Source organism: Pipistrellus kuhlii, unplaced genomic scaffold, assembly GCF_014108245.1.
Source record: "Pipistrellus kuhlii isolate mPipKuh1 unplaced genomic scaffold, mPipKuh1.p scaffold_m20_p_12, whole genome shotgun sequence".
Taxonomy (NCBI): Eukaryota; Metazoa; Chordata; class Mammalia; order Chiroptera; family Vespertilionidae; genus Pipistrellus; species Pipistrellus kuhlii.
In genome coordinates, this window is record NW_023425427.1 from 11,986,895 (window position 1) to 12,058,983 (window position 72,089).

At 35.8% G+C, this 72,089-nt stretch overlaps 1 pseudogene; it reads left to right on the top strand.

The window, feature by feature from the left end:
• The first annotated feature begins 22,358 nt into the window (after nucleotides 1–22,358).
• LOC118716691 lies at nucleotides 22,359–36,331 on the top strand (annotated as a pseudogene).
• Nucleotides 36,332–72,089: the final 35,758 nt, after the last annotated feature.

Consider the following 72,089-nt stretch of genomic DNA (forward strand, 5'->3'; position numbering starts at 1 on the left):
CAGGAAAAAATGTAATTCATGCTCTGGAAATATAAATGAAGTAGGGTTCAGACTGCTAGCTAGTCTGAATTTCAGTTTGGATACTTAGCATGTTAATTTATACAAATGTATTCCAAATTAATGTGTCACAGTTCCAGCAGGTTTTAAGAATGTTATGAGAATGTGTTATTTGCAAGATTAATAGGGTGAATATATAAATGCACAAGTATACAACCAAAGAGAAAAAGATTAAGTTGTGGCATGATGAGACCCTCATAAAATGGGGCCAGCACTGGTTGATTCTGGAAAACTACTGAAAAACCTATAGTTTCTCCAGGGTACATACAGATTAGACAAATGTTGAATTGGTGTAGAAACTACTGTGCAGGTCAGTGTGAGAAGCAAAGGCTTTGGATTAATATAGAATTGTGCTCATATCCATGACCTGTGGATAAATAGTGGCTCCCTCCCAGGATGATTCAAGGGTTTATTAGTAAAGTGGTGACTAAAATTAAGCACATAATCAATGTTAATGTCTTATATTTGAAGTGCATACAGTAGCTCCTTTGAGGAATACATGAGATGATGCTTTTCAACATTTTTAAGCATAGGGGCTTCATACCAAAAACAGTAGTGGATCTGCAATCCGTATATTATCGTTTTTGTATTTGATTTAAAAAGTTAAAAAATTTAATAGAAAGGTACTATGGTTTTTAAAAACTCTTAAAAATTTTTTTCTTTTATTTAATCATTACAGCACTTACACGACTTCAAAAAAGCAATAATGCACATGTATTTCTAATGAGGTGTTATGTTTCCTGCCAGTGGGGTTTCCCCTAATACTAGAGTCATCCTAACATAAAAAGCAACTCAGTAATGCTAAAGAGTTACTAGTGAAGAAGCTACAGCATTAGTTAAGGTTGTTTCTAAGAGCCCTGCTCACAGGTGAAAACCTTCTCTTTGCAGAGAGATTGAGTGGCCAATAACAAGGGAAAGAACACTGCTGCTGTTGGCAGTGCTGGTAATGTGAATGCCTCCAGTGAACCCTCCCAAAGTTTACTTCTCACACACAGGATTAAAACAACAATGTGACTTCTCATTAAGCAGAAACATTTACATTTTACAAGCAATGGGCTTCCAGAGTGGCATCCCTAAATGCCACTGACAATTTAAGAGTTTGGTTTTTAATTTCCACATGTAGTTTTCAAAGCCAGCTGCAGAAGAATTTGGTTGAGTGCCCATAAAGTGAGAGAGGGGAAAGGAAAATCACAGTTTAAAATATTTCCTTTATAATGACATTTTGTCAGCTGATGAATCGTTTCTGTTACACAGCTAAATAACACCATATGTCAGCTGTGAGTTTATTGCTATAAGATACAGGAGAGATCTACCTCGTGATAAATGATTTGGATATTTTCTAGCTAAAAGTAAAAGAGGGGGAAAATGTTGTCGGAATATTTTTCCCAAAATCATTTAGGTAGTATGATTATTTCACATATATCATAGAAATGAGTGTGTCTTCAGAGATCAGAGCAACACTTTATAAGTTAGCTCTTTGAGGTAAGCCCAAATGGGAAAACACAACTTTCCTTTAAATCTATGTGGATTATATTTTGACGGAATTAGACATTCTTTCCAACACTAGTGACTTGAAATTTAATTAAATGCTTATGATGTTTAAACAACAAAATAATTAAGGATACATTTTTGTTTGCACATGAACATCAAATGAAGCTTGATAATTAATTCTACTATTTTATTCTCCAGTTATGTTTTATTTAATATATAAACAAAATTTAAGAGCAATGAAAATGATAGTAGATTGGAAATTATTTTCTTCATATATGTTATTTGATTCAGTAAAGTCATTCAAATTATTTAAAGTGCCTACTGTATCACTTATGACTTATATGCTTTCAGGATATGACAGAGTTTAAAACACATAAGATATCGTTCTCAAAAAAGTTATATTCTTATTAGGGAAGACATACTATGAATGAACGAATGAATTAATGAATGAATGAATGAACCATTCTATCTACCTAATATAACATGATGCAATATTACCCAATAATTGATAATGACTTCACATTAGATTAGTACCATAAGGAATTTTATTTTTTTATTTTTTTAAAATATATTTTATTGATTTTACACAGAGAGGAATTGAGAGGGACAGAGAGTTAGAAACGTCGATGAGAGAGAAACATCAACCAGCTGCCTCTTGCACACCCCCCACTGGGGATGTGCCCGCAACCAAGGTACATGCCCTTGACCGGAATCGAACCCGGGACCTTTCAGTCCACAGGCCAACGCTCTATCCACTGAGCCAAACCAGTCCCGGCACCATAAGGAATTTTAAATAATGGAATTTACATAACTTCTACAGTAATTTAAAATTAAGAAGGGGAAATAAAATAAAATAATAAAATAAAAGTGAAGTTGCCCAGGAAATTCCTCCTTCCATTCCACCAAATAGATAAATGAGACATAAGAACTTATCTTTTCTCAGATTCTATTTTAAGTAACATGCTATGGTGAATGTATTTCTATTAGCACATAGACACATTTCTTATCATCTGTAAAGGGGAAAGCTATATCAACATTAATCTATTCATTTGTTCTTTCATTAGTTCATTTTTAAATTCATTAGACATGGTCTTGGCAGGGTCAATATAATGCAACATAAAACGTTAGGACTCTGCAGTAGCACTGTCTGGCTGGAAACTTGGCTTGATATTTTATTAGCTGACACCCGTGGTGTTTTTAAACTTCAGAATAATAGCATATACCCTATAGAATTGTGAAGATTAAATGAGACAATACATGGTACTATAAAGCATCCCCCAGTGAATCAAGCCTTTATGAAATCGCCTCTCCTTGAGTATGGGTGGAATCTCTAACAGGCTTCTAAGCGGGAGATTATGGCAAAGATGATGGAATATCACTCCCTTGATTACAGCTCCTTAAATACGACTGTCCTCTCAGACTCTAGTGTCACTTGGTGGCCTTAAAGAAGCAAACAGCAATATTGTGAACTGTACATGGAATCATATGGCAGGGACCTGTGGATGCCCTCTGGGAAATGAGAGCAGCTCCCAGCCAATAGCCATTATGAAGCACAGTCCAGAGTCACTCAGCTGCAGAAAACACTGCCAACAACTAATTGAGCTTGGAAGCAAGTTCTTCCCCAGTCAAGTCCCCAGGTAAAAATGCCATCTCATTAACAGCTTGATACCAGCTTTTTGAGACCTTCAACAGAGGATCCCAGTTAAGCTGTACCCTGACCTCTGATATATAGACACTGAGATAATAAATGTATGCATATAAGCTGCTAAGTTTGTGGTAATTTTTCCAGAACAAAAGAAAATGAATTTTAAATGGAAAGGCCTTAAAATAATACTCCAAATGAATAAAGGACTCAATACATTATAGCTGTTTTTATCATATATACCAGGTCACTTAAAACGAAAAGACGGGCTAAGTATGGTACTTACCTTCCTGAAGTCTGCTGTCAGAAACCAGCCTAAAGGGAAGATAATAATATGGAGCTACTGTTTCAATGGAGGGAATCATGAGATCCTCTGGGAATATCTAGAAATGAAAGAAACACAGGCTGGGGTGATCAAAGAAGGATTTGCCAGAGAAGTTGATGCTTGAACTAAATCTTAAATGATGATCCTCTCTTTCTATTACACAATTAATAATGTTTTTAAAATCCTCATGCAAGGATATTTCCCCATTCATCTTTTAGAGAGAATGGGAGAGAGAGGGGAAGACAGAAAAAAACATTGGTGTGAGAGAAACACTGTAGCCTCCTGCAGGCATCCCGACCAGAGTCTGGGCCAGGGAAAAGCCAGAAACCAAGGTATGTGCTCTTGACTGGCATTGAACCTCGGACCCTTTGGTCCACAGGCTGACACTCCATCCACTGAGCAGAACTGGCTAGGGCCTTAATTAATTACTTTTAATGTATCTACTCCACTAGGATGTAAGCTCCTTGAAGGCAGGACTTTTTGCCTGAATTCCTTGTACCTACATGAATGCTTAGTACATAGTAAGTGCTTAATACATATTTGGTGAATGAATGTATTAGTGAATTCCAAGTAATCACATGGGTAAATTTGGGCAAGGTCACATGGATGTTGGGCATGCAGATATATTGGGAAAAGGTGGTGGCATCTGCAAAAGCTTGGTAGTCAAAGAGCTGCTGTGTCGTGACAGCCAGGAAGTCCTTTTTTTCTCAAAAACTCTCCCTGGCAGGAAAACACACTACACTGTAGCCAACACTTGGCTGCCCAATCACATCTGCAGAAAAATATACCGAAAGTTTCTATGTATTTCTACCCTCACTCATGACATGTTAGATATTACCAAATGATAGGAATTGCCTGAGATGCTTGCTATAATCTTTGAGAGAGCAATAGAAACTGTATTTATATTATCTGGAAAGATTAAAAATCCCTGCAATATGGAGGTCCTCATGGATTTTAGAGCAGTTATAGAATTTCTCAAGGATAACTTCTTGACATTTTATGATCTTCAGCATAGAAAAATATTTGAACAATCTGGATATATTTTTCTTAGTTATCTCTTCCTTTCTCCCTTCTATCTATCATGCATTATTAAGCTAATAGGGCAATACAAGTATTAAATATAACTTAAACCGTCAATAGGGGCAAAAGTTAAAAGCTCAGAGGCAATTTCCTGGGCCTTTTTACCAGATAAAGAAATAATGAGATACAATATTGCTGTATTAAATATAGCATGAGGTTAAAGCATGCAGCATTTAAGCCTGGAGTATTTCTCCAAATCAATTAAGCAATCAATTTGTGTTATTTTAAATTTTATCTAGCTCTGAAATTTAGGATGTGTTTATTTTAGACTGAAGCCTATACTAGAATATTGAAATTCTTCTACATTAGAGATATGCTGTGTTTCACAAACATTTTTTGTCAATAATTTACCAGGGTAAATTATCCTGAATTTCTTACTTCAAACCTATCCACCTAACAGGAGGATTGAAAAATAATTGCAGGCTCACTACCATACTAAAAAAAATAAATAAAAATCACAAATATAAGACTGCTCAGTGAGATCAGTAAATACTCATCATAGAAGTATATTTTTATGGAAGTTATTTTTTTTATAATAGGAATCTGGAATTCTATAAAATCCAATGAATATGTCTTTATTTCTAAAGACTGAAATAATTACTAGTCACGATTTAATCTTACTTCAGGTAAATCAACAACACATGAAGTGTGATTATCATTTTAAATACTATTTTGTGTACATAGATACTATATATGAGGAACAAATAAAAAAACACTTAAATTATTCAAAAATATTCCATAAGGCTATGGTATAGTTACACTTAATTATATTTTGACACAACAGCAAAATAACTTACATTAAAATGTATATCTCCCAAAGCAAAGTTTTTTTTAAATTATTATTGTCATTGCTATTATAGTTGTCATTTTTATCTAAAGCATAGAGTTTTAACTTTTGCCATCTCAGAATTTAAAACTTGACCAGGTAATTTTATATGCATTAAGAACAATTATCCTTGCAACCCTGTCTCTGTCACCCATTTCTATTTCCACTCTAAGTGGAAGGGCATCGAAATAGAAAAAATCTTAGAATATTAACATCTGAAGTACACGACTGGTTTCAGTGCTGCCCGTCTGCCCATCTGAGGGGAAGAAGCCCTGATTTATTATTACTGCTGGTTTCCACAGTGTATACTCCTACTGTGGCTAATTTTAAGCTGCCAAATTATTTAATAATTAATGGAAACATTTCTGAATATTTAATGGTCAGCTTTTGTGAGCCAGTAGGAGCCTCTAAGAGTTGGATGAAGAACAGACAGATGTATTCAAATGCTATGTGGAGGGAGTTTGGGATATTTAAATAGTAAAGTATGGGAAGACTTAATAGGTCATGAGGAAAAAGGAATTTGGGCAAGCTCACTGAGGAGGATCTTTATCATATAAACACACGAGCATTTGTTTGTAAAAATAAAAGCCATCAAAGGTTATAAAAAATATGATATGGTCAATTTGCTAATTTGAAAGATCATTTTGATAGTTATGTGGAATTCAGGCTAGAAAAGATAAGTCTAGAGGCAGAAAGTCAACTGTAGTGCCTTCAAGCTTGATGCAAAAAAATACTAATTTAAAAATCTTTTTAGTGAAGTGCAATGGAGAAATTGACCAGAATTACTGTTCAACATTCAAGGCCTCATAAATTCATTGTGTCTTGGCACTTTGCTATTTCCTCTTTCCCTTCACCCTCTTTGTTAGCTATCTACTATTTCTGCTTCTAAAACATTTTGATAACAGGGAACAAATCAACACAAACAGATTGATTTTGACTCAGTGACAAGAAATTGCAACCTGAGAGACCTCAGTGAAGGGCTAGGAAAAGGTATTAGAGAAGTCTAAAGGGAATCTTCTCTACAGACATTGAAATTTTCAGTGTTAATCACAGGGAAACCTGAAACTCTAGGTCTTGGACTAGATTTGAGGCTGAATTACAGGTCCCAGAACATCAGCCTGTTCCAAAGAGAATGGAGTCAGTATTCCAATTAGAGGGATTGCTTTCTAGAGGAGCCAGTCAGTGGCAGAAGTGGTCAAGAGAAGCAAAGCTTAGGAAAACCAGCCTAGATGACGGCAGGACCAGAAACACAACTGACTTGATGCATGTACAGTACTTGAACTCAGGGTTAAGTAAGGTCCTGCTGACAAGGCCAGTTCTCAGTGTCCACATTGGGTGTGATGCTGCATCTTATAAGCCTGCACAAGTTATACCAGATTTGGAAATGTTTGAACACAAGGACAGAGTGCTAGGCTGATTAGCACAACACCATCTTTGACAAAAGGAAGACTGTAATTTAACATAATACACATTCCTTACTCTCTGATATAATCAAATTACTTGCATAGCTGTCACAGAAATAGATCTGTAGAATTGTGCTAAAAAACAAAATTTTGGTGATTGTGTTTTGAAAAGAATTAAGTACTAGAAGTTATTCTACATAAATAGAGAAGTATAACTTATTAGAAATTGTATGAATATCATTTTTATACTTCCAAAAAGAATTTCTAAGAGAAATACACTTTACATGATGTACAGTTTTCCATTATTAGGAAACGCTTATATTCATGATCACCATTGCCTATGTCAATACTATACAGTGTATTATATATTAGAGAGGAAATTTTCAAATGATTTCAAATCTCTGTTACATAGTAAAAGTGTCAGTTGATAATTCTAATGATTTAAAAATGAATAAATTCTACAGTAGTTTCATGAAAGTACTAAAATTAAAAGCTACCAATCACATATGATAGTTTCCAATTAATACAAATAATAAATTTAAAAAATGGAATTCATATGCATTCTAAAGACAAGAAAACCTCCAAGTTTTAATGCCACTTCCTGCATGTACCTCCTCACACTCAGATCAAGTTGGGGAGGAAGGAATGGATCCTGTGCTTGGAGGAGAGAACTTCTCACCACTCTAGAACCTGCACATGGCACAGGCTGATGGTAGAGAGAGGAGCAGATGTCCTCTAACTGGCCAGGGCCCAGAGGTTATACCGAGCTTCCTCATCTGTTCAAGACAGATTCCAACTATTATGAAAATAAAAGGACATTTGGTAGTGGTATAATTTCAGTGCACCAGAGAAAGGACGAGAGGGCTCTTTATGGTATGCCTCTTATCTAAACCTTTATGTGATAGTAACTCTAGGTAGCAATTCTTTAAAATTATATGACTTAAAAGCAAATAGATTCTCTTAACTCCAATACTTATTTTTAGAAAGTCAAGTCAAAACATTAAAATAAAAGCACAAAATTACTCCTGATTTAAGGACTATAATCTTCAACTAAATATAGAAACAACCGTGTATCCATAATCAGAAAATATATTGCTAGATAGTATTTGCTTAGAGGGCCCAAGGCACCCAAATATGAGATATTTCCCAGGATTCTCTGAGAACACACACATATTTTCTCTCCTTTTATATACTCCTTAATTCCAATACTTTGTTCATTCTCCATTTCCCCTTCTCCATTTAAGCAGCCTGTGGCTTTGTCTTTAATGCCTTTGGAAACAGGGTAATTGAAAGTAGCTAGCAATTTCTTAATTTCTCAACATTATTAATTTCTAGAATTGAAAACTAAATAAAATTTTAAAAAATCAACAAAACAACAAATGAAACACAGAAAGTTCAAGGGTAAAGGAAAATAAAAGAAAATAAATATAACTGGTAAAAACATGAGAAGATTTTTTTTCTAGGCTATCTATATATAGAAAAGCCTAAGCAACTGGTCTACCATTATACTGGTCAACTGGTAGCTATGATGCACACTGACCACCAGGGGGTAGACCTCAACGCACAGTCATGGAAACATGGAACAGACTGATGAATCTCAGAGGAAGGGGAGAAAGGGAGGGTGGGAAGAGATTAACCAAAGATCTTATATGCATACTAGAGGCCCAGTGCATGTTTCTGTACACTGGGCTACCAGTTAAGAAATATACATATATTGTTTTGCTCATCCTAGAATAGAGACTGATTTATTTCTCACAGTATGATTTTGTCTACAGATCCATACTTGCTACATAATAATATGCATTCTTTTTATTTACTATCTTAACTGCAATGTGTAATTTAAATAGAGATGGTATGGTCCATAAAAATATATCTTTATATACCTCCAGTGTCTATCATGTTGTTTGGTCCACAATATGTGTTCAACAGTGTCAGCTGAATGAATAAGCTAACACCTTGGAGAAAGGGCCATCTTGAGACAGGCTAATAAGCCAACACAAGTGGAATAGGGAAACTTGGGCAAATAGCTGAACAAACTGGCTGAGTAATTTATAGCCAGATACAGAAGGTCATCAAGGCAGAAAGCAAAACTGGCAGTGGACCTCACCCTATGGTTGCTATTCCTTCCATAGCATATCACTGGTCATTCGGTTTATATCCCCTAGGCCTTTCCTCCCTTGAGATCACATCAAGGCCTCTGTTGCATTTCAGCTCCAGAAAAGTAGCAAAAACCAGGGGGGAGATGCCAGGACCAGCTGCAATGACTAATGGCCCCCTATCCTGGTACTGACTAATCAGTAGAGATCATGACACTGAAAGAAACATCTGGAAAAGCTGATGAATATTCTATTGAGACCCTACTCTAAGACCTCCACTAAACTACCTGCCTCTAAAACAAGAAACCAGCCTGGGCTTTCCCTCCAGGGAGCATGCCCATGCCTTTCCCTTCCCTTCCCACCACAGGCATCCATCTCCTAAATTCTAAAGGACTCCAGAAGATTTGCAACCAGGGAGGAAATGGGCAGTGGCATTTCCTTCTGGGCTAACCCCTGAACCTGTCCACTAGGTCCCCTTTTCTCTGACTCTCCAAGTGAGCTGACAGCAGCCCCACCTTGACTCACTTCTTTCCCATAATGTTTCTAGAGAATCAAAGTCCCATTTAGTCTCCCCCTGTTGCTTCTTCAATCCTAAGCCCTTCCTTGTTTCACTGTTACCAGGTTCATTAAACATACTCTCAAAATCATATGGACTCATGTTCTACTGAAGTCAAGAATCCACACATTGTAGGCCACCTGAGGCATCCTCATTCCAGTCCTGGTCCTCTTGGTAAAAATTACAGTTAATTGGCAGATATATGACATGAAGGAGCAAACCAGAAGCTTCTCTTCTTTCACTTAATAATCTATTGCTACTGTCTCCTATTGGCAAAACCAAGAGGACCCAACTGATGAAGTCATCCTTCCCAGGCACAGAGCAAGGCAGGGAAAATGGAAATGGATCAGAGTGGTGGAACAGGGAATAATTACCATCATAGCAGCATGATAAAAATTTCTGACACCGTTATTCTGAAACTTTTTTATTCTCCAACATTCCTCTGGGTTTTTAATATATAACTCTTCAAACCTCCCATTTCCTATGAAGTTGTTAATATTTAATCTTTAGGTGAGAAAATTGAGAGTTAGCGAGATTAATAAATATGTTCAAATTTATACAGCCATTCTCAGCTAGTATGTTCCTGCAAATGTCCCTCTCCAAGGACAAATTTTATTTGATTAATCTAAGGGAAATTTGTAGAAAAGAGAATACTGAGGAAAGGAATGACTTAGAATCTCAATGCATTCTCCTCATTTTACAGATATGACAACTAAACTTCAACTTTATAGAAAAAAAAAGAAAGAAAGAAAGTTCTTTTGTAATGTCATTTTGCAAAAGACAAATCCAGGGTCAGATTACAATTTCTTTTTCACTTCCAAATAGATTATGTTTGTAAATCAATAAGCTATAGGGATATTTATATCTTTACTATAGGAATATCAGATTAAGCACTATACAGAAGAGTGATGTTAAATTTTTCAAAGTTGCTTTTGATTTCTATTTCAGAAAATGGCTATTTTTCTCACCTTAATTAATACCCTCAAAACTGTGCTAAACGTAAGTATAGCACAAACATATCTCAGGTGCATGATGGTACTTAACTGGGATCCATTCATTTACTATGACAGCAGATGGTGGTAAATTCTAGGTATTGAAGTATACTATTACTGCAAGGGGAAAATATGGTTTATTAATAAAATAACAGACCTTCCCATTCAATTCTTTCCCTTATTTTCCCATGTTTTATTTCTTGAATGTTTAATTCTTGGTGTCTTCAAGCTACTTAAAAACTTTATATTTTGACTTCTGATTCAAAATATAAAAACCTGAATTACAATGAAATGCTTATGTGTTTATTCTTATTTTAAATATTTTATTCATTTCTGATATTCATTTCTGAATCTTAAAAAAAGGTACAAGTTCACTGCATTAAATTTATCAAATAGAGACAAAAGATAAAAGCAATGTTAAAAATGATGACCTTGTAGAGACTATATAGTTAGAGATGGTAACTTAATGAAGTAGATTGACTGCAGTGATGGCTGTAATTGTTAGCCTTCCAATTTACATGCCTTTTGTGCAGTAACATTTTGGGCCCCTTTGTTAGTCAGGATAGGTAGCTGCTGGACAGGAAGAGTGGGAAGAGAGTGGAGTTTATCTCATCCACTTAAAAAAGAAGTCAGTAATCTTGGGATCTGCCAAGATAAAATCACAAGATATTCTCATACAATCTGGCAAAATCCACAAGAATGTAATCTAGTCTGTTTCCCAATATATCTGGCAGGTGGACCTTGAAACTTATAGGCAGAGGGGGAGAGTATAAAAACCTGGAGTCCCCACCAGGTGGAGTGATCAGACTAGCTGAGCTGCCTGATTGTGCTTTATGCAAGTGTATTTTTTTTTTTAAAAAAAATACATGTTTATTGATTTCAGAGATGAAGGGAGAGGGAGAGAGAGATAGAAACATCAATGATGAGAAAGAACCACTGATTGGCTGCATCCTGCATGTCCCCCCAATGAGGATTGAGTCTGCAACCTGGGCATATGCACTGGCTAGGAATCAAACTGGTGACTTCTTGGTTCCTGGGTCGATGCTCAAGCATCTGGCTGGGCTGCAAGTGTATTCTTCATAAGTTTGCATGCTTTGCTTCAATACTGCTTTCTGTCATTCATCTGAACTCCTTCTCACAGATGTGACAAGAATTGAGGATGGGAGAGCTACCTCTGACTCAGGCTGCTCTCTGCTTAACACCTTCATTCTTTATTCATTCTTTCTTTGAGATGGTTTTGTGAGTTGCTTTGGCCAACAGAATACACCGGAAGGGAACAGTGTGCCAGTCTTGAGTCTCCACCTCACAAGGTCCTGTGGACATCTTGCCTCTCTGCTAAACCCCTAGCTCTGCTGTAACAAGCACAGCCTTGTCCCCTGGAAGATGAGACTGCATGTGAATCAGAGCTGCCTCAGTCCAGTTATCCCAGCCCATGCCCCAGATATGTGAGAGATCTCAATAAAGGCAAACACAGTTGACTTACTATTATAGGGGGAATTGGGGTGTTCCTTTACCCACTGAGTGATGCAGGTGGAGTCCTAATAATATATCAAGAAAAAGGATCTTATGAGACTCACATAGGAGGACGAGTGATTTTTATTTGTATGGGGAATTTCATCCATGGGTTTCCAAAGTTCCATTTCTTTTAATCCAGTCCTGGAAGAAGTGTAATTGGGGTTTATCAAGACTTACAATTTAAAGTAAACAAAATACATATATTCTAACATAAAAATATTTTGAAATGTATAATTACACAAAAATAAGACTTTCTCTCCAAAACCTTTTAGAGCCAGATAAAGCACCATGCCCCTATAGTCATGCTCTATGATATTACACCATTTACTTCTCCATAGAAGATTTTAGGATGTGATATCACACTTGCTAATCTGTTAACAAGTCATAATAATAGCTTTATAGTGTCTAAAATGCTGCCCCAAAATTAGGTATCTTTATCTAGTTCTTTCCTATTCTTACTCACACTTTTTCAATAAGTTCACATCTTTGCCTTCCCTCTTATTACAGTGAGTAAACTTTGCTTTATGGCCAGGTCAACCCTTCAACCATACAGTAGATCCTATCTCCCCTTATCTTCTGAAAATCATCACTCTCTTTTAAATTTATCACTTTTTGCTGAGATCGGTTTGGCTCCATGTATAGAGCGTCGGCTTGGGGATTGAAGGGTCCCAGGTTCGATTCCGGTCAAGGGCATGTACCTTGGTTGCAGGCATATCCCCAGTAGGGGGTGTGCAAGAGGCAGCTGATCGATGACTCTCTCTCATTGATGTTTCTAACTCTCTATCTCTCTCCCTTCCTCTCTGTACAAAATCAATAAAATATATATTTTTAAAAATAAATTTATCACTTTTTTCTTTATTTTTCTCATAACCTGAGGGTCCAAAAACAACATAAAAACTACACTTTTTGTAAGATACAAGTGAGAAGACTTCTCTGCTTTCAATGCTCCAGTGTATCTGGTCTGTCATTCTAGAAGGATAGCCTCAAGGTGAGCATTTTCAATATTATTTAAAATGCCCAAAACCATGGCTGGTAAAAGCTGCCTATGTCACAAGCTATATATAATAAAGAATATCTTGTCCATTCAATTGTTAAATGTTTAGATTATTTTATAGTTGTTTACTTTCCACATAATTATTACATCCAGATTCTTATAAATATTTCATATTTCTTAGTGAAGAAATACCTGAATCAATGGTTATCATATTTTTATGGCTTTTGATATATTTTCTCAAATCAACTTACAGAAAAGTTGCACTAATTTAAATGTCACTAACGGTGTACAACTATGCCTGATACCTACTTTTGAAAGTAAGCTTTCATATATTTGCTAATGACAAGTATAACAATTTTTGTTTTTAATTTCATTTTTGAGACTGTCTTCATCCATATAAAAACGGTATTTTCAATTTTTTCTTATCCAGTATAAGGGTATAAGTTTCTTCTTATCCAGCATAATGTGTGTGTGTGTATATAAATGTCATTGTCATATATATATATATATATATATATATATATATATATATATATATGCATATATAGTATACTAGAGGCCCAAAGCACGAATATTCATGCAAGAGCAGGCCTTCCTTCCCTCTGTTGCCAGCACTGGCTTCCCTCTGGCACCCAAGACCTGGGCTTTTCTCTGGCCACTGACAGGCACCCAGGATGCAGGCTTCATTTGCAGCCCCTGGCTTTGTCCAGAAGGATGTCTAGTCTAATTAGCATCCTCACTTTTATTATTATAGATATGTATATGTACACACATGTACATATATTGCTTTCTTGATTATTATTTAATTTACCTTTTATTTATGTGGTATTTTAAAATATGGGCATTTATGGTAAAATCTAATATATTTTCATATTCAGGCAATGTGGGCTCTCTAATCACATAGACCTGAGTTTGAATTCTTGCTGTGCCATTTACCTGGGGCATTAAACAAGATTGTTGTGAGAATTAAATATAATTCATGTTGAACACTTAAGCAAATAGAAATAAGAAGAGTTAAGAATGAACTCACACTTAAAACATGCAGGAACTTTGCTGAGTGCATTATAATATTATCTCATTATTTTTTAAAACTCTGGGAGCTAGGTAAGATAGTCATAGTTTACAAACATTTAGTAACTTGCCCAACATGACAATGTGAAGAGCCTGCCCTTTTTATTTTTAGGGAGAATGAAAGAGGAGGGAAAGACTGAGATAAATATTGACGTGAGAGAAACATATCAATTGGTTGCCTCCTGTATGCACCCAAACCAGGGCCCAGGCAAGAAGGAGCCTGCAACCAAGGTGCGTGCCTTTCACCAGAATCGAACCCAGGACCCTTTGATCCACAGACTAATGCTCTATTCACTGAGCCAAATCACAAGATTTAACTATCTCACTTGCGAAATGAGTGATTTCTTAGGCAAGAAACCACATAGAGACTGGTTTCTGACGCAAAAGTTTCCATTATGATGAGCACCCTTAGAGGTCTGGTGAAAAATACATATCCTTGGGCTCTACCTACATTTCCAGGGTAAGTTTAATAAATAGCAAGATACTTCTTATAAATAGGTAACTTTGGGAAACATTTTGCTAGGTCAAATATTTGTCATACTCTTCATAGAGTCATTTGTTGTTCTATTATTGTCTAGACATCCAGTGGGATTCCACTACATACATAATCATTCATCTCCCAGAACAAGTTTTCTCTAGTCCATTGATCATAAACTGGTGGGCACTTTAGTCAGTCTGGTTCTATATATATTATATTATATAATCATTATCAAATTGTTAAGCATAAATTACACTTGAATATTTTATTTTAAAAATGAGTCTTTAATCATGTTTATTTTATTGATAAAATTGCAATGGAGAATTTAAAATATATCAAACCAGATCAAAATTCTAGAGGAAGAATTCCTTTGTCTTAATTAATTCTTTCCTGTAGATTTCCATGAGCTTTTCTTTTTTTCTTTTTAAAATATATTTTATTGATTTTTTTTTTTTTTTTTTTTTTTTTTTACAGAGAGGAATAGAAAGTTAGAAACATCAATGAGAGAGAAACATTGATCAGCTGCCTCCTGGACACCCTCGACAGGGGATGTACCCCCAACCAAGGCATATGCCCTTGACCAGAATCGAACCTGGGAACCTTTAGTCTGAAAGCCAACACTCTATTCACTGAGCCAAACTGGTTTCAGCTCCATGAACTTTCTAATATTTTTTATAATCTTTAAGCTATTTCATTTTGTTGCTTCTCTATGTCAAAGTTCAAAGCGTTTTTGATGTGATATTTTCTAATATTTCAGCTTTTAATATATTCTTTTTTTTATATCTATAATCAAAACTTGTTCTCAATTTGCTGATTATTTAAAGAATTACCTTAAACTGTCATTTAGAATGTTTTCCTTGTGCCTGCTTGGTACAGCTTTGAAAAATATTTTTTCAATTTTTTGAGGGGAGACTGAGTTATGGCCTATATAATTTCTGCTTCATGGAATTTATGGGACCATTATATTTTCAATATTTAATTATTTCAGTGGTGGTGATAAAATGTATATAAATGATAGCATATTATTAATTGTAACATTTGAGTACTCTCTATCTGAATTTATGTTTGTAGTCATGTGAGCTATTAAAAACTGAGAGGTATATTATTATCTTCCATCTTTATTCTGCTTCTATAAACTTCTCTATGAATTAGTAAGAGTTTTTTATTATATATTCAAGTGCTATATATTACTCAGCACATGCATTTTTATCCTCTTATCTTTTATAATGAATTATAAACTTCATGAATATAAGATAGTTTTTTTCCAAGTTTATGCTTTTTACTTCAAATTCTACATTGTCAAACTATAATAATGTTAAGTGTGCTTTCTTTATTTGTATACTTATTTATTTGAATTTGTTTTCTGAGGTTTTAGTTAATGTTGTTTTTAATGTTTTTTAAAATGCGTTTTTAAATATTTTTTATTTTTATTTATTTATTTTTAAAATATATTTTATTGATTTTTTACAGAGAAGAAGGATAGGGACAGAGAGCTAGAAACATCGATGAGAGAGAAACATTGATCATCTGCCTCCTGCACACCCCTTACTGGGGATGTGCCTGCAACCAAGGTACATGCCCTTGACTGGAATCAAACCTGCGTCCTTTCAGTCCGCAGGCCGACTCTCTATCCACTGAACCAAACTGGTTTCAGCTTAAATATTTTTTTATAAGCATATATTCCCAAAATTGAATATATATCACTTTGGCTTCACACTGAGATTCAAAATTTAGTCAGATGGCAAGAGAGGCTAGGTAATGTCTCTTAACTAGGTGTTCATATGCCTAAGATCAACAAAAGAACTTATCTATCTATATAAAAGGATAATATGCTAAGTGTCTGACTGTCTGGCTGTTAGGACACATGCTGATCACCAGGAGATGCTCAACACAGGAGCTGCTGTGACATGTACTGGCCATTTACAGAGAAACAACACTGCGGACCTGGTGCCCACAAAGCAATACTTGGATTCCCCAAAGTAGGACATAGGCCCTGCCACCAGCCCAGAGTTACACCCCACCAAATCACAGCAGATTCTGTCAATACAAAATGCAGTCCTCAGCCCAGCACTGCTCAGAAACAGTTGCTGAGGGCGCTGGATAATGACATAATGTAGCAATACCTTATTATTATCACTCTTCTCCCTAGTGACTATCCTCTTTGGAACTTCTTCAGCCTAGGAACACAACTTGCTTCATAGCCAGGTGGAAACATTTTACACTTTAACCAAATGTCTGTGAAGCATTTCTCCATTCCTCATCTCATTTGATCTTCATAGAAGTCATGGAGTAGTTAGATAGGAGACTCAGTGGAATCCTACTTTCTTTACATTTGTGGGAAAACAAAGATTTAGAAAGCTTAGAAACTTGACCTGACCGAAAAGAAGTAAGAAATGTGAAACTTGAAAATGACTCCAGGTTTTCTCACTGCACAGAATATAGTTAAACACTTCTGCAGTTAAATATTTTACCTTTTATTCTCTCCCTTCGTGATCTACAATAATGATTTGCTTCAAGTTGATATTTATTGCTGTGTTGCTAAAAATTATCTGAAAGAGAAGTTGGAGTGCTTCACAGGGCTGGAAAAAGTTAAGCTACATCAGAAATGAGGTCTAATTAAGTAAATTTAAAATGTTAATTCAACTTGTGCATGCGTGATACATACAAAACTCTTATTGGTGCCAATTGCACGCGTGTGTTTTGATCTGTCATTGTCAATCTTGAATTTGGTTGACACTTCTATTATAGAGAAAGGGTGAACAATGATATTAAAATATTTCTTCTGCTGAAACTGGTTTGGCTCAGTGGATAGAGTGTCGGCCTGAGAACTGAGGGATCCTGAGTTCGATTCCCGTCAAGGGCATGTACCTTGGTTGTAGGCACATCCCCAGTGGGGGAGTGCAAGAGGCAGCTGATAGACGATTCTCTCTCATTGATGTTTCTAACTCTCTATCCCTCTCTCTTCCTCTCTGTAAAAAGTCAATATATTTTAAAAAAATATTTCTTCTAATTAATATCCTTTCAATATGCATGAATTTGTGCAATATATATATAAAAGGCTAAGCAACCATCAGGCTGTCTGACCATCAGTCCAGTAGCTATGACATGCAATGACCATCAAGGGAAAATGTTCAACATAGGAGCTGCTGAGCTGCGGTGACTTGGCAGTGGTGGTTCTCATGTAATGCACCCTGGAACCAAAGAGAAGGAAGCCTGATTCCAGGATGTGTCACCCGAGAACCACCCTTTCATAATCAGGACTGCTTGGGGGATGCCAGAGTGCTGGTTTTGGCCTGATTTCTGCAGGCCAGATCGAGAGACCTCACCTGCCAGAGAGATACCACTCACTCCGCAGATACCCTTTGAGCCACAGCGCTGCCCCAGGGGCAGCTGGCTGGCTGAGGCGGGACCAAGGGAGGTTGGCGTAAGGGTGTGTCTGGCCTGTCTTACCCAGTCCCACCCTGCCAGCCACTTTCTAATTAGTTTCCTTTCAATGTGCACAAATCTGTGCACTGGTGCACTAGTATGCATATGTAAGCATAAACAATGGACACAGACATGGGGGGAGGTTTGAAGGCCAGAGCTGGGTGGTGGTGTCAGGTTGGGAGAGGACAATGGGGGGAAAGGGAAGATATGTAAAATTAAAAATAATTAAAAATAATGAAGGGGCAAAATAAATAAATAAATAAAAATATTGGCAGGGGAGGAGACATGTGAGAATAGATATTGGGCCACAGTTAATGCAAATGACAATGGTGCTAATTACATAACAACACATAATAATTACATAATATTTGTGATAAATAGTGTGTCACAAATAAATACTCTATGTTTCTAGATCATCTTGCCTTTCTCCCCTGCCCCTTTTAAAATCTCCCATTATTATTTAAAACTTATTTTTACTCTTGGACATATGTGAAATACATTCAACTGTGATTTTTTTCTATAGAAATGGTATTGAACTTGTTCTTGGCCTAGAAATCAGTTCTAAGTCTCTAGAATCTAGAATTCATATATACAGTAATACTCCCAATTTAAATTCTAAATTTTAATGTATACCTGATCTTCTCTCCTTTTCTAAGGTAGTGCTTTTTTGGGGGGTCCTAAGAATAACTTTTCTAACTTTCAACTCAATTGAGTCCATGAAAAAACTTAGAGGATCTACTGTTAAACACTTTTGCTAGTAACTTATTCCTATTAAACTACTACCTCCAGGAGGTTATGTTCCTTAGGGATTTGGAGAAATGGTGGTAAGAAAATTTGTTTTCTTGCTGTCTCAAGTATCAGTATTTCAATTTTCTGTCTCATTCTCTGAGATAGGAGGCAGACAGTGAAGGAAGAATGAAACAAAGATATGTCATATATAGGCAATTTTCACCTGTAATTGATAGTCTCAGACAAGTTATTTCATCTCTTTCTAGTTTGATATGTGGATGGTATAAACTGTTACTCAAGTAAAAACTCCAGTGTTATAATTTGTGTGTTATTTGATGAATCAGAAACACTAAAATAATTGTATCACAAAGGACAGTTTCAAGTTAGTCGGCAGGAGGCTAGTGAAGGGCACAAGTTATCAATTAATAGAAGAAATACATGTAATGAAAACCATAGAAAGATTTTATGAGAACCTACTCTGTCAGGTGTTGTGCTGGTATTTTCCAATATACAGGGTGTCCCAAAAAATGTATACACACGTGCTCGCTTCGGCAGCATATATACTAAAAAAAAATGTATACACACACTTTGAATAATTATAAAAGCAGTGTTTGTTAAAATACATTTAATTTTCAAAATTGAACTATCAGCTGTTAAAGTATGTATACATTTTTGGGGGACACCTGTATAAGAGTGAATAAAATGGAGTCTCTGCTGAAGTGTGAATATTGGGAAAGGACATATACTAAATGAAAATAAAAGTTAAGGTAGGGGTTTTTTAATGTCTTCTGAGATAGTTTGTAATAAATTCCTGAATTGACACTTCATTCTAAAATCTACTAAATGTAACAACTTGTAGTTCCTTAAACATCACATGCTCATTATACAATAAAACTCTTCAATATCCCTCCCACTGCACCTTGTACCTACCTCATAGATATTCTTAAAACAGTTATAATGTTTTGACACTGTTTACTTCTCTTGACTCCCCGTGACATTGTGAGCTCTTGGAAAGCAGAACATGATAGTCACCATTATATCTCCAGTATTTACTTGGTACAAGGCCTGACACACAGCAGGTTCTCAATAAGCATTGATATTGACTCCATAAGTAAAAGACACAAATATTAGCACAAGGTATTTATCAACTCTCCCCTTTTCTTTCCTGCTAAGGAGAATATTGTTTTTGTTCAAAAACCCTCCAATTTCTACAGTAAAGAAAGGGTAAATTATCTGCATAATTAAAAGAGAAAAGATAAGAAGAAAATTAGAGAAACAAACATATGGTAGAAAATGGCAAAGAAAAGATGGGAGCCCAAAGTGGCTCAGTGACTGAGCATCAAACTATGAACCAGGAGGTCAAAGTTCGATTCTTGGGCAGGGCCTATCCCCAGGTTGCGGTCTTGGTCCCTGGTCATGCAGGAGGCAGCCTATCAATGATTCTCTCTTATACTTGATGTTTTTATCTCTTTTTCCCTTTCTCTTCATCTCTGAAATCAATATATATATATATATTATTTTTTTTAAAGAAAAGACAGCTAACAACATATTTCAAGGCTTAGAAAGAGAGGTTACAGAATAGTTTAAGAAGATATGTAAGTAGGAGATGAAAGAAAAATATATGGACTAATTTTTGTAAAGCATGTATTTAGATTCCTTTCATATCCTTTGAGAAAAGTAAGACATAAAAAGGTGTTAGCGCTGCTTAGAAAATGAGCTTTTAGAATATTGTAGTACTTTGAAATTTATCTCAATAGATTTTTAAAAGAATGGTCAGACATAATCATGGAATAAAGTAGATTGTGAAAAGTGTTTGAGCAAAATGAGCAGAATTTGCATATGTACATGTAGAGAAAAAAGCTGTGCTAGGCACAGTGGCTACCTGGACTAGCATTGATTTTGAAGACTCAGTAACCAATCATTTCTATTACAAATGTAAACATATATACACATCAGTTATCTTACTTTGAACACTTGATTAGGTTTAATCAAAGACTTTTTCTCTTCACTTTAGCTTCTACTTATATTTTATAATTAGATAAACAATCTAAATTGCTAGAGACACTCTTTATTCAAACAAACTGCAGATTTAAGTCAGACTATGTTACTAGAGTTAGTTAGCTAGAGTTGTTAAGCTTATATATGCAGGGTGGTGCATTAATCAACACAAAGCTGAGTGAGTTCACTTACAGCTTAAGGGAGTGATTTCATTACTCAGTAGAGAGATGCTTTATGGTGGTGTAACTGAGCAAAAACACTTGATAAAACAAGCATTTTACACAGTTTTTATAGTTATCATAAACTTTAGAGTTGACAGTCTCATTCTTGGAAGATTAAATAAAGGATTGTAGAATTTATGATAAATACAAACAGCACATGTGACTTTAAAATTTCAAAAGTGCATTACCCTAACTGGATAGCCTCTGCAGTGATTTTTGTCTTCTATTACTATGATAAAAAAACTACAAGTGGTTTCCAAATTGTTCCTTTTTTATCTGATTGAGACAGTAAATAAGTAACTGGGGATTTGAAGTCACACAATGGATTTGTTTTTCAACATTACCAACTAAAATAATTGATTTACTAAATAATTAGAAAGACAGGAGGGAAGAAACTAGGAAAGAAAAAAAGAAGGAATGAAAGGAAGGGAAAGAGGGAATGAAGGAGAAAAAAGAAAAGCCCATTATTTGGTTCATAATAATCCTCCATATAAAATATTTATGCTTATAGTTATTTTATTTTTAAACTATATTTTATTGATATTTTACAGAAAGGAAGAGAGAGAGATAGAGAGAAACATCGATGAGAGAGAATCACCAATCAACTGCCTCTTGCACACCCCTTACTGGGGATGTGCCCGCAACCAAGGTACATGCCCTTTACCAGAATCGAACCCGGGACCTTTCAGTCCGCAGGCTGAAGCTCTATCCACTGAGCCAAACTGGTTTTGGCATAGTTATTTTATTTTTAACTAAAACTAAATTTAAAAGTTTAGCCTTTAGCTTTCTCTGTTTAGCCTTTAGCTTTTGCTAGATGTGCCCTATGTTTTACACAATGTAAACAAAAATTATATTATTTTGAATTTTTCAGAAAAAGTTCAGTTATTATGAGTTCTCTATAATTCCATTACACTCTCTAACCATGCCCCTTGTGGACCATCACAATTGAAAACCAATTATTTTCAGCAGGAGACAAGCAGAACCTCTGGACTATTACATGTTATTTGGTCACTGAATTTACTGAGAATAAGGTAAGACATGGACTCTATGCTTCTTTATGTGATGTCCTCATTTATAATAAAACTGTAAGTTTTTCTCAATTCTGGTTCATGTCAACCTATAACAAGTACGCTGGGCTCATAACATGTAAACAGAAAATTGGCTGATAAGATAGCACTGACCTTTGCTGAAGTAAGCAATGGCAAGATCTAAAAAAATGCTTTAGGGACACTAAAATGTGTGGTATTTTCCTTGTAAAATGTGCTCTTTATAGGTGCAAAATGGTTTTGCCTGTGTGTAGGGCACCTGTATCTGTTATTCAAATTTGTTTTTTCAGGTGCATTAAAAAAACAAACACCCTCCTTCTTACAAATGGGTGTATGAGGAAAATGATTGCATTGCTGTGAAATGGTTTCATAATGTCAGCCTTTATGGTGCATTCATTTAAATTGTGTAGAGATGAGGAAGAAGTACAAACATTCTTTTGTGAAAAGTGATGGTAAATTGTTTTGCTGTATTTTCCATGCTGAAGAATATTTGGAAAAACTGGAGTGGCACAATTTATTGGTACACAATAAATGTTTTATTTAGTAATCAGTTTGCAAAAAAATTCATCTGTTTTTTTGTTTTTTTTTTAAACTTTGTAGACATTTAAATCAGGAACACTACCTTAGTGACACCGGAACTGAAAGGCATTATTGCAGTATGCTTACTATTGCACAATTAGAAATTGATTGATGGTCATTGCATTTTTGGATTTGGGTTTTAGGAGAGCATATGCTTTGTCATTGCTCATTCCCGTTCTATAGAAGACAATTAGTCATCTGGAAAAGACCACACCTGAGGGTAGGTGGCCGTCATGATAATGTGCCTCTTACATCTCTCACTTCAGAAAGCATAACTGACCCATGGCCCCAGCTGCTGTGCTTTGAAATGTATTTCCACATTCATGCCAAGGCCATGCTTTCCATTTGCCTCTCGCTGCTGAAGGTTGAGAAGGGCAGGTATACCACATGCAAGTCCATTTCTGGGAGACAAAAAACTACTGTGATGGGCCACTTGAACTCTGGGACTCCCTGGAAGTCTTGTTGAGCTTTCTTTACAATCGTACTTCAGTTTCAGGTGCTTCTACAGCCCCTTCCATTTTCCCTTTTCTCCTTTGCTCTGCTATACCTGCAGTATAGCACATTCTGATAGTTCTCTCAGCCTCTCAGGACCTCTCCCTTTCTTCTCTAATAGGTATTAACTATTAGATAATTTTTATCAAGTTTAATTTTATCTTAGTGTCTGCTCCCTAGAAAATCTAATTCGGGGAAACTATAATATTTTATATGTCCCAGAGATTTCCCTAGGCCACATCTTGGACTCACTACTGCTATCAGAAACAAGCCAAGCCACTAATGTCAGAATTATTCTACCTATTCTTTCCTAATTGGTTCTGCTTTTGGTCAAGAATAGCCCAAGGGGCACTGTTTTTTGCTCAAAAACAGATACCCTTTCTTATGTAATTCTCAATAATAGCCAGGAGTAAAGATTGGATGCTGATGCCACTGCAGCCTGGAATGGACAAGATTCTTGCACTTCTGATTCTGAATGCAGCAATACTAAGAAAAATCAGAGAGCAGTGATATCAGTTATTACAATAATGGGGAAGGCTGAAAGAACAAAAGCTCAAAATTTCACTACAGAAGTTCTGAAAACCTCATTCCAAATAACAAAATATTTAAAAATAAACTTAACCAAGGAGGTAAGAAATTTACATGTGAAAGACTATGTGATAATAATGTAAAGATATCCCATGATTATGCATTGGAAGATTTAAAATTGTTAAAATGTCCATACTACCCAAAGTGAACTATCTTCAGCTTCAGAGCAGTCTTTTTAAAAAAATATTCTTTTATTGATTTCATAGGGGAAAGAAGAGGGAGAAAGAGATAGAAGCATCAATGAGGAGAGAGAATCATTGATTAGCTGCTTCTACATACCCCACACTGGGGATGGAGCCCGCAACTTGGGCATGTGCCCTAATGGGAATCTTACATACCTTCTGGTTCATAGATTGATGCTCAACCACTGAGCCACACTGACTGGACAATGCAATCTTAATTAAAATCTCAATAGCAATTTGGCAAAAATTGAAAAAACAAAACAAAAACCCAACACCTAAAATTTATGTAAAATCACAAAAGTGTCACATAGCCAAACAAATCTTGAAAAAAAAGAACAAAACGCAAAGCATCACATTTCCTGACTTCAAAATACATTACAAAGCTACAATACTTAAAATAGTATTTTAGTGACATAAAAACAGACATATCAATCAATGGGACATAATAGAACCCCCAGAAATAAGCTTGGTATTCATATACAATCAACTGATCTCTAATGTGGGTGCCAAGAATATACAATGAGGAAACGAATTGTCTTTTCAACAAATTTTTTTTTTTTTGGGGGGGGGGGTTGTGGGTAGAGAATGGTTACCCACATGCAAAAGTATAAGATTGAATCTTTATCTTTCACCATACACAAAAATCAATTCCAACTGGATTAAATATATAAGCACTGAAACTATAAAACACCTAGACATTATAAAAAAAAAGGGGGGGGGGCGAAAACAATGGCATTCGTCTAGGCCAGTGGTCGGCAAACTGCGGCTCGTGAGCCACATGCAGCTCGCGAGCCCTGGTTTACCGCTCTGTTGACCAATGACTTTGCCGACCACTGGGATAGGGGCTTAATCACAAGGAACAACAACAGTCTGTAATTATTGGAATCGAGAGTCTAGGTCACTGGTCAGCAAACTCATTAGTCAATAGAGAAGCAAACCGTGGCTCTCGAGCCACATGTGGCTCTCAGACCGGTTTGCCGACCACTGGTCTGGGCAGTGAATTCTTAGCTATGACACTAAAAGCACAAGTAGCAAAAACAAAAATGGATAGGTGGGACTATATTAACCAAAAAGTTTCTACACTACAAAGGAAAATTCAACAGAGAAAGTGTAATCTATGGAATTTTAGAATATATTTGAAAATTATACTCCTGACCTATGTCAATAGAAATAGTCTGAAAACTGTAGACACCCACTCCACAAATAGTAATTAGTATTAGCATACTGAAATCAATGTAAGGGAAAAGAAAATTTTGGGGCAAAATTTAAATGTGGTATGTATACTGGTACTCAAAGTCCAATCATATAATTACCTGGTATCTTATTTACAATCCCTGTTTAGAGGGCAAGGAAAGTTGGAGCCTTTATGAATTGCCTGTTATATATTTTGTATGACCATACTCTTCTCACTAACAGTTTTGAGAACTGTTATTTTGGGGCAATATTCTCAGCTGCATATCTCCTTCCCTGCATTAACTCAGTCAATGGTTTTCCCAGAACACCTCTCAAAGTGTCCATGATGATATCAAACTATTATGTTCCCTCTCTCCTTCCCCTACCAACTTCCTTACAGTCTCTATGTCAGATAATTCAGATGTATACTTAAGTTTTCTACTCCTCTAGGACACAGGACAGTTAATATTCTCAATTATCAATGGTTGGATAAGATTGAGTGAATGTGTATAAGTGACTAATTCCTATTCTTTCTTATTAAAAATATTACTTTGTATAAATTTTGTACAAATTTTAAGTAAATTATCAGGACCAAATCATCCGTCTTATTTTTAATAAAGTGGCAATATGCTAATAGACTGGGTGACCAGACATCTTCCTGACGTCTGACTTCCTTCCAGACAGTTAGGCGGTAGCCAGGGGGGCAGTTAGGGGGCAGCCAGGCCAGCAGGGGAGCAGTTGGGGTTGACCAGGCTGGCAGGGGGCAGTTGGGGGCAATCAGGCAGGCAAGCAGGCTAGCGTTTAGGAGCCAGCAGTCCAGGATCGCAAGAGGGATGTCCAACTGCTGGTAGGGGGTCCCTGATTGGAAAGGGTGCAGGCCAGGCTGAGGGATCCCCCCTTCCATGCACAAATTTCATGCACTGGGCCTCTAGTACCATTCATATAAAGTAATTCTACCATAATGCTAAAATAATAGGGTTACATTATGTATATTTCAACTTCAAATTTTGCTAATAGAAAGGTGTTGGGTGATCTGCTCATATAATTATCTTTACTGGGAAATAAATTGCTTTTTAAGTGTCATGAATAAAAGAAAATGCTCTTTGAGGAGTGTTTCACACTCTTGAAATTGTAGCTTAAGAAAGAAAAATCAAAGGTGATTGTAACTGATTTCAAATACATGAAATATTTTTGCTGGCAAATTTTCATAAGTTGAAGATTATAAGGGCTACAACAGCAAAACTGAGATCCCTAATGTACTTTCAAGATGTTCAGCACTTAATACCTGGAAAGTTCATATAAATTACAGTTTTTTAAATTTGTGTTGAATGCACTTTCTCTATAGTTGCATTAATTTAGATCATTTATATTGTTCTTCTTCTTGTGGAGGTTCAAGAATCATTTCATTTCCAAAATAAAAGCATATGTTGAAAGCTTCAGGTGCAAAAAAGAGAAATGCCACTGTTGAATCATACAACCACATTTTCACTGTTGTTACCTTCAAATCCAATAAAAATGTTCAGACTGAGTCATTCTAAACTTCCTTATTTTCAAAGACATTTCCCACTTTTATTCCTTATCTTCTCTAACTTCTAAACAGGATGTGTGTGTGTGTGTGTGTGTGTGTGTGTGTTTAATCAAACTCTCTTAGGTTTGATGATTCCACTCTCATTAAAGCTTATTGGTTAGTATGCCTGTGGGTACCTATCTATCCTGCCCTGTGAAAGTTTATATTCCTCCAGGGATCTATACTTGACCCCTTTTATCCTTTCTACAGTCTCTGTCTTTGAAAAATTCCCCATTAGTATTGCGTGACTGCAATAATCTGCAGTCTTAATTCTTACTCTTAATTCTGTATTTCTGGAGTCTTAAAACTTGTTATAAACCTATTATATATCTAAAATCCAATTTGCTTAAAATGCATTTATTACCAAATTTGTTCTTTCTTCCAAGTTCTGAATGTAAAATAATGGTTACATTGACTACTCTGGTTCTGATAAATATTCACATCAATTCATATATCATGTTAATACTATTTCTCAAAACTTGTCCAGACTATATTTTGTTACACTATCAAGACTAGTTAAGAAAGACTAGACTATAGTCTTGGCTGCTTTAATTTCTTACTTGAATAGGCCTTCTACCTTTTTCCTTTCTCATGCTTCACTTAATTTCCAGACTTTCTCCAAAGTAATACTTCTAAAATATGTATCTGATATATTAATTTCAGGTCACCAATGTCTGGTGATATATGCTAGTAGATTAACAAATATATGTTGAATTAATTCAGACCACTGCCTTCTCTTCCAGAACTCTCTGACCTATGATATAGCACCTTGGATGGCACACATGATAAGAATAACATAACTGCTAGCTATATGTTGCCAGAAACTTTTGTATTTTAGAAAGAATAGAAATCACCTTGAAGCAGAACTCTGTGTTTTGCAAATATCCACTTGAATGATTCCCCCTTAATTATGCAAATGTTGGGAGAGTCAGCATTCATTGACCTATAGAGAATAATGTGGAAGAAACTTTGATGTCTTCATCAAGGACATTAATGTGATGCAAAAATACTCTCTGATATTCAAAGCTGGCTGTGGGGTCTGGGTTGAAGTGTAATATCTATTTAAAATTCTTTATTTTTATCTTCAAGTTTAGAAAAGTATTTTCACTAGTTATAGCATACTGGGTTGATAGACTTTTTTCTTGCAATGCCCTATGGTCATCCCATTTGCACAGACTTAGACAATAAAAAGACATATTTATTACCTTTCTTATTTCTACATACTGTTTTATTTTTTCTGGTTGCCTTCATTAGCATTTTTTTACAATTTGTCTTGTGTTTGTTTTCAAGTGTTTATCCTGGGTTCTGTAGGGCAGTGGTCAGCAAACTCATTAGTCAACAGAGCCAAATATCAACAGTACAACAATTGAAATTTCTTTTGAGAGTCAAATTTTTTAAACTTAAACTTCTTCTAATGCCACTCCTTCAAAATAGACTCACCCAGGCCATGGTATTTTGTGGAAGAGCCACACTCAAGGGGCCAAAGAGCTGAATGTGGCTCCAGAGCTGCAGTTTGCCGACCACGGCTCTAGGGTCATTAACTCTATAATTTACAATATTTATCGATTTTGTAAATTATGTGCCATTACTTCTTTAAATATCTCTTGACCCCGTTATCTCTTTCTTCTCTTCCTGAATCCCCAGTGACACATATATTTGGTGGTCTGATATTTTCTCATAGCTCTTTGATGCTCTATTCTGTTTTCCTCCCTACTCTATTTTTCACTTTGTTTCAGCATGGTTAATTGCTATTGACTTATGTTTAAGCCCATAATTCTGTATTTGGCTATGTCAAGTCTACTAATGAGTCCATCAAGCAAACACAATCTTCATCTGTATTATCTTGTTCTTTACTTCTAGCATTTCTAATGGAATTTTTCTCATAATTCTATGCTGAGATTCCTCATTTGTTAGTGTATACTGTTTTCTACTTCTCTAGAGCTTCTAAAATATATGTATACTTAATATTCCCTGTATGATAATAGTAACATATGGATTATCTCTGAGTCTCATTCTGTTCATTACTTTGTTGGCAGTGGATTACTTTTTTCTTGCTTTGTTTAATCTATTTTTAATATTTTTTTATTAGTGGGCAGACATCATGATCACACAGTAAAAATGGTTAATAGTAATTATGTCTGAAAATGGGCATGTCTGTTTTTTTATTAAGCCATTAGTACCTGGGCCATATTAATCAGGAGCTAAGCTACATTTGGATTTTGTGGTTACCTTTATTGTACCAATATCTTCGAATTTTTCTAGTGCTAGCTTGTACTTAAGGGCTGGATTCCTAGAAAGTTTTCCTTATGTTTTTCTTCCATACTCAGCTTTCAGTTTGTCCTTTGTACATATGTCCCGAGGGAGATTTCTCTTCACATTGTCAATGGAAGACTGCTATTGCATGTTACTGAGGAGTTCGGCTTCTGGCAAAAAAGCCTATCAGTGATTTTTCAGGTTCAACCACAAGGCATTTTCAAAGGCTTTACCTGGCAGGCTTAAGGGAAAAGCTGCCCTCTTTGCAGGAAACGTGGTACACAGTCAATGCATCACAGTTTTGGAAGGAAGTTATAGTCAAGGACTCAGGCTTCCCTAGCCAGTTGGCTGTGCTTACACAAATCTGCATTCCTAGCCCAAGGGCCACCATTCAGAAGCCTCTTTATCTGGGCCACTTGGCAAAAGCTTTCCTCAGATGCCTTTGTGTAGACTTCTTTCCTGGGGGGAGGTGGGGAACCTTAAAGACACCTTTCCCCATTCTGACTAAGTACTCAGTCCTTTCCCACTCCTAGCCCTTCTCCCTTGTCCTCTTCCAGCCTCCAGCTCCACACAACTGCACTGTCTGTTCAGAGCGTCACCCACAGAGAGATGACACCCGTATATGTGCTGATTTACCTTCCAGGTACGAACGGAGGAGGGAGGAGTTGGTGCTCTCTCAAGTTGAGCTTCTTGCCTATAATATTACAGTGAGTGGTTCAAGGCTTGATTGTTTCTTCCATTCTGACTTGTCATCTCAGTTACCTGTAATAACTCCTGGCAGCTCAGTGCCATCAGGTTCAGCTGAGCTTTTCATAGTTGCTTCATTTTTGCTAAGTTGGTGGTGGAAAACAGGATTTAAAAAAACATTTCCTCTTTGCAGCATCTACTGTGAGGATGAAGAGCATTCTAGCAATCAGACTGCTGGCATTCCAAAATATGTAGACATCACTCTGAAGGGACACAAAGTTACTGTGAAAAGCCCCAGAGGCACCCTTAAGACAGACTTCAACCACATCAACAAAGAACCCAGTCTCCTTGGAAAGAAAAAGAGGAGGCTCCAGGTTGACAAATGGTGGGGAGATAGAAAGGGACTGGCTACCATTCACACTGTCTGCAGTCATGTAACGACCATGATCAAGGGTGTTGCACTGGGCTCCCGTTACAAGACGAGGTCTGTGAACGCTCACTTCCACATCAAGGTCATTATTCAGGAGAACGGTTCTTTTGTTGAAAGCAGAAATTTCTTGGGTGAAAAATATATCCACAGTGTTTGGATGAGACCAGGAGTGCTTTTTCAGTTATCTGAAGCCCAGAAAGATGAGTTAATTCTTAATGGACATGACATTAAACTTGTATTAATTTTTTTTCAATGTTCTTACTTTTTATTTATTGTCTAAAGTTTTACATATGTCTCCTTTTTCCCTTGCTTGACCCTCCCTGCCCCTCTCCCGCAAGCCATTCCCATCCTGAACAAGCCCCCACAGCCCTAGTGTATTCACTCATTGGTTATGCTAATATACATTCATACAAGTTCTTTGGTTGCTCTCTAACCCCACTCCTCTGCCATTTGTCTCTGGATCTATTCTTGTTCATCAAACAAATTATGTTGATCATTATATCCCAATATGAGTGAGATCATGTGATATTTATCTTTCTCCAATTGGCTTATATCACTTAGCATAATGCTCTCCAATTCCATCCATGCTTTTGTAAATGGTAAATAAACATATTAATTTTAGCTGTTTGACTCAAGCCACAGCAGTTAAAAAATATATCAGAAAATTTGGGAATGGTATCTAGTTTTCTGAAAAAGAAGCAGAACAGCAGGCTGACAAATAAGATCTAAATTACTCAGCTATAGAAACAGTTAAGATGCTGGTGATTCCTCAGACTTATTTGTGGCATTTTAAAGTGCAACTAAATGAAACAAAACAAAGCATTATCTCCCTGGGACTCTAGTTGGGTGTTTTCAAGATCCTACATTTCTCTAGTGGTAGGAGTTGTCTAATAATAGGAACACAGGATGGGTTCTTCTATCTCTAATGAATCCTTCCTCTTTATGCAATATGTGCTGCAGTTTACAGGACTCATTGTCCTTTCCCAGTAATTTAAGACTTTTGCAGCAGAGAAGCATCTGAGTGGGGCTTTGTATCTTCCTTTTGAACAGCAGTTGTTCTCCTCTTCCATGACTATTGATAGACTAGAGGCCCAGTGCACAAAATTTGTGCATGGGGATGGGTCCCCCTCAGCCAAGCCTTCACCCTCTTCAGTCCAGGACCTCTCGGGGGATGTTGATTTAGGCCTGATCCCATAGAACCATTGGCTCCTAATGCTAATCTTTCTGCCTGCCTGATCGCCCCTAACCACCTCTGCCTGCTGGCCTGATTGCCCCACTAACTCCCCCATCTCCCCCATCAGCTGATCACCCATAACCACCTCTGCCTCAGCCCGTCACTATGGCTTTGTCCAGAAGGATGTCTAGAAGATATTCAGTCTAATTAGCATATTACCATTTTATTAGTATAGATGATTCACTCACTCCACCTTGCCTCCAATCTTTCTCCTGCATGCCTTGTTGAAGTACTTGGAGAAGAGCCTGCCTATGGGCCCAAGTGACTGACTTACCGCATTTTACTGCACTTCACAGGTGGTGCATTTTTAAAAAATGAAGTCAGGGCCTTTCACCAGCAAAAATATTATAACATGCTTTCTTGTAATACTTGCTTTATTATGGTTGTCTTAACCAACCCTATAATATTTCTGAGGGATGCTAATCTTCACTTTATTGCAGTGGTTTGGAAGTGAACACTATCTCCAAAGTAGGCTTGGCTGTACATGTTTCTTTAATGCTCATGAGTTTTATATCTGTACACTAGGCCAGATTCAGCTTTTAGTAATTTATTAATATTTTCCCCATTTTTCTTTCTCATTTGTGTAGTGTCCAGCCTATCATCCTCCCGTATTCTGCAAGAGATGACTCAAGCGTTTCCCTCTTGTTTTCCCCCCTGGATTTAAACAATTTTCCCTATTACTTCCGCTGTCTCTTTGGGTTCATGAAAGGTTATGATTTTGTATTATCTAGCTTCTTCTGTTGTTTGAAAGTGGTGCTCTTTCCAGGTTTCTGCATCTCAGGCAAAAACAGAATCTCTTATATTTTGATGGATGCATTTACTTGTGTGTGGCCTTTCATTTCTAAGAATATCACAAAATATTTTTGACTGCCTGGCCAGTCCTGACCAAGCCATAACATATATGACTTCTAGCAAATATTTATTGTTTTGTACAGTTGTGGACACTAATTCACCCCAAAGCATTATGTGCCCTTTGAAACTACCACTTAGGTATATTCAGTCCCCTATTATGTCTTTATCTGTGTGTGACACAGGCATCACATAAATGACCCTTATATATCTCCAGAGGGTATTATTGGTAATGTCATAACACCATATCACATCCAAATTGACCTCCTTGGAGGCTCGTCATGTTCCATTTGCACCTTCTTTAAATGCATACCATTAACATTCACATTCCATATACTCCAAATAGCAAATAAACTTCTGACATGCTAGGCAGGCAGCTGCAATCAGCTTTCAGTCAAACCCAAGCAGCTACTTCAGTAATGCATCATCTTGATTAATAGCCACCCAGAGTGACTGAAGCTCTGACGGTCAGCGTTCTCCACCCTCTATGATTCATTGGTAGTATTTTTCTCAGGTCATCAGAAAAATAACTTTGATGGTAAATATAGACTATAAACTGTGAATCAAATGATAGAAGGTGGCGACTGATAAGATGAGTCATCAGGAGCATTGTGCCACACTTTACAAAAAAAAATCTAGGTGGAGTTTTTGGGCAGAGTGCATAAATAGTCAAGAATCCAATTCCTCTTTTCTGGTGAAAACAGATCCAGAAAATTTCCCCATCATCTACCACAAATGAATGCTGGATTTGACAGAGATGGCTAATGGTATTGTTCTCTTGCTCTGAGACATTCTGTGAAAGTAATTTAAGTGCATTCTTACCTGAGATCATCGTTCAGTGATGAACATCTTTTGTTTGCCACAATAACCCCTACTTCAATTTACTTCTTATTTTGATTAAAATGTTTTTCACCATTTTTTCTATTTTTTCTAGCTCAGATGTACAGTGAGTACATAGCTTGAGCAATAACAGCATGCATACTAATGCTTTTCTTTTACCTAGTCCAGTAGGTTGTCAGAGTTTTGGCGAAATGGAGATAGGTACATAACAAGGGCATTTCAAAGAAAGTTCGTTCCTTCTGGTAAGCCATATTAGTATGTTTTCTAGAATTTCTATTTAAGTATGTTTAAGGTAGATTTTATAGCTCACCTCTCTTTCCTGGGTGACCCAAATAAAAAAGAAATTCTTTTTGCTTTTCAGTAATAAATGTTCACAAGCACAGACAAAGAATGTATGCTGAATAAAGAATTATTTTAATGAATTTGTGCTATTCATGTGATTGGATTTATATCTACTGTGTACATGTTATTAATAAATAAAGAGAAATTTGGGCCATCTGCATGAAATACATATGCCTTTCTACAGACCAATATAATGTTCAACAACCAACCTGAAGAAACAGCTATAACTAGTTTTGAATGCACCTAAGTGTGACTGCTGAATCAAGATGTATAAAGAAAATATCTATGCATCAAATAATGCTATATTTACCCTGTTATGTATAAAATACATTATACATAAATAGTATAAACATGATTATGTGTGTGTGCACCAAATGCTATAAATGCTTTGTGCATTTTCTATGGTTGATATTGGCTGAGAAATAGAGGCAATAAGCAGAGATAGCTCTAAAAATCCACTTGTTTGGATATGTGGCAAACTTCTTAAATAAGTAATATGTTGATTGAGTGGAAAGATATGGAAAATAGAAATTAAAAACAGTAGAGGTATTGTAGGAAAGTATTCAATCTCACATTGTTAAGGGAAACATAAATTACCAAAATGTTTGTAAAGTCATCATAGATAGAAAATAAGAACCCAAAAAAAGGTTTTTACCTGTGATTATATAACCAAAGAAATGATGTGTAAAAGATGTAAATGCTTTTGAAAAATATTAACTTCTTGAATTTAAATTATTGTATTTCCCTAAACTATCTTAAATTCTCATTCTTTAAATATATATTTTTCAGACCATAATTACCATAGCTGGAAATTCCATTTGACCACAAGTTAAAGAAATAACTTTTTTTTCTTATTCATTTCAACCAACATTATGTACTTGATTTCTCTGAAAGTTTTCTTAAAGATTTACAATGCTCTGGCTATAATGCCAATGTTAGAGTTCAGATTACGGCAAAGCAGGCAGATTTCTCTATAATAGAAACTATCAAACATTGGAAGAGAAAGATTAAGCACTGTAAATAAACTTAGAAAATCTGGTCACCCCAGATAATATTGGAATTATGTTCTCTGCCCTACTCCAGTCTTTTATTCATAAGGGGAATATGCAAAGACACAAAGTTTTATATGTAATTATTTAAAAAAATTATCAAAACTCTGGATAATATCACTAAAACAGTTAATGTGTTCGCTAGAGAAGTAATCCAAATTGGAAAGACCATGGATCAAAAATTAGGAACACAAGGTATTTTTTCTTTTATCTTCACCCAAAGATATACTTATTGATTTGAGACAGAGAGAGAGAAAGGTATTGAATGGCTGCCTCCTGTACTTGCCCTGACTGGGGATCAACCAACAGGTATGTGCCCCAATTGGGAATCAAACTTGTAACCTTTTGGTGTACAGGAAATGTTCCGACTAACTGAGCCACCTGGCCAGGGCACACTTGAACTCATCTCTCAGAGAAAATAATTTTCCTTTTATCTCTAGAAATCTCTCTGGACTATTCAGAAAAAAATTTTTTGAAAAAATAAATTAACTGTTAAACAACCACCAATATTTAGAACCAATATTTTTTGGGGGAAGTCAGGGTTAAGAACTCTACTTAGTTTGTTTTTAAGATCCCCTACAAATTTTGCTCAACTTTATAATAATTTTATTTATTATAACTCTTCTTCATTGGGTCCTTCTATTCTGCTCCTTAAGTTGGAAAATTTCCCTTGAACAGTTGCAGGCTGTGGCACTAAGGTTCTTTTCCCAAAACTACTGTTGTTGCAAAAGTTTATCCCTAATCTAAATATTGCCACAGAATTTAATGTCCTGGGAATTTTGGTATTCGATAAAATGCACCCAAGATGATAAACTTTCAAGGATACTTTGCAGCTCCAGCTAACATCTACAGACAGCTGATACAACTAAATAAAAGGAAGATGAATGATCCAATTAAGAAATGGGCAAGGAACCACATCTCTTATTGTGGCTGTGTTCTGACTGTGGGCATTGCCGTCTATAGTACAAGTATTCCTTTTCAAGCTCAACTAACTGCTTATTTTTGAACTATGTTATAGACTTAGGAACAACTTCTATCAGTTGCTGTTTCTCTAAATACATCATAATTAGGATGAGGACCAGTGTTTGGGTCCCTATGACCATTTCTGTCATAATATTTGCTTGTCCTTGGGTACAATTTAGAGACAACAAATATTAAAGATAGACAAGAAAATCTTCAGTATTTGCTACACACAGGTCCTGGCTATAATATGGCTATAAAATAACTTATATTCTAAACATATTCTAAATCTGCACTTCATTCCATTATTCAGACAACAGTAACATGCAACTTGTTTCCTAATTTTGATTTATTGACAAAGCTGAGGCCTAGATTTTATCCTTAATTATATATGTTATTTTTTTTTTTATTGGAACCAATTTTGTTTATTTCCTACATGACTTCATCATTTATCTTTTCTCTTAAAAGACCATGTAAACATAGTGCTAACACTTGGTCCTTATTCATGTGTTGACACTATGCTTTAAAAAAAGGAGTAATGATGATGATTATTATATTAATAATAGCTAACATTTATATTGCCAGGACCTGTGCTTACTATTTTGTACTTATTGATTCATATGATCTACATAACAACTGTCTAAAGTTGGTAAACTTTATGAATGGGGAAACTGAGACTTCGAGCTATTAAGTAACATGTTCAAAGTCACATAACTAGTAAGTGGAAAAATTTTTAAAAGGTGAATATTTTTAGAAATAATTTCATAATTTACAAGTGACCATTTGATATAATTCCAAGAGGAGGAGGGAGGACGGGTGGATCTCTGGCCAGAGGCCGGCCTGGGGCACAGGTTGCTGGCATCATTGCAGGCCAGGCTGAGGGATCCCCTTCTCTCTCCCCTACCCCCCGCCCCCATGCACGAATATCATGCAATGGGCCTCTAGTAGGGATATAAAGTAATAGGTAGTTGAAATATGATAATATAATAACAAAATAATTTGCTGCATAGTTTCTAGACACACTACCATACATTCTGTATGCGTCATTTATTTTAATCCTCCCAATTCTTCTCAGATACATATTGTTAACCCTCTTTTTTACCACACAGGGAATACAGGCCTGGGGAATGAAAGTCACTGCTACTAAATGGCGGAGTTGATTGGAGCAGGCTATGTGACTTAAAATCCCACCACTGTGAGTGAAGCTTAGCAGGTGAAGCCAAGTGTGAAGCTTCAGGCAGAAGTCATACCATAACATCCTGCATATTTGCCAGAAGCAAATGACAGATTTGGCTCAGATTTTCCAGGAAGGAAGCATGGGAAATTTGACTTACAGGTTTTTCTTTTGTTGATAGAGTCCCTCCTAAACAAATACAAATTAATTGATGCTCAACATCTGCTTTTAAAATGTTACATAAGGGAACAAATAATTGGTAGGTAATTACAAAAACCTTCTGTTTTTAACATCTAAAAGGATTTGCAATTTTCTCAGTGGATGTGGCCTTGCTCTATAATTGAAGCATTAGTAATACTAATGCAGTCTCCTATGTACCTTATTTTTAATGTTTTGAATCATTACTACAGCATATTCAGATAGGGGTACTTCACAAATAAGAAAGCTGAAGATCACAGAAGCAAAATATGAATTTGAATCCAGGTTTGCCTGAGTCCTAACACATCCTCTAACTCCAATAGAAATCTAGCCAAATTGCTGAAGCAGAAATATATATATAATTTTTGATAGGTTGTTTTATATTGAATTATAGTTAGCATGCACATTTTATCTTATCTCTTTAGCTTAATTTATGAGTGATAAGAACATATCTAGGTTTACATATGTTATGTACTTCAGCGTGATTTCTAATATAATATTAATGATAAATGATTCCATAAATGAGAACATGTATAAATAAAATACATATCTATTGTGCATTAATTTCAAGTTATCACTATCAATAATACTTCTGCTTAAAAAATGGGAAATAGTGTTTTGTAAGTATACTGGGGCTGGATGACTAGATTGGGGAATCTTAAAAAATCCTCCTCCTTTCCTTCTCTCTCCTCTTATATCAGTATTGATATTCAAGGAAAAAATTTAAAAATGCATTCCTTCCCTATAGCATTAAATTTTTATTCCAATTAAAAATTAAAATGGCACATCCTTTTTCTTTGTTCTCTACTAAAAATATAATCCCTTAGGTTACAGAACTCAATCTGCTTAATTAATTGAGCCATACAAATAAAATTTAATTATTTCTAATGAGTTCTGATAGGTATATGAATTGTTTTTGGATTTATTATGAATAAGTTTTTTCTTTAAGAATACTAAAATTGAAATACTAAAGAAATGCAAATAATTGCTATTTTCAAGAAGATGATAATCTTCTGCAATTCCATAATTCTTCACCAGCACCTCTGTTAATTTACCATTAAATCTCTCATCACTGTTTCTCTTCCATCTGTGAGTCACTGAAGATTTAGCTAATATATTTCAAAACCACAGTCTCGGTGTTTTCAAAAATATTTAAATTTTCAATTATTTTAGATTACATGGTGCTCAATTAATTAGATTGTGATTAATTAATTAAGCACAATGCTCTACAGATATCTAAAATGATTTGGTATAACTCCTGATTATTCAAGATCTCTACCTGGGAAAGAACATTGGGAATTCATGTATCAAATGAAAACAATTTCATTTCAGATAGAGGATTGTTTTACTTAATTTAATAAATATCTGATATGTACCTCTATCAATGTGTAGAAACCTTGGTAAAATCCTCAAGGACATATTATGAGACTGGCCTGGCTGGGCTTGGCAGACAAAATTTGCATTTCAAATATCAAGAGAATTGAATAAAGATGTACATATATTAAGGAAAACAGAGATATAAGTTTTGCTGTGTATCAAGAAATTATAAAAGTCAGTATTCTTTGTGAACTTTTTGTTTAGAGGAGCCATTTTATGACAGAACTCACAAAGTGAAAAAAAAAAAAGTTTCCATTTATATTTGGTTTCAACTAAATTTTGTCCTAAAATTTATAAAGCCTTAATAAAAGTAGTAAAATCTTAAGGATAGAGAGGCAAATGCAAGAAAACAAATAAAAACAAGATAAAAATCCCAAATAGCCAACAATTACATTAACAACATTATAGCAGTAAATCACATTGTAAAATAGAACAGCAAGAAAGCTAGCTTCAGACTTTGCCTCTGCAACATTAGGTTCAAAACTAAATTTAAAAATGCAATGAATTGTTAATAAGTTTTTTATAGGAAAATATTATGAACCAATAATTTAAATCTAGTTCTTTTTCCTACATGAATAATATAAAAGTTTCTCTAATATACAAAGGATTAGAAACATAGCCACCTGCTCATTGCGTATGAAAACATTATAAGTGAAATACTGTATCTGAAAAAATATGAAGAATCAAAGCATGGTGCAGATCAATACACTTTAACATCCCTATTAAGGACCATCCAGTGTAATACTACAATTGCATTAAAAGGGAGTGAAAGAAAACAAAGGTCAAAAGCTCTCAATATAAATCCTGGATAACTGTGACCTGGGACAATTCAATATCTCTTAGATCGCAAAAATACACATATACACATATGCAACACAAAAATAATTATCATCATTCCTCACTGATGAATTTTAAAATTATCTAGAAACAGTAATAGAAGTTCGTGCTTCTCCTTCCAGCAGGATTTTTATTAAAATATAGGTAAGTTTCTTTTTACATGAAATAACCACTTGTATTCGGTATAGCATATTCCATTAACTGGGAAATTCTTCATTCTTTATGACAAAAATGAATCCTTCATTCTTTATGACAAAATAATTGTTTATGAAAAAAAAATCCTGAAATCCAGGAAATAATATAATTTGTCTTTGTTAAGGGAACTAAGTCTCTTATTTGAATCCAATGCCCAGAACCTGGCCCTCCATTCTCTTCAAGCTCTTTTTCTCTAACTCCCATCCTAAAACAGGTAGGCTGCCCCCTCCCCCCTTAGGATATCATCCTTCTCTCCTTGGGCTAACTCTTCAGAAATATTAAGCTTTGTTTTATACTTTCTCTTGTCATGTTCCTTGCTCCAAATATACATCTTTGTCCTCCACTAATTTCATTCTGCCTATTCTGTACAATATTGCTGATGACTTTAGTCACTGTTGGTGTTCCATAGCTCACTATGTAGCTTATTTTGTGAATGGTAAATCATATTTTATTATATTCATATTTCTAAATTTACTTATTTTATATGTTAATAATATAGAATTTTAGGCAATATGTATTTTAATATATTTTTGAAAGGAATTTCAATGACATTGAATTAAAGAGCAAGGGCTGGAATAATGAATTTAAAAATCAAATTTGAGCCCTAACCGGTTTGGCTCAGAGGATAGAGCGTCAACCTGCGGACTGAAGGGTCCCAGGTTTTATTCCGATCAAGGGCATATACCTTGGTTGTGGGCACATCCCCAGTAGGAGGTATGCAAGAGGCAGCTGACCAATGTCTCTCTCTCATCGATGTTTATAACTCTCTATCCCTCTCCCTTCCTCGCTGTAAAAAAAAAAAAAAAAAAAAAAAATTCAATGAAATATATTGAAAAAAATATAACCTCAATTAGTTAGACGTATGCAATAATATAAATGTTTGGAAGTTCAGGCTTGCTGCTCAATGTCCAGATGTAATCGACTTTAAGTACCTAATCTGACAAACCTAAGCTAAACTAGCTGATGGATACAATACCAGAGTATACAATAGTAACACAATTTATAAATTTACACTAATCTATTGAACTATCACAAAAAATAGAAATACTTAAGAGTGCTGCCATTAGTATTGAAAGAGATAATACATGTGAAGCCTGAAATATAGTGAGCAGCACTTGATATATATCACTAATCATTATCTTTGCCTTATTTCTTTTTGTTCAGTTACATAACAATACAAATGATAGCAATGTATAGTTTCTGCACATTTTTATAACAAAATGGCCATATTTAATATGCAATTTCAATGTAAGTGAAAATATTTATTGAAATATTTCAATATTTATCAAATAAATAGGCTTCTTTTCCTTTGGGCTATTATCTCCTCTGAATGTCTTTAATTTTTCCCTTTGTCAGTATTAATATCATTCTCTGTCATATAGTTTTCCCTTTTGTCTTGTTACTACAGACTAACTTGGCCTTAAGTGATATTTTGATAATTAGATTATGAGAAATCTGTAAGCTTTCCCTATAACTTATTATAGAAGTTTATTATTTTAAAATTTACCAAATTCCCCTGTTAAATGTATATTTCCAATTTTAACTGTCAGTGGTCAGTAAATCTTACTTCCCTCATTTTAAACCTTTAAAAAGTTGCCTCCCTGTATCACCAAAGAATTGAAAAAAAAGTATAAAAGTATAGAGAATATCAAATATTCCATAAACATATTGGGATCTAAACCAGAATATTTTAATGATAGCTATGCTTTTTTTCTTTCTCATGACCTGCCCATGACAGTAATTTAGCAATTTATTTGGTTCATCTATTAATCTTGTTTGATTCATTTCAAATATTAGGATAGATATGTGCTTTAATTGGTACCACTCAATCACCATGGAAACTGACACCCAGGTTGCACTTTGCCCTCACAAGCAAGTTTAAGGTGTGTACTTTATATTAAATTAGCAAGCTTATGGCATTTATATAGAAAAATGGCAGTGTAATATTACATATAAGATTTAAAAGTCCTATTGAATTAGTATGAAAGCATTTTTTTTTTAAATATACTTTTAATTGATTTCAGAGAGAGGAAGGGTTAGGGAGAAAGAGATAGAAACATCAATGATGAGAGAGAACCACCAGTAGGCTGCTTCCTGCATACCCAGTACTAGAGATCAAGCCTGCAACCCAGTCATGTACCCTGACCAGAAATTGAAACGTGACCTCCTGGTTCATGGGTTGATGATCAACTTTGAGCCACACTGGTTGGGAATGAAAGCAATTTTGTGTTTCTGTTGATAATTCTACAGTAGATATAAATTAATCCAGGCCATTGTTTCTGAACATAATCCAGATATACAGCCATGGAAGGTATTTGCAGAGCTTAGAGAAATTTGAAAATTATGTAGTGCAAGAATAACATTAATTTCAATAAACTTAATCATTTGTTACCTTATTAATTGTATGTATTAGAAATAAAATATGAGACAAAGGGCATGACTGATTTGAAGCCTTGCTATTGACTGAGAATTTACATACGTTTACGTTACAACCCTTTCATGGATCTCAGTTAGAACAGGAAGTAATGTTTGGGGTTAAAAACCTATAAAGGAATGCTGTGATATACAATTCAGAACTCCTTTCCCACATATGTATAATAATATGTAAATTATAAGATCAGATGGGGAAATATATCTTAGTATTAGCTGAAATTGAGGATATACATCATCCACTGGGGATGAGAGAGACAGGCCAGCCCCAGGTAGACTGCCTCTGGCTTCTCATTTTCCTGCCTCCCTGCACAAAGTTATGAAATAATAAATTATTTTAAAAAATGAAGAAAAGGACTATCGTTTGTAACATGGTCAAATAACTCCTACTGGACACAACCTTCCTGTAAATAGCAACTATAAACCCCAGACAATCTACAAAAATAAAGCACTGACTACTAGGCAATGAATAATGATTAAATGCAAGTACGTTTTTGAGCTGAGCTGATATTTGCTAAAAAAGAATATTTCCTCCCCTCCCCCCCTGCCCCGGCCACCACCACACACACTCCCAAGACTTTTAGTTTTCAGCTAGGCCAGCATTTTCAATGTGTGAAATGACTATAACTTACAGAAAACATGCAGACTTCCTAACCTGAAAAACCAGAAGACATATTTCAAGGCAACTGTACTTATATAAACAGAAGGAAGACTCCTGGAAAGGAGAGAGCCACAGAGGAACTCCCAATTCTGATGTAAACCCTATCCAAAATCCCTGGTGGGTTCCTGAACCATATATGCATGGTATAGCCTCAAAGTAGTTCTCCATGAATGCTAGAATAACTCAATTGAGACCTGAGATGCAATAAAATATTTAAAGATGACCAAATTAATTGCCCATTTAAACAAAACAAAACCATTCTTAAGAAGAATATAACTAAAGGCAAATTAACTATACAATGTCCTTAACTGGGACATAATAGAAATTAATCAAGGATGAGGAACCAGAAAAAATATTACTAATTCTTAAAGAAAAAATTAGCAATAGATTTTTTTTTAACATATTTTATTGATTTTGTACAGAGAGGAAGGGAGAGAGAGATATAGTTAGAAACATCGATGAGAGTCATCAATCAGCTGCCTCTTGCACACCCCCTACTGGGGATATGCCCGCAACCAAGGTACATGCCCTTGACCAGAATGGAACCCGGGACCTTTCAGTCCCCAAGCCAACGCTCTATCCATTGAGCCAAACCGGTTTTGGCAGCAATAGATTTTAACCTTGAGATTATCCAGATGTTGGATTCATCATTCAAGGGCTTTAAAGCAGCTAGCATCTATCTATGTATTCAATGTGATGGAGAAACACTCATAACACATAAAAGTCAGGAAATCTCAGCACAAAAAGGTAAAAGGATAAAACAAAAATGATAAAAATTTCCAGAAAAATATAATAGGTAAATAAAGCATTCTTTGGCTAACAAGAATAAAGATAATGGAGGGGGAAAAAATCAGTAATTTTCAAGATAGAGCAATACAAATAATGCAGTCTGAAGAAGACCAAGAAAAATGTTTGGAAAAAAAGCCTGATAGAGTGGTAGGAACCTGTGGGGCATATCAGAAGTATAAATTACATGTTATTCAAAAGCTCAAGAAGTATTGGCAAGAGAGAACAAGACAGATAAGTTTTTTAAAGAAATAATGGTCAAAAACTCCCCAAATGTGTGCAAGACATTTTACACAAACAAAAGGCTCAATAAAAACCAAATTGGAATAATAAAAATAAAACTAACTCCCAGCACAGAAAGTTAAGATATAATAATCACAAATGTGTATGACCTTATAACCAAGCTTTGAAACACATGATACCAAAACTATAGCACTAACGAAAAAACTACATAATTCCCTAATCATAGTTGAGAGATTTTAACAGTCCCCTTGAACAACTTACTGATTGAGCCACTAGACATAAAAACGTATAGAGATAACCTTGGTCTAAGGGATAATTATATTTTACACATGATAATGTCAGAATATACATTCTTTTTGAATGCTCATATCATATTCACCCAGATGGACCATAAACTGGACCATCAAAAGACTGAATCAATTTAAGAGAATTAAAATTATATGGAAAAAAATTCTCTTATCTAAATGTAATTAGATATCAATAAACACAACATATCAAGGGAAACTGCAAATACTTTAAATTAAATAACATACTCTGAAATAAACGGTTAAAGAAAAAAATCAAAGGAGAAATTATAGACTAGTTTTTTGAACGAAATGATCTTACAAAACACAACATCTTAAAAATGGCAACTTGAGCCATGGCTGGTTTAGCTCAGTGCATTGAGTGTCAGCCTGCTGATTGAAGGGTCCCAGGTTTGATTCTGGTCAAGGGCACATGCCTGGGTTGCAGGCTCAGTCCCCAGTAGGGGGCGTGCAGGAGGCAGCCAATCAATGATTCCCTGTCATCATTGATGTTTCTCTCGCTTCCTCTCTGAAATCAATAAAAATATATTAAAAAATAAAATAAAAAATAGAAAATTGACTTAAAACAATTATTACAGGGAAATTAAAAAAAATAAGGTCTAAAATTGATGATTCAAGATTCTGCATTAAAATAGATTTTAAAAATAAAGGAGCGAAGTAAACTAAAGGTTATGTGGAAATCAGAAAGAAAAAAAAAAATTAAAGATAAAAGTAGATAGCAACAAAATAAAAGCCAGGCTAATTGCAGAAAACTAGCAAAGCAGAAAGCTGTATTTTTGACCCAGAAAATCTGAGCTACAGAGACTGGGCTGCCAAGGGCTCTGACCTCCCTGATCCCCTCCCTGGGCCTGGTACTGGGTCCCCCGGTACCTGGGCGCGGCCTCCTTCCTCTGGCCACAGACCAGCGAGGCAGGCGTGGGCAGGGCCTGTGCCTGGGGCTCCCTGTGCGGCCCAGGGCAGCTTCCGCAGGCTCCTCGCAGCCAGGATGCTGAGCCTCTGGGAGGCGCCCCCACTCTGCGGGCCGCAGGGAGGCGGAGGCTCCGGCCTCAGGGCACAGTCCGCACGGAGGGCAGCGCCTGGCAGGTGAGCGGCGGGGACTCCGCCAGGGCCGGCCGCCGGGGCCTCGCTCAGGAGGACTCTCAGGCCTCCGAGGGCTCAGCCGGGGCCCAGGTGGGCCTCTGGGGCCGGAATGGAGTGCGGCTTCCCGGGGCCTGGGCGCCCTCCGCTCCGGCCATGGGGTGCAGCAGGGGGGACAGGTCATGGGGTGCAGCAGGGGGGACAGGTCATGGGGTGCAGCAGGGGGACAGGTCATGGGGTGCAGCAGGGGGGACAGGTCATGGGGTGCAGCAGGGGGACAGGTGGGCGGGCTGCCCCAGGGCCTGGCAGGACAGGAAGCCGAAGGCCTGGCGTGAGCATGTCCATTCCGGGCCTTGTGATGGGGTATGAGGGGCCCGGAGGCCCAGGGCGGAGGGTGCAGACTCGGAGGCCTGGCTGGGCCGCAGGGCTGTTGGGGGATGAGCGGGTCCTGGCCGGAACTGAGGCACCTGAGGCTCCTCCGAGGCCCCAGGAGGGACCGCCCGCAGGACCGGAAGTGGCTCCTGCTGCGTCTTCTAAGTGGCCCCACCTGGCTCTGCCCCAGCGGCCTCCTCTGGTGCTCCCTCCTGGTGCGCTAGGGTTGCCTGAGGCCTCCAGGGCTGCTTGTTCCCAGGCCCTGTGGAAACCCCTGGGGGATCAGTTTCTAGGATGATGGGCTGGGGAATGTGCCAGAAGCCATTATCCTCATCCCAGCAGGATGGGAGCTTAATCTCCAGGTTTCTGTAGTGGCTGCATCTGCTGCAGGAGCTGCTGGTAGTGCATAGGGCCTTGTTCTCGCTGGTAGATGGTGGCCAAGTTATCTATCTTCTCCAGCGCGCACTCTGACTGCAGATCCCGGATATCTGTCTCTGTCTCTCTCTGTATATAGACATATATACATACATACTAGTACATACATATGTATATGTATGGGGGTTCCCTTTTACACAACAAGTTGTCTCATTTTTTTTTTTTTTTAAGATTCTACCTTTAAATGTAACATTTGACAATTTAATTAAATTGTATTTTAGTGTTTTAGTGTTCTTCTCTTTGGGTTCTTCTTGTTTGAAACACTCTGGACTTCTGGATCTGGATGTCTGTTTCCCTCACCAGTATGAAGACATTTTTAGTCATTATTTCTTCAAATACATGTTCCATCTCTGTGTCTCTTTTCCTTCTGGAATTTCTATATGAAAATATCATACTGCTTGATATTGTCCAAGAGGTCCCTTAAGCTGTCTTCACTTTGTAAAATTCCTTTTCCTTTTGCTGCTCTGTTTGGATAACTTCCACTGCCTTGACTTCCAGACCATGGATTCTTTTTTTTCCATTTCATCTAGCCTGTGATAAACCCCTCTAGTTTATCTTCCTATTCAGTTATTGTATTCATCAGCTCTGTTTAATATTTAAAAAATATATCTCTGTTGAAATTCTCACTGTGTTTACACTTTCTTCTCCTGAGCTGGATGAGCATTATTATGACTATTTCTTTTCATTCTGTATTAGATAATTATTTCTCACTGTTTCATTAAAGTTCTAATTCACTTAGAACATTCCTTGGTTTCTTCATTTTACTTGATTCTCTGTGTTTGTTTCTAGGCAAGACAGCTATCTCCCCCAATCTTGAAGTAGTGGCCTTCTGTAGGAAATGTACCTTATTGTTTAGCCTTGGTTTTCTCTTGAAACTTTTTCATTTTCCAAGCAGCCAGAATCACTTTGATAAGTCTATTGTTGAGGATGTGCCAAGAATTGTGGGTAGTCCAGCGTGAGGGATCTCAGTCAGCTCCTAGTTTCAGGATGACTTGACGCTAGACTCTTCAGCCACAGTTTTGAAGGTATGGAAGTATATAGAGTACGGTGGGACCACACCTATAAACCTCGCCAGCCTTCATAGTAGGCAATCTGGAGACATCTCCTTTGTGACAGTTGCAGAAATCGGGGCTCCGGAGAGTGTATGAGATTATTTCTAGGAGGTACTAGTGATCAGTAACAAGGCCAAGGGGGAGCATGAGGATGGCATCCCCGGTTTACATGTCCTGGCAGCACTTCCATAGTCCCTAGAGGTGTGGCAAACCTGAAGCCTGGGCCTCATGCTGAAGCCCTGGAACAAGTCATAGGCCTTTTCCACAGGAAGACTGGAGATTTGTGTCAGTCTGCTGGCAGTGCGGTGCCCTGGTCGTGGTAGCCTTCCAATGACTATCTCTCCAATAGTTTTAGACCTCAGCCTCAAGAGCCAGGCAGCCGAGGGTCAAACCCTGTGAGGATTCTGTATGCCATATTCACCTGCCTGGCATTGGAGGGATTGCAGGAGTAAGTGGGGCTGGAGTGCTTGTCCAGCCAGCCTTTGGAAAAGTTTAAATTATAGCATCTGCACTGATTGCATTTCTCTTTCCAGGCTATATATTTCTTCCATTGTTGGCCTTTAATCTTGTCTTACTTACTCACTTGCCTTATCCTGACCTACTCCAAAATCACACAATTAAGTAAACACAATATTTCCTGATCTAAGCAATTATTTTGACACCGCCATAGTTAATTAACTTTCTTACTATTGCCATTTATTTTGAACTACCCATGATAATTAAACGAACATTAAAAAAAAACCAAAAACCTGAGGCCACCAATGAATGATGTCTATCATCTTTATAGGTACTCAATAAAGGCACTCTTTGCTAAAAACAAAAACAAAAACAAAAACAAAAAAAACAACAAAACAAACAAACAAAAACCCAGAAAACTATTTGCCCAACAGGATTTGCTTCATTTGAGGCCCACTAATGAAAGTCGGGAACATATATTTTCCAAGCCTTTACTTTCAACTGATGTCTCATTAAAACCATCAGTCAAAAGAATGGCTTAATTGTGTGGTAGGGCCATACCCAAAATATCCAATTACATTTCTTCAATTAACTTTTACTGGCTGATGTTTATAAGTAATTTAGTGAAATTAGGTGAAGGTTAAATTACTGTAGCAATCAGAGGTGCTTTTAAGTAGTAAAATATAGAGAAGGAACCACTTGTTCTAACAGAGATGCACATTTTATACCACTGCCCTTAGGATACAATACCAAACCTCCCCAATTAATATTGGTAATAAATCTTCATGTGCCACTACTTCAGAATGCAAAACTGCAAGATGTATACTCAGCCATTTTAACAAATTAGCTTCCCCTATATAGATTTTAAACTATGCACTTTAAAGCTGTACTTAGTTTATCTGCTGATAGTCTCAATCTGTGTTTCTAGCTCTAACGATTATTTTGGAATTTGCAACCTAACTTTCCATCTTTCAGCTAATTATTACTTCTCAATCAAGTGTCCCTCACAATTTTCTAAATTGAGCTAATCAGTTTCCAAGATAATTTTCTTTTCTCATGAATTTTTGGTTTATATGTAGAATGTTGCCTTTTAAAACCCAAATTTTACTCATCTCTGTGTTCCCACAATTTTCCTTAGTTGGTCCCTAAAATCAATTTTTTTCCATCCACAAAATATTTGTTTCTCCATTTTATCTCTAAAGCATTTATTAGAACCTATTTTAGGAATTATTCATTAATGCTCATTTGAGAAAATGTAAAAATGCAAGTAAGTTCCAGCAAAATAAAATGGTCTCTAATTCCATAACTTGAATTCCTTGCCTCAGTATGTTCATGTATAATCACTCATTTCTTAAATGCAGTCATAAACATATTTAACAACATATTCAATGTGTTTTGTTTCTTCTGGTTTTAGGTTTTTTGTTTTTGTGTTTGTGTGTGAGTTATGTTCTTGGATAGTCCATTTAATATATTGGCATTGTTATATTTAAGAAGATTTTTTTTGGTAAATATCATATAAGTGGGCCTGGTTTTTCCATTTTGATAATCTCTGTCTTTTAATAGTGTGTAAACTGTTACATTTAATATAATTAATATGTGTAAATTTAGAGCTACCATATTTTGTTTTGTTTCATTTGCTCTTTGTCTTTTCTTTTTGTTTATTCCTAGCATTTCCCCTTTTGGGGAGGAAAATGCCCTTTTGGGGAGGAAAATGCTATTTGACCTTTTTTATTATTCTCTTTTTAACTTATCTTTTATGGGTTTGAGTATATCTAGTTTTTTTCTTCCTGTAATTGCTATAAGGATTGCAAAAGACATGCTTAACTTTTCGGTCTACTAAGCATCTATATTTTACCACTTCAACTATAATGTAGAAAACTCATCTATATACCTCAAAATTTCCAACAGTTACAATTTTTGTCAACCATCAGAAAATTTTTTAAAAGAGAAGAATAATCTGTTTGTATTTATCAGGACACTTATCATTTCTATACTTACCATTTCTCTTCCTTTTTTTCTGGTATTCTTGCTCTTTGGTCTGAAGAACTTCCTTTAGAAAATATTTTTAGAGCAAAACTATTGGCTATGAATTGTCTTAGTTGCTCTTCATGAGACATTCATAAGAATGTCATCATTTCACTTTCATTCCTAAAGAATATATATTAGTAATAAATATAAATTATGAGCTTATAGTTCTTTCAATACTTTAAAATGTTGTGCCATATCATCTGGACTCTACAATTTCTTGTGATATATAGTCAATCATTAGAATCATAGTTCTATCAGATATGGCTGCTTCTAATATTTTATCTTTGTGTTTAGCATATTCAACTATGATTATGATTTATCTAGCCCTGCAAATTTTAAATTTATTCAGCTTGAGGCTCACTCAGTCTCTTGAAGCTCAAAGTTTGTGTCTTCCAACCTTACGAAGTTTGGGCCATTATTTCTTCATATAATTTTTTAGAACAACACTCTTTCTACTTTGCTTTTGAGATCCCAATTACAAGAGTATTAGCCTTTTTGTTATGTCTCACAAGTAAATGTGTTTTTTTTTCCCTCTCTTCTTTTTCATTCCTGGTTTTTTCCCCTCTCTATTGTTCAGATAGGATAATTTCTATTGATCTTTTTTAAAATTACTTAACTATTTCTTGTCATGTTGATCTATTACGTAGTTTAGAGTAGGACCTTTAACATTCTTTTCACATTTAATTATTAAATTCTCACAGGTGTCCTAGGAAATATTTTTTCCCTAAGTACAGACAGATGAAAAAACAGAGGCTCAGGGCAATTAAATTATTTGTGTAACATAGGACAGCTGGTATGGAGTTTGGAAGAATTCTTTGCTGAGCTAATTGCAGACAGTGCAAATCAGCCTTTTAAGTGTAATATCTCCCTAATTTGGAATAAATTTTAAATAGGCCAGTTTTAACGACTGAAATGATACTTTTTTTTTTTTTTAATATTTAAGTGTTCCATTTACACTCTTTTAAATAGTGTGAAGTTCTATTACAAGTGATTATTCTTCTATTATTTTGCTAAGAAAATGTCTTTAAAGTTAACTACAAATGCAGTTGGTTAATTTTGTTAAGGTATCACACATCCCAAATTAGTGATTCTGCGTTTTAAGATTATCTAGTTTCAACATATGTATGTAACTGTGAGACTAGATTTACTATGTGTTAACAAAAATAGCATATTTGGAAATGCTGCTTTATCTTCTCTTTTAGCTTACCCAGTTCCTCCTTATCCTCAGGCCTAAAGTAAGAGATAATTTCCTTAGGAAAGCCTTCCTTGGTACTGCTGTGCATATTAGAATAGATCCCTTATTATACAGAAAGCTGTTTACTAAAAATATTTCTAATTAATGCTTAATGCCTTTCTTCTCCAATGTTTAAAAGTTCTAGGAAGGCAGAGACTGTATCTGCTTTCTCTGGTTACTGCCCTATTTCAAGTGGTTAATTCACTTCCTGCTTTTTCTCTATTTTATCACCATCAGTTACTAGTATAAAATTGAATGAATGCAAATTAACATTCACTGAATTTTATAAGCCATTTTAGAGGCCCAGTGTATGATTTCATGCAGGGAAAGGGTCCCTAGTGGCTGCTGGCTGCTGGCCAGGGCGCTGCCCCTCCCCCAGCTGCCTGTTGCCACCACTGCCATCAGCTGGAGCGAGAAGGGTGGGGGGAAGATAGGGGGACAACCCTCCTTTCCCCAGGCCACTGCTGCACCCTTGTTGAACTCCTGGTCAAGGGGTCCATATGCATATTAGGCTTTTATTATATAGAATAGAATAGCTTATATGTTTACTTACAAAAGCACTCTCCCCTCAAGCTTTATTTTCCTCTTTCTATAGAACAGAAATCAATACACATAATAATAAAATAGACATCATAAGTGTGGTAAATTGACAAATGGCTTAGATACTATAGTACATGGAGTAGTTCATATCTTGATTTATTTAATAACTAATGTCCATTTATAGATATAGATGTGTATTTATTTCCTGAGTACATTTTTCTCCCAAATTTGCAGTATGCTGCTGCTTGATATAATTTCAAAACATGTTATCGATAAAAACAAATGAAAATTACTTATTTAATGACACTACCAAATCAAAGAGCAGACATTTATAGCTTTCTTTTTTCTCTAAAGTATGGCAGACAACAAAATTGTTTTGAAAAAAGATTCCAATCCTATACTATGAGAAGAGGCAAACAATGTGGAGTCAGTTTTATTCGTGTATGGAAAATGTTATTTCAGTTTTTTACAGCTTTTATATGCTACTAAGTGTTGTGATGAACAAGTTAAAAATTTTCTACAAACACCTCTTCATAGACCTTATTATTCAACCACACCTTCATACATGACATGAAAGAAGTATAATGAAATATATAAAACATTTTCATTTCTGGCAGTGTCTTTCTTGACCTCTGATTTAAACAGATTGCTATTTAATGTGCTATTGTAAATAATTGCACAGTCTCTGTTTCCACTGCCTCACTGACCCAACCTCCAGTGGACAGCCCACACTCAGGAGGTGGTTGTCTCTAACCAGGCAGTGTTTGGGTCCTGGGTCTCGGGCAAGTCCTCAGAATGTGTGATGGACCAGCTCAGAAGTGGAGATGGCCAATGTGCTCCACACTAAATGCTCCAGATGCCCTGGAGCATATACCTGATCCCGACTCTCCTATGTCTGCACCCAGACCCGCCTGGAATGCAGGTCACTGAGAGGAAGAGGGGGAGATGGAGCAGGGCACCAGGTAGCAGAGGAGTGAATAGCTGAGAACCCATTCATGAAAGATGGGAGGCAACTGGAAGCCAGATATCTGTGAGCCAAGGTTCTAAGCCTCATCTTTCTATCTTTATGTCTCTATTATTCTCCCCCTCTCTCTCTCTCTCTCCCCCCCTCATTGTCCTATCAGACTTTACTAATAATACACAAACTCAAGACACAATTTTTAAAAATTGCAAGACAATGACTGCAGATCATTGAAACTCAAGTGTGGAGCCCTGAGAGCTGAACACTATGCAACTGAACTAATCATTTGTCTATGAAGGTGGCCCAGCAAGCAAGAGAGAGCATACATAGATAATTAAAAAGCATGGTGAAGGCTCAGTGACAGAGTTCTATAGAGACCAAGAAGAGGAGCATCTTTTTCAATAAGGATAGGTCTTTGTGTCTATTCAGGTGGGCAATCTGGGAAATTTTCTTCAGAAGTATGACTTCTGAGCTGAATATTAAAAATGAATAGGTTTGGGCCAGCTAAAGAGGCAAGAAAAATATTCTATGGAGAAAGAGAAAAATCAGCAAAGACACAAATTCAATAAAAGTAAGTGTTTTCAGCTTAGAAGACTTCAGTGTTTCTGGGCCCAGAAATTGAAGCAGGGAGATGTAGAAAATGAGGAGGTAGGAGAAAGCAGGTCAGTGCTGGGCCTTCCTAATGAGTTTAGATATATTTGTGTGGAAAACGAGGAGTCACTAAAGGTTATTGAATATGTGAGTGTTATGGCCTGAACTGACGACATGCATTTCATCTGATGCAAGCCTGGAGGAAGAATACAAACTAGAACCAGACAGTCCTTTCCCTGTGGCACTTTATTATTGGAATACGAAGTTAGCCTGAGCAGAAGTGAGGTGGCGAGAGGGAGTAATTCAGAGTAATCCCTTACATAGGTAAAACATCAATAATGTAACTGATGTAACTGAGATTAACCTGAATAAAAATTATTTAGTTTGTGGATGAGAGAGTTGTATTATCATTTTTTCCAAGTTTGAAATTGAGACTTAAGACATAAATAAGTTTCAAATATATGTTATATTTATACATTCAAATTCATTTAGATAGAAAATCTGAGGTGTTCCTTATCTAATCTGAACTTTTACATTTGTTACATTATGCTTGCTACCTAATCTATAATAACAAAAGCATAATATGCTAATTAGACTAGACAGCCAAAGGTCCTTCCGGACATCCTTCTGAATGTCCTTCTGGGCAAAAGCATGGCAGCTGGGAGGGCTGAGAGCAGCCAGCCTCCGCAGCTGGCAGAGGTAGCAGTCATGAGATGATGGGGGCGGTGCCTGGTCTCCTCTTTCAGAGGGAGGCCAGAGTGAGGCTTAATCCTGCTCCCCATAGGCCTTAGCTGTCAGTCAGACATCCCCTGAGGGCTTCTGGACTGTGAAAAGGGGCAGGTCGGTCTGAGGGACCTCCTAGTGCATGAATTTTCATGCACCGGGCCTCTACTGTATAATATTAAAAGCATAATATGCTAATTGGACCCAGCATTCTTCCAGATGACATTCTGAACAAAGCCAGGCTGTGAGGGAAGCCCAGCTCCTGGGTACCAGAGGGAAGCCAGTGCTGGCCGGCGGGGGAAAGAAAGCCTACTCTTGCACAAACGTCATGCATCAGGCTTCTAGTATTTATAATAAACCTTCCAGGTGATTTTGATACAGGCACATAAACTGTATTTGAGCAAGCCAGCTCTATCATGTGGGTCAAAGAGTTCTCTCATCTGGTGTGGTGGGACTGTTTTGGGCTGCTTATACCGTATTTTTCGGACCATAAGACGCTCCGGACCATAAGACGCACCAGTTTTTAGAGAAGGGAAATGAAGAAAAAAAGATTCTGAAACAAATAGTGTCCTAAAATATTTTATGTGCATTAAAACCCAACATCACAGTCATAAACACATGTAATCAACCCTGTAAAGTAAACAGCAGTATTTAGAACCATTTTAGAGCCGGGCAAGCACACAGAGACCACACAGAGCCGGGCAAGTAAAAAAACCTTTTTTTTTTAAAGTATATGTATAGGCTATATTTGGACCATAAGACGCAGGGACTTCCCCCCCCCACCCCCCACACACACACACACACACTTCTGGGGGAAAAAAAGTGCATCTTATGGTCCGAAAAATACGGTATGTAGACCTATACTAAAAATGGCTGGAGAACGATATGTTATTTCATCTGTACTTTGTCCTTTTCTTTAGGTTTGTCTTTTTATACTTGTACTCCACCATCCAAATACTAAGAGCTCATTGATAATAGTACAAACTATCATTGAGTGCTTATTCTGTGACTTGCACCACAGGAGGCACTTCTCAAGCCATATTTTCTTAAACTTTCACATCAAATCCTGACATAGTAAACAGAGAAGGGAGTAACAAGCTCAAGGCATAGAGCCAGAAATTGCTTGAGGTGGAATATTAGCACAGATCTTCTGTCTTTAGAATACTTGTCTTTAAATTCTACTATGGCCTCAGGGAAGAAGGATGCAGTGTTTATCCTACCTTTTTCAAGACGAACCTTAAAATCAATTATTGTGCTCAGATAAGGTCCAGCCCAGTATTCCAAGGTTATGAGTTCCCAAAAGCTCCCTGGAAATAAAATGACCCTTTCTCCCACACACTTCTTTCAGGAATCTGCAGAAGCTAGAAAAACTGGTTAGGATTTGATGGTTTAACAGGGGTGGGGAACGTCGTCCCGCCAGTGGGCTTTATAAAGCCCATGAAATCCTTTGGTCTGTCCCTGCTAAGACATTAGGAGTGAGCTAATTAAATGTTTGATCAAATATAGTAGGCTACTTTAAACACACACACACACACACACACACACACACACACACATAAAGAGTTAGAAACATCGATGAGAGAGAAACATCTATCAATTGCCTCCTGCATACCCACACTGGGGATGTGCCTGCAACCAAGACACATGCCATTGACTGAATCAAACCTGGGACCTTTCAGTCTGCCGGCCAATGCTCTATCTACTGATCCAAACCAGTGCTGGCATAGCAGGCTAATTTTTGAGTAGATTTTATGGCCCTTGAAGGATGTTATAAATATTCATATGACCCTTGGCACCCTGATTTAGAGGCCCAGAAATTTCTCTCTGTAACTGTATGGCCATGAAAATTTTACTGAAAAACTCAGAAAACGAATTACTAGAGTGTCCTGCTCTTTGGAGTTCCTGGCACCAATTCCAGTGTGTGTGCTGGGGCAAGGGTAACACCAACAAGCAGTTGTCCAGACATCAGCTGGGTGTTCTACTCAATTCAGCTCAATTCTGACACTGTCTACTGGGAGATAGCATCAGATCCCAAAGGTTGAGGGCTCAGTCTTATAAGACTGCCAGACCCTTCTCCTCCAAGTTCAGACATCAGTCACAAACTCAGGTTATTACTGGGTGCCTCTGTCTGACTTGCTATAGTTTGGAGTTTCCCATGACCCCCTTCTCAGATGCCAGATGCCAGTCCAGGTCTGGTAACAAATCAAAAGTTTTCATGACCACCTTTTATAGGTTTGATTAATTTACCAGAGTGGCTCATGGATCTCAGAGAAACCTTTTACTTACTAGACTACAAGATTGTTATAAAAGGATATAACTCAGGAACAGCCAGATGGAAGTATGAGGGAAGGGGCACAGAGCTTCCATGCCCTTTCCACGCACACCACTCTCCCCAAATCTCCACATGTTCACCAACCTGTACACTCTCCAAAAACAGACCTTTTGTGGTTTTATGGAGGCCTCATTACATAGGTATGATTAATTAAAACACTGTTGACTTAACCTCCAGCCCCTCCACTCTCCCTAGACATGGAGTGGGGTGGGATTGAAGTTACAACCATCTGGCTTGGCTGGTTTTTCTGGAAAACAGGTCTCATCTTTAGGAGAAGTTCAAAAGTCACTACCTTAACCTAAAGTATACACCTTTCTCTTTCACATTACTTATGGGAGTTTTAGGAGCTCAGAGCTAGAAACTAGGACAAAGACCAAATACATGTCTTATTATGAATCACAGTATCAACCTGCATATGTTATAATGATGATCAAATTAGGTATTACCAATCAAGGCACTTTTAAAACACATATAAGAATTTAGCTTTTAAATTATTACTTTACCGGAGAAATGTGGAACTCAAATTAGTCAGAGTTAAAGATAATTTAGAATCTTAATACAGATTGGATGTATAAAGAAAATGGTTGGAAGCCATAGAAGAAAAGCAATTGAGAAATAGTTAAGATATCTGGCCAGTTTTCTCTGAGACTTTAGTTTCCAGTAAATATATTTAAAATATTCATCATCTAGAAATATCTAAATTTATTATTTTAAATTTGGAATATGGACACAGTTATATCCACTACCCTTATCTTAATTTTCCATGAATCATAATTACTTAAATGGCTGTAGAGTAATTTCAGAAATAGGTACCATATTTTTTTCTACAGGAAAAAAGTCTTAATATTCTGTAATATTTATGAAGATTGGAAATATAAATAAAACGCTGCAAACTCCCTAGTGTTAGCTGGAAGCAGGCAATTGGAAGAGAATAAAGATCTGTAATGGTAATGCATGGTGGTGATTGTATTTTGCACATACATTTTGTATCTGTGGTACTGGAAGGATTTTGTATGTCAAGAATGTGGTAGCTAATTATTTTAAATTGCATTATTTATAGAAACCTGGTCCATTTACTCACAGAAATGCTATAACTACTATTCTTAGTATCTCTGATTCTAAAGTTTAGAAAAAGAATAGAAGTAGACAGTATAAAATGAGTAATTCTAAAAGAATCAAACATAATCCTATCTGTATTTCAGCATTTCCAATAATAGAACTTCCCTTTTTTTTTTCACCTACTTATAAAATAACTTTTTTTTTTCCTAAGGAAGGTATTAAGTTAGAATTTAAGAAGCATTAGATTAGGAAAGCTATTTTGGTTTCATATATTTTATTTAACAATATAGGTCAAACATGTCTATTAGCATTAAGAGACCCAATGAAGAACATTTTCATCCAAGTTAATATGCTAATTAAGCATGTATCATATAAGCCAAGTTCAATGCATAGTAAAAATACTGGACTCGTAGCATGATTTTTAAAATGTGACCTTACTTTCAAATCAATATGTTCAAATGCATTTATATAGGAAATATAAAGATTATTTCTTATCTAAAGCCAATTCAGAATGTGTAGCCCTTACTAAATCAGAAGGATTTGAATCATGGGATATTACAAATAACTCTGTTCTTGTCAATGCTATAAAACAGAGATCCTGGGTTATATTTTTGGTGTGCTGTCTTCTTGCTGATATATTAGATCAGATCACTTCTTCTGTTGCCTCTCCTTCCTATATTAAAATGAGGGAGTGATCAATATGATTTCATGGATGCTATATGTGTTTATTAAAAAATAATTTATTCATTGTAATTCACGTGCTACCTGGATCCTAGATCCCTCTTCCCACTTCATTGCTAGATATGATTGACTTAAGTGGAAATTTCTAAGCTTTAAAATTCAGGAATTTTCTCCAAGTATATTGAAGTATCTTAGAGGATGGTAAAATGATTCATATTTCATGGTTCATTTACTTACTTTATTGACATGATTTCCTCCCAACCTATATATGTAATATCTGACTTGCATAATATCAATACGGACTTTAAAATGAGGCAGCCCCGCCGAGACCAGTTTGGCTCAGTGGATAGAGCGTCAGCTTGGGGACTGAAGGGTCCCGGGTTCGATTCCGGTCAAGGGTATGTACCTTGGTTGCGGGCATATCCCCAGTAGGGGGTGTGCAAGAGGCAGCTGATCGATAATTCTCTCTCATGGATGTTTCTAACTATCTCTCTCCCTTCCTCTCTGTACAAAATCAATAAAAATATATTTAAAAAAATAAAAAATAAATAAAATAAAATGAGGCAACCCCCCCCCCCTTTTTTTTGGGAAAAATCAAAGCAATACATCACACTCATGTGCCTACCCCCCCCCCCATCCCCCCCCCCCCACATATCTTTCACAGAAGAGATACAGTTGTCTATTAGATGTTATTGAGGATTTGGGAAAAGATGAGAAGGTGCATATGATATCTTAGCAATATAAACATCTTAAAATTAAATACTAGCAACCTTGTTTCATGAAGAGCCTTTGGTCATTGAGGCCTTTTAATAAATAAACTTCTGTGGCCTGAAACTCACTGGATTGTTTCATGCTTCCCTTTTCTCTCCTTTTCAATTCTTCTTTACCTTCTTCATGAGGAAACCCAATCTCTCATTTTTATCTTGCTGAGAATTGCAATTGGTTTTTATTGGCTCCAGTGCATACTCATCCCATGACTGATGGTTTGCCGTTCTTACCTTCCAGCTTTCAACACACACATTTTGCTCCTCCTACATTAGGGCCAAACACTGTGCTGGAATGTGGAATCTATCATTTTCAGGTAGAAACAATGAATTTTTGTGCATGCTATAAGTACTTGAAAGAAATAGATAGGTGATTCACCATACTTTGCTCTGTGCTGAAGGAAGGGAATGCCGTGGATTTCTTAAAAGCTTCTCTCTTCTCTCTCACTTTGAGACACGAAAGCAAGTGTGATGTAAAGATAATTATTAAAACCACTAAATACTCTTCATAGAAAGTATGACTGACACTTGGAAAGTTTTAATCTGCATGCAAGGCTGCAGGCCTATACCTAATTTCTACTCTACCTAAGTGATATGCCTTTTAGAACTACAAGTCATTGTGCATGAGCAACTTATGATCCCACTTGGCTCCCTTAGGTCCTTTAATTCACTTTCTATCCAGTTTTCTAACAACTTCAGGCAGTAAATTCATGTAGAAAGAGAGGTACTTATTGGGGTGCAGTTACAAAGCGCTAGCCACCGGAAGAATCAATAGTTGTGGAATCAATGGCTTTCTGCCCCGTTATCTCTTTGATACAGACTCCTAATGCCTGAGCCAGATACCAGGTAGAGGCAGAAAGATGAAGCAGGACCATTTTTTCATTCAATCTAGAAAACTTGTCTTTTCAAGGTGGTAAAACTTGTGTTCATAAGAATTCTGACTCAATACCACTGCCTTATAATTACTGGAAACACCCCTCATATAAGGCAATATGATGGTCTTCAGACTTTTCTTTTGGAGTTATCAATTTTGATTTGTTTATTACTTTCAAGTAGTTTAATAGGAACTTGAACAGAAACACCAGGATTTCCTACTAAGATAATGTTTTAGACTAAAAATAATTTAAAACAAAATGGTTATGTATTATGTTAATGGTGGGACTAATAATGTCAATATAGAGGCAAACATAGATTATGAGATATCACCATAATAATACTAATTTGAAATGTTAACAGTAAAAGACCTTTACATATCTGGAATATATTTTTGAGATACATTTCCAAGCCACCATTTCTTCAACAGAAAAAAAGAGGATGAGTCTTCTCTAATAAGCTCACTGGTGACATTATGTTATAGGATAAGAAAAAGGTGTTTTGTAAAAAAAAAAAAAAAAAAAAAAAAAAAAAAAGCCAAGTGAATTAAAGGACCTCAGGGAGCCAAGTGGGATTATATATATATATATATATATATATATATATATATATATATAGAGAGAGAGAGAGAGAGAGAGAGAGAGAGAGAGAGAGAATTGCTGTGATCTGAATGCGTTTCCTTAAAATTAATATGTTGAAATGTTAACCCCAAAGATGATGGTATTGGGAGGTGGAGCCTTTGGGAGGTGATTAGGTCATGACAGCACAGACCTCATGATTAGAATTAGTCCTCTTACAAAAGGGACCCCAGAGAGCTAGCTTGTCCCTTCTGTCATTTGAGGATAGGAAGAGAAGTCTGCAACCCAGATGAGGACTCGAACATGTCCACCCTGATGCTTCTATCTTGGACTTCCATCCTCTAAAACTGTGAGAAATAAATTCTGATGTTTATAAGCCCCAGTCTATGGTATTTTTGTTATAGCAGCCCAAATGGCTAAGACGGTGTTATTTGACTATGAATTCTTTCATTCAGCAATTCATTTATTAAGCTTGAGTCAATTTGCTTCTAAGTGATTTTTTTTTTTTTTTGCAAAATTAAGTCCAAGTTAATGACATGTCAGTATTTTAATTGAAAAGGGGCCATCTAGAATTAGTTGGAGACTTAAGGGGGCTGATCTCATTCCTTGGCCTTAATGATGGTATGTGGGCACATTTATAATTATGAAATTAATATTACTATATAGTGATAGCTATAGATATGAGTTAGATTGCTTTTGCATTAATTTGTAGTATATTACTCTTCTATTTCATGGTGCTTTACTGAGTTAAGCTTAGATTTAGTGTGTGCAAACGAATTAATAGATCATGGACCTCTACTATTGTCAAATATCTATTAGGCAGAGGGTATTTAATTGGAAGGAGAGCTATTCACTGGAATTAATACATATTAATGCCTACTTTATTTAATGCTTGTCTGGTTGATACTGCATTTTTTGTTCTTATTTCTAGAATGATGATTTTTCACATAACCTTTCTAGTTCCCATAAGCTTTCTTATTCACACATCTTACTTGAGTCTATAAATAAATTATTTAGGAAGTTTACTCCATGTTTAAAAATATTTTAATAATTTCCCAGAAAAACCAAAGCAGCATTCTTGGAAAATACTGTCAAGTGACTGAAATTTTATGTATATTGATATGTGGGGAAACAGATCAACATGATATGCACTTCTCAGACAGTTTGAAAGATTCAAAGGATATCTAAATCAAGTCTTAGTAAGTGGCTAGGATATTGCCCCAGGCATGTAATATACTGCAATATTTCAAATGTGTAATTTTCTCTTGATATTGTCACTCATAGGCTCTCATTTTGCAACTGAAGCAAATAGTTGGTTCCTTACTGGTCTAATTTAGACAGCCATAGAGTCTTTGTAGTTCATCAAATTATTCTTTTTTAAAATATTTATTATACAGCATTGATTTTTCATAGGAACTTGTGGTGTCCTTCATAATTAGTGTTCAGAAATATACTAAAATATGAATAGAGTAACTCTGAAGGTTCTCTTGGAAAGTAAATATTTTAATGACTCCCAGGTGTACATATATACTATATATATATATATATATATATATATATATATATATATATATATATGTGTGTGTGTGTGTGTGTGTGTGTGTGTGTGTGTGTGTATGTATGCATGAGCTTATTAAAATAAATATTGTATTCATGGGTATTTTCTTTCACTTTGAAAAGGATAATTATTAAGTGTTGAGTCAGACTTTTGGTCTTCTTAAAACTGGTTTTATATGTATTCAAATAATGTACCATTTATTATTGTCACTAATAACATAAAGAGACCTGTTTTGTTTTTCTTTGCTAATACATTTGCAATGGTATATGTTGCTCAATTTGATCAAGATGGAGACTTATCATTTAACTTTGTTTTAATTGCTAATAGTATTTACTAACACATTTTCATATGTGCTCTGGTTAGGCAGATAATGCCATTTGGGCCTATTGAGTAAGTAGTTAAGAACCAATGACTTTATCCATTCATTGAATAAGAGTTTATTAAATGTCCATTGTGGACGTTTTTGCTGAATTTACAACATTAAAGCACTGAGTGAGAAATGCTTCCACTTAGGAAACCTTGATTCTTATGGGAGAGATAAGCAATAAACAGAAGTAATAAGTGAAAATTCATTTCATATAGTAAAACGTGCTAAGAAATGAAAGAATGTGGGTTGTGATGGTGACAGTGTAATTGTATTTTGTGAAGAGTAGTCGGGAAAGATCACATAGACAAAGTGATTCATGAGTTGATGACTGACATAGATGAGGAAGCTGGCCACTCAGGCAGATACTTGGTGTTCCAGCCTGTGAGAACAGCAACTGCAATAGCCCTGATTCACTACGTGAATTTAATCAACAGATCGGATCAATGTGGAGAGTGGAGCAAAGAGAATGATAGGAGTTAATGGGACACTTGGGAGGCTTTGGCAGATGAACAGTCCTCCAGGAAAGCAGAAGGAGGTGTATTTTCTGTATAAAATATATGAATTATAATAATACTGAGCAAAAGTAGTTTTAATTGTCACTATGTAACTGTTGATTATACAAAATATCAGTGATAAAAGTTTCCTCTATCAACAGCAGACCACTTCCTTCGCTCTTGTGTTAGGATGAACCTGTTGAGACTTGAGATTAAAACGGTAATAGGGAAATCAGAGCATATAAGTCCTTAAAAACTATATAAAGGACTTTGAGAGTTACTTTGTATGAAGAAGACTACATAATCTAATATTAAAATGCTGAGAAAGAAATAGAAGGAGGAGGGAGATGGAGAGGGAAATGGAGAGAAAGAAAAGAAGAGAAAAAAAGGAAGAGGGGTCAGGGGAGAAGAAAAATAGAGAATAAAAAAGAAGCAGGTGGAAAAAATAAAACAAATCATGTCTATATTTAGAATTTATGCATGCTGAAGCTTAACTCTTAGGCCTGTGTTTGACTAAAGAAGGTAGACAGGGAAGTGTAGGCCAGAATACAGAGAAGACAAGGTGGACAATAAGTCTATTGGTTTTGGAATGGTGACTGAATATAATGTATGTCCATTGCATGTACATTTATCCATATATTGAATGAAGTAAGAGTTCTTTGGAGAAAAGAGTTGCAGCATCAAATAAATTTGGTTTATTAACCTTTTAGCAGAAATTAAGAAGGGGGTATTGTGGGTATTCAAAGTATTGAGAAAAATGCAAGAATTTTCCCCCCTTTATTTATTAAGGTATTACATATGTGTCCTTATCCCATCAATCCCCCCAACCCCCAGTCATTCTCTCTCCCCTGTTGTCTATGTCCATTGGTTAGGCTTATATGCACACATACAAGTCCTTTGGTTGATCTTCTCCCCCTTTCCCCTCCCCTCCCCTCCCTTCCCTCTTAAGTTTGATGGTTTGATCGATGCTTCTCTGTCTCAGGATCTGTTTTTGTTCATCAGTTTATGTTGTTCAATATACTCTGCAAAATAAGTGATATCATGTGATATTGGTCTTTCTCTGACTGGCTTATTTCACTTAGCATAATGCTCTCCAGTTTCACCTATGCTATTGCAAATGGTAAGAATTCCTTCTTTTTTTATAGCAGCATAGTATTCCATTGTGTAGATATACTACAGTTTTTTAAACCACTCAGATGCTGATGGACACTCAGGCTGTTTCATGCTGCTATGAACATGGGAGTGCATATATTCTTTCTGATTGGTGTTTCTAATTTCTTGGGGTATATTCCTATAAGTGGGATCACTGGGTCAAATGGGAGTTCCATTTTTAGTTTTTTGAGGAAACTCCATACTGTTCTCCAAAGTGGCTGCACCAATCTGCAGGAAGGTTCCTTTTTCTCTGCATCCTCACCAGCACTTGTCATTTGTTGATTTATTGATGATAGCCATTCTGACAGGTGTGAGATGGTACCTCGTTGTTGTTTTGATTTGTATCTCTCAGATGATTAGTGACTTTGAACATGTTTTCATATCAAATTGAATATGTTAAAATTTTGATTCATCCAATAATAAATCATGGAAAATGATTCTATGATTTAGGACATTTCAAGCACAACTTTTTTTTTAATTTTCATAATTTTATAGGGATGACATTGTTAATAAAATTATATATCGTATGTATATTGCATTGTGTATTCACCACCCAAACTTGTGTTTAAATATCAAACTTGCCTGTGTTAAAAACACTATTTTCTAATTGATAAGTTGAATAATCAGGAACATATTAAGTAGTATAAATAAGAATAAAGTAAGTTTATCATCTTCCTTAAAGTTGTTTTATTTGCTCCATCTATTTTCTGTTTTTACTAGAGGCCCAATGCACAAAATTCATTCAAGAGTAGGCCTTCCTCCCCCAGCTGCCAGCACCGGCTTCCCTCTGGCATCGGGACCAGGCTGCCGGCAGGCACCAGGGACCTGGGCTTCCCTGGCAGCTGTGGCTTCATTTGGAAGGTTGTCTGGAAAGATGTCTGGTATAATTAGGATATTACACTTTTATTGTTATAGATTATTTGCTCTAATGTATTGAATAATTTACCATGTACACTTAAGTTACAGTATCTTTAATTCCTAGCCCAAGGCTAATGCAATAATATTTGGTAATGTAAAATTACCTGGTGAATATTCATATATGTAGAATTATGAATCAATTAAAAGGCACACATTAGAATATTTTGTTATGAAGGTTAAAGAATACCAGAATGCAAAACAGAAAAATTTGAAAATATCTATGGTTTATCCCTTGAGTATTGAGAGATCCTATACCCTATAGCATTCAATGTCCTGTTTATCAACTTAAGAGCTGGATAGCGGTCTGTATGTGCTTTGCATTGGAATAATTAAATAATTTTTTTGATAATAACAATATTGGTCTTCTAGAATTTTGAAAATAAATTAAAAATAGAAAAGTTTCTGTTTTGCTTCCATTTAAGTACTTTTATAGACCCATAGCCCAATTTTTAAAGGAAAAAAATCAGCAAAATGTAACTAATAAAAAATGATGTAGCTGTATCATAACTATCTGGTTTAGCAGTGCAAATATTAGTTAAAGGATTAAGTGGTAAAGAAATCATGTTCTCATTCAGACTTCCTAACTTTAAAGAATGACTAACACATACAAGTCCAACCTTTGGTGATGCATTGATCTCTATCTGTGCATCATTGCCGTCATCTCTAAAAAGAGGACACTATTATTTGTTGTGATCACTAATTGAATTATTAATTCAGGATACTAAGAGGAGTGTCCAGCACATAAAAACTGCTCAACAAATAATCACTAGTTTTTATCTCCTAACCACTTCACTTTTACAAATACAGGTCCACACAATTATTTGTTGAAGGTTTTATATCTAATGTGTGACCTAGTTAACATTTGCAATAAAATCTATTTGGACCTCAGGATTTATGCTTTATTTGAGCTCCATTTTAAGGGCAACAGCATAGTTATTGACTAGTCTGAAATGCAAGCAAAACTGTAAGAAGAAAGAAGTCAAACACCTGGAAAACCCATACACTGGGTAATCCATTTCTGAATGAGAGTTTGAGAAAAGAGTTAAGCTCAGCGAATTTAGTGCTGCAACTAAGAAAAAAAAATTGTAAGAGGCTCATGTTAGGCTTATTTGTGGAATTGTATTTAAATTATGTCTTTTAAATTGTGGCGGCATCTTGCTATTATAGTTTGGTACAAGAGAAATAAATACAGTTTTCTAAGAATACCTTTGAAGGTGACATACTTAATTCTAAAATACAAATACCCTATTGCTATTCTATTTAACAACAATAACAACAAAAAGGTGTCTGTGTGTATATAATCAGCCAGTTTTGTACAACATTTAAATGCAGTACCTGTTTAAAAACATTGAAAGCAGCTGCAGACATGTAAATTAAATTCTCTGGTCTGTTCTTCTTATTCACCTTGTCAATTTCCCCATAGAGCAGTCTGCTTAGCATTTTATCTGCTTTTCCTACTTTAAGATTAACATAAGGCATGAGAAAAAGCAACTTTTAGATTTGAGGTTCTGCTCTGTGTTTCAAAAGGGTAATTGTTTATCTTGTGGCAATTTTGTTCCAATCTTGTTCTGTTTATTTAACACCAAATAGGGATAAAATGTTTTAATAGAGTTATAATACTCAGAATTCTTATTAAAAAGTATTTTATACTTTTACAATTAAAATCAATGCATTTTATTTTCTTCTTTAGTTATAGAAACTAAAATTTATGCTAAAAGAAAGTATTTGTAGAATGAACATCTGGATTCTCCAAGTGAAATCTTTTCAACTTACTACAGAAGTTTATGATTTTATTTATTTTTGATATTTGGTATACACTGAGTGGCCAGATTGTTATGATCTCTGAATATTATATATATATTATATATATATAAAATAATCTGAGTGGCCAGATTATTTTTATTATAGGCCCAGTGCATGAATTTGTGCATGGGTGGGGTCTGGCCAGCCTTGCCAGGGGGAGGGGACACGGGCAGTTGGCCAGCCTGCCTGCTGGTCAAACTCCTGGTCAAGGGGACAATTTGCATATTAGCTTTTTATTAATATAAATACACTGAGTGGCCAGATTATTACACATTCAGAGATCATAATAATATGGCCATTCAGTGTATATGTATTCATATGAGATACTGTATATAAAAATTACTACATATATATATATAAACATTTATATAGTGTGCTACTTACATCATTTTGTAGAGGGCTATACTCACTTAACTATGTCATTTCAATGTCATGTTACTAAACATTTCAAATCTGATTTATTTCACTATTTTTAAATTAATAATGTCCTTGTAGCTGTTAAAATAATGCTTTAAGGAGTACTTTTTCATTATGATAGAAATCTATCATTAGTGATTTATTTGCATGCATTTAATTATTTTTGTAGTTTTAAGATCTAATACCGGTCATTTCATTTCTTCTTCTTCTTTTTAATCCTCACCAAATTATATATTTCCATTGTTTTATAGAAAGAGAGAGCAGGGAGGGAGGGAGAGAGGGAAAGAAAGAGAGAGAGAGAGAGAGAGAGAGAGAGAGAGAGAGAGAGAGAGAGAGAGAAACATTTATTGGTTGCCTCCCATATATGTCCAGCCTGGGATTCAAACCTGCCATCTTATTGTGTGTATATGAGATGACACTCCAACCAACTAAGCCACATGGCCAGGACACACCGGTCATTTCTATTATTTATATTTTCTATTCATGTCCAACACATTAACATTGCCTAGTGCATCAGTTTTGTTGTGTGTTTGTTGTTGTTGTTGTTTTTGTTGTTGACTATTAAGGCCACCAAACCCAATTTGAGGACAAAATAGGGCATAGACTAAAATATAAAACAAAGTAAATCTTTCACTATAAATTGTTAATCCCTTGTCTCTGCATCTGTTGTAGGTATTCTGTCTTAGTCCATTATTTGTCTTCAATTTTGTTTGCTATATTAACTGGCATAAAGTTCCTTTTTACTCATAGACTAACAATATATGTATGTTTTTCTTTTGATTCTATTTATTTAAATAAAATCTAAATAAATAATGCCTTTTTAAGGTATTAGCTCTTGGTGGTTTCATTTTTATATAGTTCTTAACATTTTTACTAATTCATCTTACATCTTGTTTGGCTTAATAGTAAGAGTGCAGTAGGAGAAATAATTGCTCTACCAATAATAACCAATCATTAGCCAAGATTTTTTTTTTTTTTTAAAGACTCTTTTTAAATGTTAGTTTTGTAATATCACAATGAGAGCACAGTGGTGTGTGATTAGTTGGAAAAGCTTTCTTGGAGAAGGTCATTAATTAAAGGTTAATTAGATAATTAAAAACAATGTGTTTAAAGTTCTTTGTAAACTTCAATGTACTTACTCTCAAATGTAATGTAAATAATGTAAGTTATCATTATTGATGCTACTAAATATTCTCTCCTTTTTTCTCATATCACTGGCAATGAATGCCTGCAGCACTAAATTATAATTCCTTCTTTGTAATCAGATCAAACAGAAACATTATAGAATTATAATGAAAAAGAATATCAGGCACTTGTAGCAGGGTTTATATTACTTATTCTAATGTAGCTCAAGTTAATGGTTTTATTCAGTCTCATGTGTCTGTTAGCTTGTTTTTTTTATATGTAATTTTTTAAAGAGAGAAGGGAATGAAATATGTGTGTTATTCTGCATTCAGAATGTTTATCTGTTGACATCTTACCTTGTATTTATTTACCAACTTTGTCATTAATAGTCAAAGTAAAAGTATTGGTGGGTATAAGTTGAACTTAATTAAATGTAAAAAAGGCATTAAATTACCGTATTTTTCAGACCATAAGACGCTCTGGACCATAAGACGCACCAGTTTTTAGAGAAGGGAAATGAAGAAAAAAAGATTCTGAAACAAATAGTGTCCTAAAATATTTTATGTGCATTAAAACCCAACATCACAGTCATAAACACATGTAATCAACCCTGTAAAGTAAACAGCAGCATTTAGAACCATTTTAGAGCCGGGCAAGCACACAGAGACCACACAGAGCCGGGCAAGTAAAAAAACTTTTTTTTTAAAGTATATGTGTAGGCTATATTTGGACCATAAGATGCACTTTTTTCCCCCCAGAAGTGGGGGGAAAAAGTCCCTGCGTCTTATGGTCCGAAAAATACGGTATTAACAATGAAATTTTATCTTAAAATTTTTACCTTTAAAGAAAATTTTTCCTTTAGAAACTTTTACATATTTTATCTCAAAATGAATAATTTCAAGCTTTGTTTATATTAGCATATCAGTTAAAGAAGTAATTTGCAACTCTATTAACATCTAAGTATAATAATTTACCAATGTGTAGACAAATATTTACATTGTATTAATATAATTCTGAAATAATAATAGAGTAGTATACTTTTTAATTTTATTTTTTAAAATATCTTTTTTATTGATTTCAGAGAGGAAGGGGGAGGGGAAAAAAGAGAAAAATCAATGATGAGCGAGAATCATTGATCAGCTGCTTCCTCCCATGCCCCCAACTGGGGATTGAGCCCACAACCTGGAATCAAATGGTGACCTCCTGGTTCATAGGTCATCTCTCAACCATTGAGCCATCCTGGCTGGGCAAGTAGTAAGTTTTTTAAGTTGCTTATTTTAACATCCTACAAAACAAGACTTATCTATGGCTATCTGTTCTGCATTGCAGTCAAGAAACTAGGATATAAAACTTCTTGACATAGTTAATTTTGCAAAATTACTGTTTCCATCTTTGTATATTTTTCCCCTCTTTTCCAGAATCTGAGAGTCTAGTTAACATCTAAGGTTTCTGTAGCTGGCAAAAGCTCATCCTCCTTAGAAAATAACTAAAGCATAATGAATAAAAAAATTATAAAGTGTAGCCTTCATTTTTAAAGTTTACTTGCATGCTGTCTTTTCAGTTATCACAAATAGGCAATTATTTTCCCTACTGTATCTGTGAATTCAGAAGCAATTGTAACCTGAACAGTGCGTAAGCAAAATGCTTATATCTAGACCAAATAGGCAGATGTGATAAATGGTGTGCAGAAAAAAATATTTTTCCTAACTCAGCAACTTGAGATAATTTGGATTTGCTAAACTTGGTATAATTATATAGCAGTCTATTGTACATGGTGATATTAATTATTTAAAGCTATATATATTACAATGTCTGCCTCTATGCTTTTTCTAATTAATATTCTTGTCCCTAAGACCTGCGTCTCTGGTAAATAGGAAGTGTTCAATAACTAATTTATTTTTGAATGAAATACTTAGGTAAACCTTTTGAAATTCTAGAGAATTTCTATTGCCTTATTTTATGAAATACCTATTCATTATATCTGTGTTTTTTAGTAGGATATTTAAAAAAAAGAGCCCCAGAACATATATTGATCATCATCTTACACAAATTAGCCTTTATAGATGTCCTACACAACTAATAAATCAGCCTTTAAAAACCTTCCAATTTCCTCAGCCTACCTCACTCAAGAGGAAAAATAAAAGAAAAATTAAAGGGAAAGATCATGTGTATGTAAATACATACTCTGCAATGAGCTCATCGCCTCAGGTTAGATTTCCACTGAAGTCACAGCAAGCCAGAGCTAGAAAAGCCACCGACTCTTCTCCTCAGGAATTTGTTTGACTGCAACATGTAAACCAGGACTAACTAGACTTTTGGCTTTTATTCTGTAGAGGAGTAGAAAGCCTTTCAAGGAGATTTGAGCAAGAAACAAAAAGCTCAGGTTTATGTTTTAGAGAAGTCAGTCACTATAGCTACCTTGCGAAGAGTGAATATAAATGGTAAGACACCAGAAGGCCAATCATGGGGAAAATAAAAAGAAAATGAGATCCAGACCAAGGCGGTGGTATTGGGAATGGAAAGACCGGATGGATGTGAGAAAGCCTAGGTGGTAACAGAAGTGAGAGCCCACAGCAAACCCAGGTCTTCACTCTGCTTATTGCTTACATGGAACAAGAGCACAGAGCTTGGGGGAGGGGGGTGATGGGATAGAGGATGAAGTTCCATTTCAGAATATTTGAAGATTTTTCTGCATTTTAGACAAGGTGAGCAATAGTGAAAGTAAAAATAAAAACCACACATATAATCTCCCCCCCCCTTTTTTTTTTTTATATAGATGCATTCACATGAAATAATTTTGTAAGAATATAAATATAGTTTAAATAAAATGGTGATCATGGTAAATAGGTAGGCTTATAAACTGTTCTTTTTATTTCAATTTTATTTTATTATATACATTTTTTGATCCTCACCTGAGGATAATTTATCAATTGATTTTTAGAGACAGTGGAAGGGAGTGGGAGAGACAGAGAGAGAGAGAAACATCGATCTGAGAGAGACACAGCAATTGGTTGTCTCCCACTCCTACCCTGACCAGGGTCGGGGATTGAACCTGCAACCCAGATACAGGTACTTGCCCTTTACTGGAATTAAACCCGCAATCTTTCAGTATGCATGCCTATGCTCTAACCACTGAGTGAAATTGGGTAGGACTAAATTTTATTTTAAATATCATATTGGTAAAGTTAGGCTGCCATAAGAAAATGCCATGGACCGAACAAATTAAAGAAATGTATTTTCTCAATTCTTGGAGGATTGAGATCAGGGTGCTTCATGATCGGGTTGTAGTTAGTACTCTCTTCCTGACTTGCAGATGGCTGTCTTCTCATTATAATCACACCTGGTGAGAGAGAGGATCTTCTCAGGTATCTCTTGTAAGGCAACTTTATGAGAGCTTACCTCATAACCTGACCTAACACTAATCAAGCCAGAAATCGATCATGTAAAGATATCTAGAAAATTCATCCATAATTCAAAATTTAGAAACATTCTAGTAAATGACAACTGAGTCATGATGAGCATTTTGCCTATTATGAATAATGCTGCCATGGATAATTTAACTCTTAGAGAAAATTATTTCTGTGTACATTTATAATGGATATCTAGTTGTCAATGGAATGTTAGCTAATCCAGCATGTATATAGCCAGCCTTAGTACATAATGTTAACAGTTTACCAAAACCTGTGGCAGGTTGCAGTCACACTAGCAGTATATAAGAGTTTCAGTTATTTTACATTCTCAGATGGTATCCAGCTTCACTTCTCAGACCACTCATTTCTAGAAAATTTTCATAATCTCTCTAGGAGATGCCTATATTGTAAATCTCTCTAATATATTAAAAAGATAAAATATGAAGAAAATTCTTCTCAGTATGTATTGATAACAGCAGTGGTCCTGAATGAAATACTTCAGTAAGTTAGAAAAAAGTACCCACTTATGATGTGCTGTGTTCAGATGCCTGACCCACTAGCTTTATTTTAGTAATTTCATTTTCTGCCTTAGGGTAGAAAGACATCAACTGACAATGATTGGGTAAAGCAGGAAGAGAGGAATCATTATGACTGGCATTAAACAAATCATGGTATCTTATAGAAGAGAAGTGGTTGATTGTAAGATCTACCATTTACCACGGGTTTATATATGCCATAACCTCCCCTCCCCCCCCCCAAAAAAAAAAAAAAACCCACACACACACAAAAAGAAAACATGTGTCTTGTTAATTCTCTCTTTAGCCATGGAAGAAAGATATTTGCATTTATACCTTACAGATGAGGAAATAGAAATTTAGAAAGTTTAAATATTAGTACCTTCAACTTTCTCAGTCAATCATTAGCAGAGATAGAATATTCCCCCAATATATTTTAATTCCAAAATTAGGCATTTTAAAGTTTATTATGTATAATGAGATAATCTTTCTATCTGGGTGGTGACAAATGAATCAATATAGAATACCTATATCCATGACGTCAGGGTTTATAAAATGTGTATACATTTATAATTAAAAGATGGCTAGTTTATAAAATAACCCAATGGTCACATGACTCATAGAACTTTTCCAAAATCACTGATTTTATCTTTGGAATGTATTGACTTATATATCTATATCTCAAAATAAGAAATATTTTAGGAGATTAGGAGATGATGTGAAATTAAATTATGATTCTGTATTTCTGTTTTCCAGAACTGTAATGAGATCAATAAGCAGAATGAATGCTTTTCCAGAGGTAAGTAAAAAAAGGCATGTGACCTTATATTATTGAGCTCAGGGAACAGCTTACAATGACTAATGTTTTTATACAGCCATCTGAAAGTACTAAAAAGTAAATTAAAGTGTGTAATGTTTGATTTAATGTCAAATTTCAGAGTTGAAGGCATGACTTTAATTGGACTGTGCTTAGTTATACAAACTACAATCGACATCACTCAGCAATAGTACAATTAATGTAACATATCCTTTAATTTCTTTTCTCTTTGCTTTTTATTTGTTGTTTAAAGTGTTGTTGTTTTTTTAATTGTTGACACTATTACAGATGTCCCCCATTTTCGCCCCTTTGCCCACCTCCACCCAGCCTCTGCCCCTCCTGCCATGGCCTTCACCACACTGATGTCTGTGTCCCTGGGC